Source organism: Dromiciops gliroides, chromosome 3 (assembly GCF_019393635.1).
Source record: "Dromiciops gliroides isolate mDroGli1 chromosome 3, mDroGli1.pri, whole genome shotgun sequence".
Taxonomy (NCBI): Eukaryota; Metazoa; Chordata; class Mammalia; order Microbiotheria; family Microbiotheriidae; genus Dromiciops; species Dromiciops gliroides.
Genome location: NC_057863.1, coordinates 477,462,950 through 477,535,038, shown reverse-complemented (window position 1 = coordinate 477,535,038; position 72,089 = coordinate 477,462,950). Strand labels below are relative to the sequence as shown.

The following is a 72,089-nucleotide window of genomic DNA, read 5'->3' as shown; positions in this document are numbered from 1 at the left end:
TGTTTTGTCTCTAATCCTAAGGATGACAGTTTTTCTTGCCTACCTAATGACTTACTTATTCTTTACTCAAAAACCCCACTAACCTAGAAACACTGCAGTCTGTACACTGTGTGCATGTGTGGATGGAGCATGTGTGAGGCTGCAGGGAATGATGGGGATGGGGAAAATAGTTCTCTTGTTTTGGTGGCTTGAGTGTACATGGGTTTCCCCTTCTACTTGTTTGCTTTTGTTGTGGTCGAGTCATTTCTCAGTCATGTCTGACTCTTCATGACCCTATTTGGAGTTTCCTTGGTAAAGATACTAGAAAGCAGTTTGCCATTTCCTTCTCCAGCTCATTTTACAGATGAGGAAACTGAGGCAAACAGGATTAGGTGACTTGCCCAGGATCACACAGCTAGTAAGTGCCTGAGGCCAGATGTGAATTTAGGAAGAGGAATCTTTCTGATTCCAGACCCAACATTCTATCTGCTGTGCCACCTAGCTGCCTTACATGTTTGCTTGAACAGAGAGATCTGTTTAAAATCTTGAGCTCTTATCATATGAGGGTTATATCTGTACAAGATGCTTTGTATGGCACCCAGGTCAGGGCCACTGGCATGGGGGAAGTTAGTCTGAGTTCTCTGAAACAACGGATTTATAACTCTGAAATCTCTTTATCTCATGGTATCTATCTCTGCTCACATCAGTCCCTCTCCACTTCCTTATCTACCAGAATACTTGTGTCTGCATTGTGAAGATGTTTGCCAGTGATTATGGTACATTCTACAATGTTTTGTGTGTTGGGGTTTTGCCTCTACAACTAGACAACTTTTGGATCAGGAACACTGCAGCACGAGATTATAGATTTAGAGGTAGAAGTTTTCCCATCCATTTCACAGAGCCCAACCAATGCTGGACACATAGCACCCAATAAATATTACTTAAAGTGGATTGAGTGTACTCAATGAGCGACTAGATATTGGGTCTAGACCATGCATAGGCAGCACATAAGGAGATGGAGGCTCCAAAGATCGGAGGCCCTGAACAGGTTAAGAAATTGGCTCTATATGTAGTATCAATGGAAAGAATGGTGGACTAGTAGGTGAAAGGCTTGAACTCTAGTTTTGGCTTCACTATCCATTGGCCAAATAAACTTGGCTAAGTCTGAGTCACAGTTTGCCCATCTGTGAAATGGGGATGATACTGACAGTCCTATCTATCCGTGAGGTTTAATTGAGATTATATACGTGAAAGGCTTTGAAAACTGCAAAATGCAATACAGATATAAGATATTATTATTTTCTTTCTATAAAACTGATAGGCTAGTTAATTTTCATTCAATTCCATTCAAATCTAATTTGTCTCTTCCTCTTTCTTCCCCTTCTCTAGGGAACTCTGGGGAAAAATGCTTAGCTTTGGCTTACAACTAGAGGGTGCCCACAAAGGGATCAGAAGTGTGTTTAATGTATAATATAGATCAGGAACACAATAGTTATTTATTTCCTTCACTCAAAAGGAATCATTAAAACATGAAACCATACACTGACAAAGATTTTCAAATGGGAAACAATAACATAACTTCTATTGTATTCCTCCAGGAGGTTGATACTTAAAACATCAGAACTTGAAACATGTCACCATCACCTCCATTGTGCACTGCTTTGAACAACTTCCTTAAGACCCATATTTTCTGGCAAGCCATTTATATATATATATATATATATATATATATATATATATATATATATATATATATAGTTGCAGAATATTCCTCTTGAAGATACTTAAACTCATGAGTTTGTTTCAAAGGCTAGAATTATCCATCTCAGGATCTCTATTCAGTTGTCCATGCTTAGGAATGAAGGAGGAAAAGAGGGAAGAAGGAAGGAAACAAACAGACATTTATTAAGCACTTATTATATACCAGTACTGTTCTAAGTGCTGAGGATACAAATACAAGCAAAAAGAAAGACACTTCCTGCTCTCAGGGAGCTCATATTCTATTGGAAGAAGACAACACACAAAAGAAAGATGAAAAAGAAAAGGGGGGAGCAAGGAATGAGGGAAAATACCTGACATAGGGGCAGGGTATTGAAGTCCGGAAAGTCAGGAATAGCGTAGGGAGGGAAAGAAGAAAAAAACTTCTTAAGGAGCAAAAGCAAAAGAAGAAACCAGGAGCTTGAGGCATCCACTCGGGCTCACCTAGACAAGTACATGCTCTGCCACGGGTGAGCAACTACCATAGGTGGCAAGGGCAAAGGAATCATTTCTTCCTCCTCTTTCATCATGTGTATGAGAGAGGCTCACAGAATCCTCATATGCATATGAGAAGGAGGGAGGGAGGGAGAGAGAGAAGGGGGGAGAGAAAGGGGGAGAGAGAGGGAGAGGGGGAGAAAGAGATGGGGGAGGAAGAGAGAGAAATAGATAGAGACACAGACAAAAAGAGAAAAATAAACAGAGAGAAAAGAGAAAAAAGGGGAGAAAGGGAAGAGGAGGAAGGGGAGGAAATGGGGGAGAAAGAATGAGAGAGAAGAGAGGAGAGAGAGAGAAGGGAAGAGAGGGAAGAAAGAGAAAGGGGAGAGGAAGAAGATGAAGGGGGTAGAAAGAGAGAGAGAGAGAGAGAGAGAGAGAGAGAGAGAGAGAGAGAGAGAGAGAGACAAAGACAGAGACAGAGACAGAGACAGAGAGAGAAACCAGAGGATGGAATCACTCCATTTAAGGTCTACAGAGTTGGTCATTCTTCCTGTCTCAGTGCCCAGTGCTCTTGCTATGTGTATGGGGCGGGGCACATAGGAACTAAGGGACAAATAAAGGATTGCTCTGTCATTTCAAAGTGCAAGTCCTTAGGTGTTGAGCATATATGTAGGTGCTATAGCTGGCCAAGGGGACTCAGTGCATGTCCTTGAGATGGTCCCCCAGAAGCCTACCCCCAGACATGCTCCAAAGGAGCATCCACTAGTCAGAACAGATCAGGAAGTGGGGTTCATGATTACCGTCACAAAACTATGGTAAGGGAAGATACTTGGAAGGAACTCTGTGGAGCATTTGCTTTCTAACTTAGGATTCTCACCTTATTTTAGGTCAAGGGCAGTCTCTCTGAACTCTAACAAAACAGACTGTGAGACCCTCAGGATCAATATGGGTTCAAAATAGCTTAGATTAATTGGATCAGTTTTAATACTAACTGATATTTATAGCATTTTAAAGTTTAGAAGTGCTTTATAATTCATTATCTCAGTTAAATCTCACAGCAATTCTGCCAGTTAGACTTGACAGTTATTGTTTTACAGATGAGAAAACTAAAGCTTAGGGAAACCAAGTCATTTGGATAAGGTCATATAAATAATAATGTCACAGGTAGGATTTGAATCCAAGTCCTCCTGAGTCTAGCACTACACTGCCCCATCGACAACATTTTATTCATTTTGTGAATATAGCCCATGTTTCAATGTTGGGTCTAGTGTGAATTGAGGGGACAAAGTTATTTCTAGGGGTACCCATTTTTGGGGGAATGGAGGACAAATCAGCTGTGCAGCTTGGTCCAGGTCTGTTTTTATTCAATTATTTACACAATTGGATTAGAAAGAGCATCAAGAACAGCCAGAAAAGGTGAAAAGGAGAGACGATACCACAAAAGGATTACATTCAGTCTCCAGTTTGTGTGGGGAAGCAGCTAGGGAACACGGTTGCCAGGCAGCCAGGACCATTCCTGCCCATGATGTACAGACTGTACATCCACAGAAGCCTCAGGTCTTTTCTTCCTGTCTGCTTCTTTTCATGAGTCACATAACGGATTGTGTAGGCCTGGTCTTTGGCTAAAAACAAATTGTCCCTCATAAATTAAACTAGCAATGGCTCCCTCATCAAGGGCTGTGTGAATTCTCCCCATTTTGTGAAATCTTAGCCCAACTCACAACATATGTAGAGGGAGCAGAGGGCTTTGGCTCCCTTACCCAGCTTAGTTGATGTAATCATGGAAAGTAATTGTCAGATAACAAAAGTATTGGGATATTGATATTCCAATAAGTACAAAGAGTGTCTATATACTATCATCCCTTTACAAAGCATAAAAAAATTCTCTGTTTGAATCAGAGGGGAACTTGGCATTGACTATGTTAAGATTAGATATGGTCCAGGTGGCCCTTAAGAAGAAAGCCTGGCAGCTTTGAGACAGTTTGAAAGTTCAAGTTATTCAAGACAAGCATTGGCTTTGTGGAGGTGACCCCTGCTCCTCTGACAGAGGGCACAGGAGGAGAGGGGATTTTCTCTTGCCCTCTGCCTCCCCTTCATTTGGACATGGCATCTAACTGTGGGCTTCTTGCCTAGTAGGATTCACTGCATCCAACAATTCAGACAGTTGAGTAGTTTGAGAGGAGCCAAGAAAAACACTCTATGAGTAGACACAAACACAGAAAGACAGCATTCAAGGCAGAAAGAAGGTTCAAGGAGTAAGGTCTTTGGCAGCAGAGAAGAGAGATGTCTATGGATTTGGAAGAGACCCAGTCTTGACAGTTGAAAATAACTGTGGATAAGAGAAGACTCAGGGAGTTCAGCTGATCAACCTATCCAGCAGAGATGGTGCAGTCAGGGAAGAGCAATATAAGCACTCTACAAGAAGAGAAAGGACATTGGGGTCCTGCAGTACTGGAGATATGAATTGCCTTGGGTGTATATATTCCCTATAGGTGAGCTTTATTGCTAGTATACTCTAACTTGGTAGTCATTCTTCCCACAGGTGCTGTGTATATTTGTGGGAGAGTATTCCCCAGGTTTTTAGAGGAATATTTAGAGTCCACTGCTCTTTCTATTCCATTTTAGTAAATGCCTTTGCTTTGAGTGAATTGTGTCTACTGGCTGATTGTTAAAGGGAAATGCACTGGTTGGGACTCATGAGCTAGAGTGTGAACCCTTTGAACTTAGGAGCAGTCATTTCTTGGAGATCCAACCTACAAAACTGTGTGAGTACTGAGTTGGGGAGGTACCCTAAGTGGGTCCTATATCTAAGTATATACTTAAGTATTAAGGGGACATGGAATAAAGAGACTGGGAGTGGATTATAACCGCAGCAGGAGGAAGAGGAGGGGGGGAGGGGGAAGGAGGAGATCAGGAGGAGGAAGAACAACAGCAACAGCAGCAGCAACAACAACTCATTTCCACAGCACATTTTGGTTTTCTATGTGCTGGTGGCTAAGGAACTTGCCTTTCCTAGACCTTAGAGTTCATCAAGTCCAGGTTCTTCATTTTACATATGAGAAAATCAAGGTCCAAGGAAGCCAAGTGACCTGTACAAGGTCATACAGGTATTAAGTAATGAAACATATTGAACTTGGGTTTCCTGACTCCAAATTCCATGCTAGATGACTCAATGGATAAAACACTAGACCTAGAGTCAGGAAGACCTGAGTTCAAAGCTGACCTCAGATACTTGTTAGCTGTGTGACTCTGGGCAAGTCACCTAGCCTCTGCCTGCCTCAGTGTACTTATCTGTAAAATGGGGATAAAAATAGGGTTGTTGTGAAGCAAAAAAACAAAACAAAAAACCCGGTGCTTTGCAAAACTTAAAGTGTTGTAAAAATGCAAGTTATGATGATTGTTTCCATGTTGCTTATTTTGTGGGTTAGAATCATTTCCTATTGATATGTATTAGTTTATGGAATTAAGTTTAGATTGTTTTTCTTTATTAAATAATGTTTTTTGGGGGCTGAAAGAAAATGGTCCAGGGGTTTGGCCTGATATGAGATAGTTAGATGTGAAGGACTGTGAGGTCACTATTTTGCAAATGCAATAGACTGCGGGCAACTGCTCTGGGCCTTCAGAATTGTGGTGCTAGTTCAGGTCCAGGATAGTAATATCCATTCACTGCAATACGAGGGGCTTGCTGCTGGGATGGGCGACCATTTTGCTGTTTCATGTGAGTACAGGGTGAAAGCTGGGCTCTTTCTATGTCCCCCCCTCACCCCCACCACCATTTTCGTTGCCTCTTGTCTTTTTGTTCCGTCCCAGTGGCTCTCTATTGAGATAAATAGCATTTCCAGTGACTTCATCTCTGATAAGTGTTCCTCTGCAGCTGCAGATGGGCTCTGAATGTGCTGCACTCTAATTTAATGGTGATCTCAGCTGACTATTAAAACCAGCCTCTTTAAGGACCCCCACCCCCTCCCTACACCCCTTCTGGTCAGGAGAATAGTTCTTCGTTTTAGGCGCCCAGACAGGTCAGCTCAGGAGAGCCAGAGGTCAGGGCCCATGATCCCTTATACAAGGATGATTCTGCAGGGCTGCTTATGATTTTCCATTGTTTAAAGACCAGCTTATAACACCAATCCAGTGCTTGGGGTCTCCAAGCTCTCTGCTTCTCCTGGGGCCTTGTACCTTTGTGCTAGCAAATGGTCCCGACCATTTGTGGGCTGAATTGTTTTGGTATGTGTGGATTGGGGACATGATTCCAATAAACGTGGTATAGAAGGTTGGCTGAAGCAAAGCAAGAGAAAGTATGGTTAAGCTCTTGTTTATGTGATAGCTATGTCAGAATGACCCCAACCCCTCCTTCTGCTGTCTCTGGGCTCTGGACCTTCAGATAGGTACAGTATCTATATCCAGTAGTAAATGTCCTCGGTGGCCATGGTCTGCCTGGTAGTAATACACTTTCTTTTTTGTTTGTTTGGTTTTTTTTTTTGGGTCAGGGCAATGAGGGTTAAGTGACTTGCCCAGGGTCACACAGGTAGTAAGTGTCAAGTGTCTGAGGCTGGATCTGAACTCAGGTCCTCCTGAATCCAGGACTGGTGCTTTATCCACTGTGCCACCTAGCTGCCCCAGTAATACACTTTCAACATGACCCCACTTTCATGGGCTAAGGAAGAAGACTTTGTTAAAATTCCCATCCAGCATTATATGGCTCTCCCTGGTCCAGCTGTCCTGTTCCTTCAAATCATGCCTTCCCATAGGGCAACTAATGTTGCCATTGTTCATGGAGGCTCTCAGTTTGTAGAATGTTCCACCTGGAGTTAGGAAGACCTGAATTCAAATCCAGACCATAGGAAAGTCTAGGGTCTTTCTGCTTTAGTTTCACCTCAGTCTGTTTTAGTTTCCTCATTTAAAATAGGAATAATAACAGCACCTACCTCTCAGGGTTATTGTGAGGATCAAAGGAGTTAATATTTGTAAAGCATTTCGCAAACCTTTAAGCGCTTCATAAATGCTAGCTAGTCTACTTAATGATAATCTCAAGTTATTGGGAAAATGCATTTTGTCAAGATTTTAAGATTCTTTTTAGTGATTATTAGCCTGTCTCAAATTCATTTTCTTAGATTTTTTTTTTGTTAAAGCTGCAATCAATTTACAGTGATGCAGCTTTTGTATTTTTTGAATTTGGCATTTCTTTTAGAATTTATGATCTTTTACAATTTATGATAGGGCAGTATTAATGGCTCACTGATATATTTCCATTTTAAAGACTAACATTAAAATGCTAAAATCACTTGTAAATAAGAGAATAAACCTGTTTTTGATTTTTAAGGCATTTAAATACTCTGTATATGTTAGCCTTGCCCAATCCCAGGATGCACAGCAACTCGTTTTGAAACAGATTAAAGCTGGGATGGCTGTGGGTGAAGGTGATTGGGACTGATTTCACAAAGAATTTTGGGAAAAAAAGACAATGGAAGAAGCTGCAAACTCATGTATTAGATCAAGTCTTCCCATCTTGAGGCCATGTGTGGATTTTGTCGAGTCAAACACTCGACATGGAATTTATGCTTTTCTATCCTCCTCTTCAAAGACCCTGAAAGAAGTGAATCAGTGGAAGCCAGCTGAAGAGCCATGCATCTGGGGAATGGGACAGGGGGAGTTTGACTGTGATCAAAGAGGAGGGAGACTAGTCAGGCTGGGTGAGATGACCCTAGCTCTTTCTACATGCAATCACCTCCTACAGCCCTGAGCTGTCCCAAACAGCCCGATTCTTCTGGAGTGGATATTTCATTTCTTCCCTATAAACCAACCCTTCTGTGGCAATATCACCAACAGTGGTTTCTCTTTCCCTCAGGGGTTTCTGGTCATTCCTTTTTTACATCAGATAACTTAGTGCTAGATAAAAGAAAATTTAGTGTTTTCTTAATCCTTGTTTGCCTTGTTATAGACCCATCTAGTGCCAGTGTGAGGCTGGAAAATGGGTAGGTGCCTGTGTGGTGGTACTGTTACTAGGTAGTTGCCACCTGAGAACATAGGACCCTTTGACCAGTCCAAGGTAATAAGGAGAAATACATGTGTGTACACATACATATACATATACATACATATGTATGTATTTGTATGTGTGTATAGGATATTTTACTGATCCCCAAAGCCAAGGACAAAATGGGAAAAGAGGAGATGAATTAGGTTGTATGGAATATCTTGGGTTCCTCTACCCTTGGCACTGGACTTTGTGTTGGGACTTCAACTATTTCCATTGTGATTTGTAAAGAACACTTTATGGTAGTTCAATGTGCAATATACATCACAATTTTTCTGGTATGATTGCACCAGGTCTTTTTTTTTGGTGACTTATCCCTGAAAAGGGAGTGCTTAGTGTCCAAGAGAATAGAGACAGGTGCTTAGAAATCAACAGCAGCAAGGAAAAACACGATGTGTGGAGCTCAGTATATCATTGTCTCAAATGTCACATCTGGCAAGTAGTCAGGTGTCCTTAGAAGTTAGCCAAAAAAGGGTTGCTGCCTAAAAGAATGAAAAACTCTGTAAATCTTGTTCCAAGCAAATATGGTAGACACATAGAATTTTGCCATGGCTTGTGCAGAGTGTGTGGGATTTGCATTTTTTCCTGTACTGTGTTATTACCTTCATGCTCACAAAGTGCATGTTGCTCTTTGTTTTAGGGGAGAAACACGTTTTTACACTCTAGGTTATTGGGGAGATTGAAGTGTTCCTTGAAAGAATAGAGTAAATGCTTCAAGGAGGAAATGAGGATGAAGAAAGATGTGAAGCGCAAGAGATGAATTTTCTTTTTCTTTTTTTTAAAGCTGTTTGGAAGGTGGAAGGTGGAAGAGTGTAACCCAGAAGGAAAAGAACATTTAGGGCTTTATAACAAGTATGGGGATCTTTACGGAGATCCTAGAGTTGGATCATCTCTGGAAGCAACCATCAAAGATTTGATGATGTGGATCTCCAGGTGGCATCAGAGGAGAGGTCATGCAGTAATGGTCAGAGGAAAAAGATTATAGAAGTAATGGCCATGACTTTGTCCTGTGGGATAACAAGGTAGCTATTTATCTACCAGCTAGAACAACAGGGAGGTACTCTGAGCTGGGACCTCATGGACATGAGGAAATACCTTATAGGAGTTGTCTGACTTAGTGACCACTATGCTTATCTGTTGTTTTGTGTGGGGATAATGCCACCAGGAAAAAAAAAACCTGGAAAAAGTGTCATAAAATAGTATGAGATTTAGGCAAAAACCTGAAAACTTTGGGGCTATATGGGGCTACATGGATAAGAAAATAAGTGTCTGAGAATATGAATTTTGTACCATGGCTTAAAATAAGAAAATCATAGCGTTTTGGCAAAGGATGGAGGATCCGTACCCAAGATCACACAGCTAGAAAATTTCCATGGCTTGATTTGATCTACAAGTTTTTCTGACTCTATGCACAGTACTCTATCCATTGCCCCACCTACTTTCACTAGAGTTAAGAAGATCTGAGGTAATATGGAGTCTCAGACATTTATTAGCTATGTGACCTTGAGCAAGTCACTTAACCTCTCTTTGCCTCAGTTTCTTCCATTGAAAAATAAACCCAGGGGACAGCTAGGTGGCACAGTGGATAAAACACTGGCCCTGGATTAAGGAGGATCTGAGTTCAAATCTGAATTAAATACTTGACACTTACTAGCTTTGAGGACTTCTAACTTTAAAAGAAAAAACACATGGAAAGAAAATGGAAGCAAAGGAAATTAACTGAGAATGAATGTAAAAGAATAACACAATTCTCTAACAATTGTTATCAGTAGCCCTGAAAGAACTGAGGCACATGATGAATGCTAAGGAAATAAAAGGAGTATTTTTAGCTGAGTTAAGGGCAAGAGAAGGATCAGAGAAAGGATAAGATTGCTGGTCAGCGTGGATGAGACACTGATAATGGATGATGCTGAGAGGGTTGAACTACTCAACTCTTATCTTGTTTCAATTTTTTTTTCTGTTAAAGAAAATGATGTCTGTATTGGGAAGAGCAAAACAGTAATCTTAGTGGTGGGGAAAATCAGTTGAAGTGAGAATTTGGTCAGGTAGAATTTGGTTGTCATCTAAATGAGTTCAAGTCACCTGGCCCAGGTAAATAAACTCCATTCTAGAGTCCTGAAAGAATTGGCAGACAGGATGCTAAGCTGCTGTTACTGAGCTTTGAAAAATCCTTGAAAATGAAAGTCTTGTCACAGGCCTAGGGAAGAGCAAATTTTCAAAAAAATAGAAAAGGGTAGAGACTCCAAACTATACAGTTACTTGTATTCCTCAGAAAATTCCAGAGCACATTATTAATTTATTATTTGTGACTGCTTAGAAGGGGAAAATGACTTTCCTTCCCGGTCAGCATGGTTTCAAGAAGTCAGACCTTAATAATGTCATTTTCATTTTTTGGGGGGATTTGTATAGGTTAATTAGGAGAATATTGTATATGTGATATACTTAGATTGCAGCAGAGCATTTGATAAAACCTGTCATGCTCCAATTATGTACAAGAGATAAATTTGCAACTGGTCGAATGACTTGACCTAATGGGGAGTCATTAATGCATTGTTAATATCAGCATGGAAAGAGGTTTCTATTGGAGTACTCAAAGGATCTGTCCATGACCCAGTGTTGTTCAAAACCTTTATTAGGGACTAGGCACAGAACATGTCCTTTTCTTTTTTTAAAAACATTTTTATTTAAAGTTCTGAGTTCCAAATTTTATCCCTCCTTCCCTCCCTCCCCTCTACCTTCCAGAGGTGGTAAGCAATCAGATGTGTTATACATGTGCAATTATGTAAAATATCATTTTGTATAGGAAAACTTGAATAACAGAAAAAAGTGAAAAAAGTGAAAAATAACATGCTTCATTCTATGTTCAATCAATATCAGTTCTTTCTTTGGAGGTGGATAGTATGCTTCATCATTAGTCCTTAGGGATTGTCTTGGAGTTGCAGTATGCAAGACATAGTGAGGGGACTGTAGAACACATCATATGAAAATCAGTTGGAGGAACTAGGCATTTTTAGCCTGCAGAATGATTATGATAACTGTATTTGAAGGGTTTTATGTAGAAGGATGATTAGATTTTTTCTGTTTGACCTCAGAGGTCAGGATGGGGAGCAATGACAGAGAAGTAGAAGTTGTGAGGCAACTTTATGCTTGCTAAAAGGAAAAAAATACATTAAATAAATTTTTATTTATGTAATTTGTTTTTATATAATCAAAATTTCTCTCATCATCTCTCCCTTTCTCCCTCCCAGAGAGTTATCTCATATAATTAGCTTTTTAAAAAAGAAAATAAAAGGAAGAAGAAAAAAGTCTTTGAAACCAAGCAATATATTGAAAAAAACCCTGAAAATATATGTAGTGCTCCATGTTCCTAGACCTTCCACCTCTGCAAAAAAGTGGGATGGGGTGTGTTCTTATATATCTTCTTTGGAGCTGTCCTTGTTTTTTTCTTCATTTCACAATATTCTCTTTTAATTGTTTTGCGGTGGTTCTTTCAATTTACATTGTCATAGACATTGAGTGGCTGGGTGGTGGAGTAGCTAGAGCACCTGTCCTGGACTCAGAAAGGACTCTTTCCTGAGTTCAAATCTGACCTCAGACACTTACTAGCTGTGTGATCTTGGGAAGCCACTTAACCCCCTTTGCCTCAGTTCCTCATCTGTAAAATGAGATGGGGAAGGAAATGACAAATACCTCCATTATCTTTGCTAAGAAACTTCCAAATAGGGTCACAAAGAGTTGATTTGGATAATTCCAAATTGTTTTCTGAAAAGGTTGTACTGATTCATAGCTCTAGCAACAACATATTAGTGTGTCTGTTGTCCCACAATGCCTCTAATAATGACTGAAGAAAAATTCTTAAGTAGAATGAGTTACTTTAAGAGGTAATGGGTTCCATCTCTCAGCAAAGGTGGAATAACCACTTGTGGTTGATGTAGTATAAGGGGTTCCCCTTCAGGGACAGGCTGGACTAGATAGTCACTGAGAACCTTTCTTATTCTTAGAATCTATGATCCTGTGACCCTTTGAAGGCAGCTAGGTGGTTATAATTGGAGGGATGCTGGTTCTGGAGTCAGGAAGACCCAAGTTCAAATATGACCTCAGATACTTTCTAGCTATGTGATCCTAGGGAAGTCACAACCTCCATCTACCTCAGTTTCCTCATATGTAAAATGGGAATCATAATAGTATCTACCTGCCAGGGTTGTTGTGAGCATTAAATGAGATACTACAGTGCCTAGCACAACAAAGTAGATGCTTAATAAATCCCTTTAGGGGAGGGGTTCTTAACCTGAGGTGTATAAATTTGTTTTTTAAAAATATGTTTTGATAACATTATTTCAACATCATTGGTTTCTTTTGCAATTCTATATATTTTATATTATGCGTTTAAAATATTCTTCCAAGAAGAGGTCCATAGGCTTTACCAGACAGCCAAAGGGGGCCATGATACACAAAACAAGATGAGAACTTCTACTTTAAGGTCTTCACTTGCCTCTATTTCGCATAATGACTTATTACAATGTTTTCATTTAAAAAGTTTTTTTAATGAAGAGCCTGATGATGGGCTCCTATTAGTCCTTGTGCAAGATTTCACCCATATGTTTACTTTCAATTTTATTAATCTCTCCTTTGATTTTCAGGATTTCCAATCTGGGTTTTAATTTGTTCTTTTTCTAGTTTTTTTGAGCTGCATGATCAATTCATTGATCTACTCTTTCTCTGTTTTATTGAGGTAAGCAATTAGAGATATAAATTTCCCCCCAGGTACCACTTTGGCTGCATCCCATTAATATTGATATGTTGTCTTATTGTCATTTTCTTCAATGAAATTATCAATTGTTTCTATTATTTGTTCTTTGACCCACTTATTTTTTTAGGATTAGATTATTTAGTTTCTAATTAATTTTTTAGGAGATCCATTTTTTTTTTTTTGGTGAGGCAATTGGGATTAAGTGACTTGCCCAGGGTCACACAGCTACTAAGTGTTAAGTGTCTGAGGTCGGATTTGAACTCAGGTCCTCCTGAATCCAGGGCCGGAGCTCTATCCACTGCGCCATCTAGCTGCCCCTTCTAATTAATTTTTAATCTATCTTTCTATCACCCATATGTTAAAAAACAGGAAATGGGGAGATGGGAAAGAATAAAAATGGGAGTGGGGGGGTAAGCTAGACTTTTGTCAAGGAAAAATTTAGGTATACTTTCTTTTTAATTATTCAAGAAGTAGAATATTATGTTATGACTTTTGTAGTTTTATTTATTTTGTTCTCAGGAGGAGCTATGAGAGAAAACTTTCTTCTTCAAAACAATCACCTTTTTTTTAAGCAAAAGGGGAACCAACAAGGTTAGGAAAGAACTGCCCTTTAGCTTTGTGCTGAGGGGTACATCTCATCCATTCCTGGTGTGTGTGGGAGAACATAACTAAAGAATCAATAGATCTTTACTTTGTGGTTTAATTATTGGAAATATAGTCCATTTTTAGAACATTAGGGGCACCTGCTTTAGTTTCCTCTTCTGATATCCACCTTAGTCATTACCCATTTCACAAAAAACTGTTAGACATTGGAGTCAGGGGTTGGTGGGTGGTCTTGGAATGGGAAGAAATTTATGGACTCCATGATTATAGTGAGGTTTCTGGAAACTCATCAAAGAAAAGAATGAACATTTAAAGCTTATGAATGTCAGTGGTCATAAAATGAAAAAAGCAGAAATATTGAGCAAGAAGAATCTTCTTTTCAGTTTGGGACTTGGTGACTGTCTACGGGAAGTGAGGTGTTAGACCTAGATTTAGGAAAACTCAAATTCAAACGCTACCTCAGACTCTGGCTGTGAAACTCTAGACGAACCACTTAATTTCTTTCAGCAGTAGTTCCTCCATCTGTAAAATGGAGATTTTATTAGTACATCCTTTACTGCATCAGTGTGAGATGATATATGCATGTTGCTTTGCAAACATCCAAAGCACTTCATAAATGCTAGCTACTATTATTTGGACGAATAACGGAAGAGTAATGATGATTTATCCATTTAGCTATCAACAAACATTCATTTAGCATCGGCTATGTGCCAGAAACTGTGCTGGGCATACAAAGACAGAAGTGAGACACTCCTTACCCTTAAGGAGCTCATATTCTAGCGGGGGAATGTGATACAATCCACAGATCAGTAAATATTGGGTGGTGCAGTGGATAGAATGCTGGGTCTGGAGTCAGGAAGACTCCTCTTCCTGAGTTCAAATCTGGCCTCAGACACTTACTAGCTGTGTCACCCTGAGCAAGTCACTTAATCTTCTTTGCCTCAGTTTCCTCATCTGTAAAATGAGCTGGAGGAGGAAATGGCAAGCCCCTCTAGTATCTTTGCCAAGGAAACCCCAAAGAGGATCATGAAAAGAGTGTAAAAGGCTAAAATTCTAGCTATACTGTCTAAAATATCTAATGAGTGGTCACCAATAAATTATAAGCTTTAGCAAGAGTTAGACTTTTAAGCATTTATTAAGGAGAATAAGAATTTGGTAAAGAGAGAGAGAAAGGCCTAGATTCCTCTATCTATTGAAGGGAGAGAGCATTCCTAGCTCCACTCTCTGCCAGAGTCCACAGGAAAGAGAGTGAGTCAGAGCGCCAGGCTCCTCCTTCTTCCTCCCACAAGCAAACGTCACTTCCTGATGCCAAAGAAAAGACGCATGGTCTTGCCCTCAGAGACCTTCACCTCATGGCGGAGCTTTTCTACAGTAAGTCTCCAGCAGGTGGTATCATTCCAATCGTTACAAGAGTCAGACATGTTAACTCTGAAAACAAATAACCAAAAAGTCACAGAGGTTGTGCAACTGTTGTTAACTCTAAAAATACCAAGGGGGGAAGCTAGATGGCGCAGTGGTTAAAGCACCGGCCTTGGATTCAGGAGGACCTGAGTTCAAATCCGGCCTCAGACACTTAACACTTACTAGCTGTGTGACCCTGGGCAAGTCACTTAACCCCCATTGCCCCGCAAAAAAAAAAAAAAAATACCAAGGAACTCAAACAGATTATCACAACCACAGTTAACTTTAACTTTATAAAATAAAATAAAAACAAAGAGCTAAAACTTTCTTTATTCCATTGGAGGAGAGAAACTACATGCACATGCTGGGGCTTCCTCTAGTAGGAGACCTGATTTAGTGTGGGCAATTCTCAATACATATACCAGTGGATGCATGGTGAGTTGTAGCCCTGACAACGAAGGGTACAGCAACAATGAGACAAGTTTGACACAAAGCAGGGTTTTATGACCGGAACATGGGTACTAGAGGTGCTTGTCCAAGCTCAGGGACCACCTGGGGATAGTGTGAAACAATTCTGGAATTTTGCTGCAGCTGAGTTCATCCAGAGGATGAGTGCAAAGGATTGTTGTTATGCCAAGTTCAGAGCACAGACTGTTTGCTGGGCCTCAGCTCTGGAAAACAGGGTGTATCCTAATAGTCTTGCATGGGGGGTGCTGACAGACATGACTGAGAAATGACTGATCAACAGCAACAAATATAGAATATGTGCAAAATAATCACACTGATTTTGGGAAGACTCTAAAAACTGTGAGAATTAGGAAAGTTCTCTTGAGGGATATGGACCTTGAGCTGAACCTGGAATACAAGTAAGAGTTCCAAGAGGCAGAGGTGAAGACAATAGGTAGATTAATTATCTTTAGTGCTTTACAGGAACTTTGTAGACTTCCTCATTAGACTGTAAGTTCCATGAGAATAAGGACTGTCTTTTGCCTTTTTTGGTATCCCCATCACTTAGCACAGTGCCTGGTATATAGTAGGCGATTAACAAATATATTATGACATTATCTCACCTAAGTCTCACAAGAACTTCTATTATTTTATTTTATTTTATTTTGCGGGGCAATGAGGGTTAAGTGACTTGCCCAGGGTCACACAACTAGTAAGTGTCAAGTGTCTGAGGCCGGATTTGAATTCAGGTACTCCTGAATCTAAGGTCAGTGATTTATCTACTGCACCACCTAGCTGTCCCCAAGAACTTCTCTTATTATACCCTCTCCTTGTCTCTGGTACTTTTCAGCCTGTAAGGGGTTAAGATTAGGAGTTACCCCCCCTCCCCTTTTGGCATATGGGGAAATGGAAGTGACTTACCTAAGGTCATAAAAGTGACAGAGGCAAGATTCAAATCTTGATTCTCAAGTTTACGTGTTACTACCATATTATGCTGAGGAAGGAGGGTAATCTGTAGGGAAGGGTCTTGAATGAATGCCCTCTCACTGTGGTAGAAAGAGCATTGGGTATGGAATCGGATCATTTGGTTTCAATTCTCAGTAGAGCTACCCTTAGTCAAGGTCAGCTCTCTGGACTTGTTTCCTCTTCTATAAAACGAGAGGGTTGTTGGAATGGAAACTCCTTGAGAGTAGGGATTGTTTAATTTTTTTATTTTAATATTTGCATCACCAGCACCGAGCATGGTACCTGGCATATAGTAGGCACTTAATAAGTGCTTGTCAATTGAGTAACTAGATAATTTAAAGGTCTGCTTTAGCCATAAGTGCTATGAGGCATTAAAAAAAAAAAAAACCAAACAACTTAGCTCAGGAGAGGAAAGATGATATGTACTTGATTGGGGTAAAAAGTGAAACCAAATCAAAACTCACCTAGGAAACAGTATTGTGTATACAGGAGAAAGTCAGGAAGTGCTGATGGCTGACACTGTGAGGAAAAAGGGACAGACTGGGAGCAGAAACAATCTCTATAAGAGAAAAGTTTTTACCACTGGTCTCAGCTAAGCTGTCATTTGCTTGTGCAACTCAGGTTTCTGTAAGCACTTTGGGTCTTTCTCTTGACTTTTTCCATGGTTGGCCCCATGCCTGGAATGTTCTTGCCTTCTCCCCTTCACCTTTTTTTTTTTTTTTTTACTTTCTTGAAGATTTACCACTAATCCCGCCTTTTGTAAAGGGCCTTTCTGAGATTCTCCCCCCTCCCCCAAACACTGGCTCATACCCTCCCCTCCCTACCAGTGTTAATGTCTTATGTTAATGTTTGGTATTATCTCCCATTTGCCCTGTATATATTTTAGATGTATTTAGTTATTTGTATGTCATGTCCTTCGTTAGGGGCAGCTAGGTGGTGCAGTGGATAGAGGATAGTTGGGAAGATCTGAGTTCAAATCTCACCTTACTAGCTGTGTGACCCTGGGCAAGTCACTTAACCCCAATTACCTTAAACATCCAGGGCCATCTCTAGTTATCCTGATGTATATCTTGCCACTGATCCAGTTGGCTCTGAAGGAGAGAGTGAGGTTGGTGACCTTGCACAGCCCTCCCTCACTTAAATCCAATTCACTTCAAGTCATGACATCACCTCTTGATGTCATGTTTCTTTTCCAGAACAAAGGACAAACAACAACAACATGTCCTCCATTAGAATGTGAACTCCTTGAGGGCAGGGACCATGCTTTTGCCTTTCTTTGTATCTCCAGGGTCTGGCATTTAATGGATAAGGAACTGAGGGGAACAGGGTTATTGCCCAGGGTCACTCAGATCTTAAGTGCCTGAGGCCAGATTTGAATTCAGGAAGATGAGTCTTCCTGCACTTTACAACCCAGCTGCCCTATATTTACTGATCTGTGAATGTTGACACATTCCCCCTGATAGAATATGAGCTCCTTGAGTATAGGAAGTGTCTCACTTTTGTCTTTGTATGCCCAGCACAGTGCACATAGTAGATGCTAAATTAATGTTTGTTGATTGATGGATGAATAACTGATTCACCTTCCCAGAAGTTTCAACCTATACTATGAGAAATCTACTAATTTTTATAATATTCTTTTATGTGCATATCTTGCCAGTCCTACTAATTTGATATCTCTTGGAGGGCAGGAATCATATCTTATTTTTTCTCCAATTTTTTGCTCATAATTCCATGTCTTTTACAATGTATTACATATAGTAGGCACTTAATAAATGCATGTCTGTTGAATGAATGAAAAGTGATATAGTTCATCCCTTGCCTATAAACAGGACTACCTTTTTTTTGTGGGACAATGAGGGTTAAGTGACTTGCCCAGGGTCACACAGAGGACTACTCTTAAACTGTTTTTTGACAGATAGAAGTCTTTGCTGTTCAGTAGTTTTTCAGTTGTGTCTGACTCTTTAACCCCCCCCCCCCATTTTGGGGATTTCTTGGCAAAGATACTGGAGTGGTTTGCCATTTCCTTCTCTAGCTCATTTTACAGATGAGAAACTGAAGGAAACAGGGTTAAGTGACTTGCCTAGGATCACATAGCTAGTAAGTGTTCGAAATAAGATTTGAACTCAGGAAGATGAGTCTACCTGACTCAAGCCCTGGCACTCTATCCTCTGCACCATCTAGCTACCCATAGACATAAGTCTACATCATACAAATATTAATAATAGACTATGAGCGCCTTGATGTCAGGGACTGTTTTGTTTTTGTTTTACTTTTGTTTGTTTTTGTCATCTCTTTGTGTCCCCAGAATACATAGCTCAGTGCCTAGCACATAGAAAGTTTTTTAATATATGATTTTCAACTTCACTTAATAATAATGATATCGATATTCATTTGTCAGAAAAGGTTTAAGAACAGTTCTACTTGGAAGCAAATGATGGACTAGATCATTCTTGCCTTCATTCATTCAACAAACAATCATTTATCTCTGTTGTAAGAGTTTCCCTAATTGCTCTCAGAAGTCAGGGAAATCTCAGTGGGCCTGGATTTAACAATCTTCCCTGTCAAGACAGACCTCCTTAGAGATGATCTCAATCCCTTCTCCTGTGAGTGAAGTCTATTTCCATTTCTAAAACAATTCTTCAGTTTGCATTTACTTCCTGTTCTTCCTTCCTTTGAGGAGGCACAGAGCCTCTCTCTCATCCTCCCCCAAGGACTCTAGGAAGAGATGGAAAGCACTTAAGATATAAGACTTGCTGATCATGTAAAGATAAAAATAAAGTTTCATTCACTCCTCCCCTTCCTCTGCCAAGAACAGACGGGATACAGGAATCCAAGCCCTCGGTGTCTGCCCAGGGCTCTGCAAGGCAAGACTTCAGATACAGGACTGTTCTGATGACTGAGAAACTACCTTCGTTTGACAGACAGTGGAGCAGAGTTCATTAGGTCTGTCCCTCCACTTCCTCAGTCTTGCTCTGATTGGTGGTTTCTCACTAAACCTGATGAGAACATTTTCGTGGCTCATATTAAAATAACAAAAAAGAACACATGTGTGATCATGCTAGGGGCTCTCGGAAATTCTAACGATGAAGTAAGGACAGGTCACTTCCCCTTCTTGTGCACTGCAGGGCTGGGGTGGTGCTGAGAAGCCTGTATAGTCCTCTTTCTTGAGACTAACAGTGAACATGGATCATGAAACACTGGGGAATATTGTCTTGCTGGCAATTGTCACCCTCATCAGTGCCGTCCAGAATGGTAAGGGAAGTCCCTTGATTCAGGATGATAAATGTTCTTTTTATAAGACATAGACAGAATATAGAAGTCAGCAGTTATTCAGTTTTAAGGCTTATGAAGTAGAATGTGTGTGTGTTAATGTATCTGTATATTTCCTTATGAGCATTCAGATGTTGGGGTTCAGGCTTTTTTCCTGTTATTGATCCCCCTCATTTCCCCCCCTCTTATTTTAATAATGATGGTTAATCATGTTTGTTGAGCTGTGTGCATAGCTCGGGGTTTGTTTCAGAATACTTAGCAAAGGAGTAATACTCTCAATTCTTAATGATCCAAAATCCAACAGGGTAGACTGGTGATGAGGAAAGGAAGAGAAGATTAACATGAAACAAAGAACCAGCTCCCTTTGCCACTGAAATTTCACTAGTTTTCACCTTAGTGCTCCTAAGACCAGTTGGATTCCAGAGAGCATGACTCTTCCCTCTCCAAATTTATTTGGGGACTAGCTTTCTTGTCTACTTTCTACTTGAGGAACCTCCAATAGCTAATCTCTTCATAATAATACCTTCTTATAGCTGTATAGTTGGACAGTTTCAGGTTCATTAATCTACAGATTCATTTGGCGCTTTCCATATTTTTGTCTCTATGGATAGATATCTGAACTATCTTTCTGGTCCTCATGCAGGTGGAGGATTTTACAGTTTCCTTGATAATGTTATTAGTATTGAAAATGCCCTAGAATTGAAAATGTTAATGATAGCTCATGTTTATACTGAACTTCAAGGTCTGTAAGGTACTTTAGATACAGTATCTCATTTGAAAAAGTCTAGCATTTGGAGGTTTACTTTTGCATCCATTAAATCTCGAGTTAGTATACTTTTGGTGAAACACAATAAATATCTCCTGTGAGTTCAGTGACTTCTTGTGGCATGGTGTAATTCATAGAATACTGAACTTAGAGTCTAGAGGAATTGGGTTCAAATCCTGCCTCAGACACTTACTAGCTTTTGACCCTGGACAATCCTGAATTGAAATCTGGCCTCAGACACTTACTAACTCTATGACCCTGGGCAAGTCACTTAACCCTGTTTGCCTCAGTTTCCTCACCTGTAAAATGAGCTGGAGAAAGAAATGGCAAACTACTTCAGTATCTTTGCTAAGAAAACTTCAAATGAGGTCATGAAGAGTCAGACATGACTAAACAACAACACTGGGCTTTAGTAGGCAGGGTAATCCATCATACCTCTGAGCTAAGAATACAGGAGCACAGCATAGCCCACTCAGATCATTCTGGAAAAGGGGCAAGATTCAGTCATAGGATCATAGATTTGGAGCTGGAAGGGAGTTTAAGACATCATCTGACTCAACACCCTCATTTTACAGATGAGGACACAGGGATTAAACAATGTGACCAAAAGTAGCTAAGTGGGAGAGCTGGGATTCAAATTTAGGTACCATGACTCCCAGCTCAGGGCTGAATCAATCTTGAAAATGTTCTCAGCTCAGAGCTGCCTGGTGAGAACATTTATCTCTTCCCATCCTTTTAGATGAGATGTCTGGTGGATTCTAGACTGTGCTGATCAACAGGGCTGGTTCCCTGACCTCACTCACTATATTGGATAGTAAGTCCTGATCCAACCAAGGAATCAGTGGAAATGACCAATAATTTATAGAACAGATTGAAGATAAATTTCTGTTCCACTAGGGACTACTTACTCCAGGGACTTGTGATTTCAGAGGTATAAATATTCCCCCTTCCTCTTCTCTTTCCATCTAACAGTGCCCAACCTTTCTACACCTGTTCAGTAGGTGTGTTTTCATGAGTTGCTGCAGCTCAAATAATTCATTACCTGGTGGTTAACCCAGTGGAAAATAACAAAAAAACCCAACACTTTTGTAAGCTTAGTGACCTTGAGCTAAATGCTTTGGCTGGGTGACAAAAGAGGAAGAACATGGGGAAAAGGAAACTATATGACAGAATGTAAGTCTTTCCAAGACAGTTTCATCAAATGACAGAGGTCACCCAGGTGATAAATCACCCTTCTAAAAAGCCATATGTTTTTTAAATTAGACTTTCCCCCCTCTTTTTTTTGCAGGGCAATTGAGGCTTAAGTGACTTGCCCAGGGTCACACAGGTAGTAAGTGTCAAGTGTTTGAGGCTGTCTTTGAACTCAGGTCCTCCTGAATCCAGGGCTGGTGCTTTATCCATTGTGCTACCTGGCTGCCCCCTTTTGATATAGAAATACATGTGTTTCACAGAAATGTGCATATGTCTGAGAGCATGGGGGAGACAGTAATTGTACTGCCAAAGAACAATATCAGGAATAATAGCTAATAAAAATAGCTAGCATTATATAGCAAAGCACTTTATAATGATCTCATTTTATCCTTACAACAATCCTGTGAAGTAAGTGCCATTATACAGATGAGGAAACTGAGGCAGACAGAAATTAAGAGATTTGCCCAGGTACAGTACATAAGTATCTGACATGGGATTTGAACTCAGGTCTTCCTGACTCCAAGTCCAGCACTAACCCATTACACCACCTACAGGTAATGAATTTTAAGTGTATATACTATTTGGATATTTGTCAATTTGTCTTCTCTGCCTCTAAGTTCAATGGTGAGTTATAAATTCAAACAAATATTTTGCCCCTAAATGCCCCTAATATTTTGTACCAAAACACATAATATGTACAAAGTACCATGCTCCATAAAAATAGTGACTTGTATCTATCTTCCTTTGCTGTCTTATAACAACAATCCTGCTTCCTTCAGTCCTGCTTGTCCCCTCTCCAGCCTCATGCTATACCCTCCTTTGAGGTCTCTGCTCTTGAGGCAGTGAATGGGAAATGTGACATGATATTCCTATTCCATCTGGACAGCAGAGAGAAGGATTTGTCATTGCTTACACAGAGTCACAGAGGAACATCTTTTTCATCCCTGTCTGGTCTGAGGACCATCCAATCTCCTCTGCAGAAAGTGGGCTAGTCTCCCTCTAGGTACTTAGAAATATGATGAATCCCAGAGGAATGAATCTCTTAGGGCTGTTAAACAACTATTTAGGGGTGCAGTGCAAAGAGGGCTGGACTTGGAGTCAGAGAATCTAAGATCGAATCCTAGGCTCTACCATTCTCTACCCGTGTGACTGCCAGGAACCAGTCACTTAACCTCTGTGAGCCTTAATCTTGTCATCTGTAAAATGAAATAGTCAGATGGACATATATGGCCTTTATGATTTCATGATATCAATACTATATTATTCTATAATATTTTTTCTAGATAATTAATTATTTTAGTTTTTAAAAAATGTATTAAATATTTTTATTTATAGTTTTGGGTTCCAATTTTTATCCTTCCTTCCCTCTCTCCCCTCCCCCTTCTCTGAGGCTGCAAGCAAGTCAGATATGGGTTTTACATGTATGATTATGTAAAACATTACCATTATTGTCATTTTGTACAAGAAAACTTGATTGAAAGAAAAAAAATTAAAGAAAATGAAAAATAGCATGCTTGAGTATGTTCCATCAATATCAGTTCTTTCTTTGGAGGTGGATAGTATGTTTCATCAATAGTGCTTTGGGATTGTCTTGGATCATTGTATTTTTGAGAATAGTCAAGTCATTCATAGTTCTTAATCAAACAATATTGCTGTCTCTTTGCACAATGTTCTCTTGGTTCTGCTCACTTCACTATACATCATTTCATACATGTCTTTCCAGGCCTTTCTGAAATCATCCTGCTTGTCATTTCTTATAGCACAATAATATTCTATCATCATCATATACCACAGTTTGTTTAGCCATTCCCCAATTGATGTGCATTCCTTTTATTTCCAGTTCTTAGCCACCACAAAAAGAGCTGCTGATTCTATAATATTTAAAGACATTTCTTTGCAACCATGAGCAATCCAATGTTCCACTCATAGGCTCATTGAAAATAGTAAGACAAATATGCAAAAATGATGAATTTTTTTCCACATCCATTTTCTATTGGCATATTATTATTTTTAAATTTGCATTTTGTTTCCAGGGTCTCTATTCTTACGGTGGCCCTAGACAATGAGAAATTGTACTGTTCAACACATGGCCATCCTCAAGGCTTACAATGGGGTTTGATTTAGTGACATCAGTTCTCTACCCAAATGAGAGCCCTGGAGGAAGAAAAACATCAGGCCTGCCTGACTTCACTTCCCCCTTTTGTGCTTTCAAAGTTCCTTTGGTCATCAAGATTTTTGAACTTGTAGCAAACATCTAGCTATTAATGCTATAAAAATCAGGTTTTTTGGGGCGAAGAAAAAAGCAACAAAAACCTCAAACCAGAACAAGTTGAAAACCCTCAATTCCAAGAATCAAACCTGTAAGCCTGTGAAACCTGGTTTCTTTTCCAAGAAAGAGAAATACATTGCTTAGAGACAGGGATCCAGGAAGCTTTGAATTGATCCAGCAGAGTTGCCAGCTGCTTTTGACAGGAAGAGAGAGCCAGGAAACACAGACCCAGAGAAAACACTTTTCTTAGGAAACCAAGCTAATTGAAAAGAGGAGACAAGGACGATGGGAAAGAAAAAGAGGAGGAAATTAAGTTGTGTTGATGAAAACCTGGCTTTGTGAAGGTGGAACAGATGTGTCTGAGTGCCAGGGGATCTACCCACAGAGGTACTGCTTGGTGTGTAGAAATACTTGGGCATCAGGTGTATATCATCCCCTTATCAACTGCAGCAGAAGGGCTGATTCTATAGCCTCCCTTCTCTTGATTCCTTCATCTAATGTCAGACTTCTTTTTTGGATGTGTTGGTTAGATTTACTATATTTTTCCTTGTTTGAAAAACTTTGTCATAATGTATTGACTTTCTCAGAGATGGAAGTAGAGGTAGGGGGATATATTGGGACATGTAGTTGATATAAACCCAAAAATATATCAATAAAATTTTATTGAAAATTAAAAAAAAAACAAAAACAACTCAGTCCCCAGAACCAGAGAACTAGGAATTTTTGCACCTGGGGTAAGAGGGTATAAAGGTATTCTCAGTTGGATGTTTCTTCCCTTTCAGAAATCTGAACACTTCTGAAGTACTTTCCCCATTATCTTTAATTGGGGAAGAGGGAGTGGACTTTGAGGGGTTGGGAGGAGCTTGCCCCTTTGGATCATCATGCCAATTTAATATGTCCAATTAGCATTTATTGATGCTACTTAGTAATGGGAAAATAGAAGACAACAGGAAAAATAGTTCCTACTTTCAATGAACTTAAGCTCTAGGTTTAGGGGACCTGAGTGTGTATGTAGGGGAGATAATGAGGTTGTTTTTTTATTTTTGTTTTTGTTTTTGAAATTCCAGATGCTCTCAGTAGAATTCAGTCTCCTTGAGAGATATTTTTTTTTTGTCTAGCACAGAGCGGGCATTTAATATCTAATTATTGAATTGAATTTTGAGACTTTCACATAGAGTTATATAATGGATATTTGATTATTGGTGATTATTGATTGGAGCTTATGAGAAAAATTAGGATCTGACAATTATTTGTAAATGGATAATACTTAAACCAATGGGGGCTGATAGAATCACCAAGAGAAAGAGAAGAGGGCCAATAATAGAACCTTGGAAGCCACTCATGTAGAAGAGGTGGGATAGGGATGTTACAGAAAAGGACACCATAAGAGTGGTCCAATAGGGAGAAGGAGACTTGGCAGACAGCAGTTATTATAAAAGCCGAGAGAAGAGAAAATATCCTGGAGGAAGGATAGTCAACATAGTCAAACCCTGCAGAAAGGCAAGAAGGATGAAGACTGAGGAAAGGCTATCAAATATATCAGAGAGATCAGTGATAACTTTGCAGAGGTCAGTTTCTGTTGAGCCATAAGGTTGGAAGTCAGATTACAAGAACTGGGAAGTGAGTGGGAGGAGAAGTATAAACAAGGAGTGCAGATGGCTTTTTCTAGGGATTTGTGAAATGGAGAAGACATATAACTTTCTATTCCAACTAATTATTTTTTGAAGCTGGGTGCTATTTAAGGAATGCCTGGCAGTTTCAGGTTAGCAGGTATGTGATAAATGGAAGCCTGATTCCTTCCCTACCCACCTATCTCTCTTCTCAGCTTTTACCATCATTCCTAATCACATGCAGGTGAGACCCAAGCACCCAAGTCTTCCAGGGTGGTAAAAGACTGGGACCTTCCTTGGAGGCATCAAAATAGTTGAATTGTGAGTCTACCTATTGACTCAGGACAAGCAGATTTGTGCCTGAGTGGTTACACCTCTTGTGGGTTGTTGTTGTTGTTGTTGTTTGTCCTTCATTCTTGAAGAGGACCATGGCAGGTGTCATGACTTGTACTGAATTAGATCTAAGTCAGGAAGGGCTGTGCAATGTCACCAGCCTCACTTTCTCTTCCAGAGCCATCTGGGTCCAGTTACAAGACATTTATCAGGATGACTGGAGATTGTCCTGGATGTGGGTACATGTGTATGTGTGATGGGAAGGGGGGAGGTGGTATAGAAGGGAGTGCATGATCATGGGTCATGTATGGTTCTTCCCATATTCCCATGCTGCACAGATGGAAGTAGAAAGGATATATGAGTAGGAAAGGTTGGGAGATATGTGGATCTGAGTTCCTCAGACACTGGTAGGAGCTTGGTGAACCATCATATTCTACAAGGGGCCTATAGTGTTGATGGTTCTACCCTTTCCCTTCATTCTTCCCTTAATTGACTCCTACCAGTAGCCACCCTCCCTTCCAAATGCCTTTGAGGCCCCTTTTAATTTGACCACAAGTAAAGCTTTCACTTCTGCAGTTACAGCTCTGGCCGGAGTTGAATAAATATTCCAGATATCATCTGATCAATATGGAAGGACCAATGCTCTTTTTTTGGGGGGGGGAACGGGGCAATGAGGGTTAAGTGCCCAGGGTAACACAGCTAGTAAGTGTCAAGTGTTTTGAGTCCAGATTTGAACTCAGGTCCTCCTGATTCAAGGACTGGTGCTTTATCTGCTGCGCCACTGAACTGCCCCACCAATGCTTTTTGTAATCTGTATAATCTGTATAATCTCTCTCTATTAAAGCAACCTGAGCTTCTGTTAGTCTTTAAAGCATCTCTCCCACCCTAGTGGCTCATGTTAACTTTGTGGTCACCAAAAATCTGGAAACAGTTTTCACATGAATTATTGTAAAGTAACATCGCCTCTGTCCTTTACTTGTGCAAAAACCAAACCAACAAACAAAATACTTTATGCAAGAATTTACATTTATCCCCACATTTAATCTTGTTGGTTCCAATTCATCCTGTTGAAAAAATTTTGAATCTTCTCGTTCAACAAGTATTGAAACTATATGCAAAATACTAGTTTTTAATTTGAAAGTTTTATTAATTTCTTTGTGTTTTTTACATTTCAATAATTTTCCTATATATTCTTCCTCTACTGCCTAGGACCCTCCCTTATAATGACAATGAAAAAAGTTAAACTAAACACACCAAATACAGCAACTATCTGCGCACATATGCCACATGTGTCATCTATTGTCATCTGACCTGGATTTATTGTTAGACATTATGTTTATTGTGTTTATATGTTTAGTTACCTTTTTGAGTTTTCTTTATATTTTTCTCTGGATTTTGGTTATTTCACTCTTCATAAGTTCATACAAATCTTCCCATGTTTTTGGAATTCCTCATATTTGTTATTTCTTATAATGCAAGAATATTCTTATAGTTATGTATCATGGTTTATTCAACCATTCCCTATTTTATGGACTTGGCTTCTGGTTTATGACTGCCACACAAAGTGCTACTCTGGATAGTATGGTTTGGTCTTTGACTTCCTTGGGAACACTTTCCCATCAGTGGAATTTTGCTCGCTCAAAGGCTATGGACAATTTAGTAAATTTTATCCAATAATTTCAAATTGTTTTCCAGAACAATTACATCAGTTCATAACTTACCACCAGTGTGTTAGTACATTTGACTTCTTGTAGCCCCTCCAGCAATGACTTTTCATTGTAAGAGGGTTGTTCCATATCCCTTCCTCAATAATTACAGAGGGCCTGGATTTTCTTAATCAAAGGTATAAAGCAGGTATGAAAAGGTCTGGACATTTCTATTGAATCGATCGATTAATAAAAAAAGGCACTAAACTAAATGAATCAAATGAGGCAGGTGTGGAATGTTTCCAGCCATTAGAGAGATGGAAAGATGTTACATAGGAAGAGTATTAGAATGGGTGTGAAAGGCTCCGACATGCTCTGTGGTGCTCAAGCTGGTTCAGAAATCAGAATTTAATATAATTGTCTGGTAGACCAGAGGAAAGGACTCAGAATTTGCCTTCTTCTGGAGGCCTTTCCTCAAGTCCCCCAAAGCTCTACCCCCAGAGCCATAGTTCTGAGATGACCTTCTATTTGCACTGTTTGTCTTGAATGTGCAGTTATTTGCATGTTGTTTGTCCCACTAGAATGTGAATTCCTTGAAGGCAGGGACTGCTTTTGCCCTTCTTTATATCCCCAGGGGTTAATGCAATCCCTGGCTGATTGCTTGAGTGCAGTTCCAGCAAAGATCCTGAGAGGGAATCATGGAAGGGAAGGAGGGGGCAAAAGAAGAGTCTCTCTTTGTCCCTCTCCCTGCAACCTCTTGACTAGAGGATGCCCTCCTGAACTTTGAAGGATTGAAAGATTATGACTTCTCATAATTACCTATTACTTTTGAAAAAAAAAGAAATATATAGGTACATATATGTATTTAATTGAATAATATGGTTTAATTGCTATATAACATATAAATAATCTAAACAAATTTTATATAACATAATTGAGTTTACCTCCTTTCATTAGAACCCCCAGGTTAACTTGTTACTCATTTGGTTCACTATTGTATAGATAGGTATATAACATGTCCTGCATATGTCCTGCATGCAAGAGGACATGAGGAAACAGAAAAGTGTTTTTTTTTTACAGCCAGTTCCCTAGCAGTCTGCCCCTCCTAGGCTCTATGTAGGAGTTATCTGCCAATCATTGACAAACCCCTATCCACCATAGTCCCTTGGGTACATATAAGCTGTTGTCATTCACTCTCAAGGTCATAGTTAAACAAATACATTAATTAGATTAGTAAAAACTTGATAATATCATTGATAGTAGCAGAAACTGTAGCAAATCTCAGTTCTCCCTCCTCTCTCCATCCAGGATGAAGCCTTACTTCCTATTTACTCCCTTTCTGTCTTGAACGACAGAGCAAGCAATCAGCAACTTTGCCTGCTAATAAGTGGTTGTTACACAGTTTGTCAGTACTGGCCTGGGTGCTAGGCTTTTCTATCCAATACTGACGGTTGCAGAAATGTTGGCCACTGTACATGCTGGCTCCCTGAGCTATGCTGACTCTGTTCTCATCAGCAGAATAATAGCCTCGTGGAGTCTAGGGAATTATGGACCATCCCTATGGATGTAGCTCTGCTAGTCTATCTTGCTTCATTACCACCAAGTCTACATCTTCTTACTCCTCTTTCCTCTAACTTTGTTGTTCTCAATGTTTTGATGTTCTCCATCACTTCTGTCCTGGCCAATCCATCTGGGCTATGAAGGCAAGCACAAAACTCTGTATTGGAATTTTATTGGGAAACATTAATCTCTGACTGGGAGTTCCATCCCAATAGAAACATCTCCTCTAGATATTTGTAGGCATAGATCTTAGAGGCTTATTAGCTTAGTGCCTCATGGATGTAGAGCTGGAAGCAACCTTAGGTATCATCTAGTCTAAACACCTCACTTTACGGATGAAAGAACCTCAGAATAATTTCTGTTCTTCCTCCCTATTCTTTTCTCCTATGAATGGATGGGCATTTCCACTGTTATTTGTACTATATATTATTAGTTGTTCTCCCTTAGGTAACAGATATTTAGTCTTTGATAATTGCTCAGTACTAGCCAAATTCACATGGACATAGACATCAGAGGCCATCAAAGGCAATGGGGAATCTAGATTATCCTAGTCAAAGAAAATACATTGTTGTTATTGTTGTTTGTCCTTCTTTCTCGAAGAGGACCATGACATTAGGAGGTGATGTCATGACTTGCAGTGAATTGGATTTAAGCGAGGGAGGGCTGTGCAAGGTCACCAAGCTAACTGTCTCCTCCAGAACCATCTGGGTCCAGTGGTAAGATATACGTCAGGATGACTGGAGATGGTCTTGGATGTTTAAGGCAAGTAAGGTTAAGTAACTTGCCTAGGGTCCCACAGCTAGTATCTGAGGTGAGATTTGATATAAGTCAGAATTTGAACAGAGGTGGCAAGACGAAGCGAGTAGCAACAGGTTTTAAGGATTGTCAGTCTTGGGAGATGCCTTTCTTTGCTCCAACTATTATGTAGTTACCCACTCCTGCTATTGGAGTCCACTGACCAACCATGTTTCAAGTATAGCATTGACAACAAACAGGTATAGGGCTCTTCTCCAAAGTAATCCGTCCAGGCAAGATAGCTTTTCCCTTTTATAGCCTGGTATTAAAAAAAACCCAAATCTCTGAGTAATCTCTTGGGATTCCTATCAGCAAATTGTCATATCGCATATTTACTATCACACATGATAATAAATAATATTTATGTAACTTTTAAAAAGCACTATATAAATAGTTTTACAAAGCACTATATCTATGTTAGCTCATTTGATCCTTGCAGTAACCTGGTGAGGTCACTGACATTATCATCCCCATTTTACAGATAAGAACAGTGAAAGTGAAAAAGTTTAGGTTACTTGCCCAAGATTAGACAACTAATGAATGTCTAAGGTGGCATTTGAACTCAGATCTTCCTGACCCCAAGTTTACCACTCTATCCACTGTGCCACCTTGTTGCCTCACAGATCATTTTAGAATAAGTGTGTGTATATACACATATATATAATACATACATAGACATACACAAATACATACATACATACAAAGATAGAAAAAGAAAGAAAGAGGGGAGAGAAAAAATAGAGAGGGGAGAGAAAAAGAGGAGAGAGGAAAGAAAAAAGAGATAGAGGAGAGAAAGAAAAAGAAAAAGAGGACGGAGAGAAAGAGAGAAAGGAGAGAGGAGAGATCGAGAGAACCTCTTGGTGTGACTACCGTGGTTGAAATTGGCAGCTATAGTAAGCAGAGATTTAGATAATGCATTAGTGAAAATTCCAAACCTTCAATTTGTTCTCACAAGAAATATTTGCTATGCTCTCTCTACAATGGGGATTGAGTCTTGGAAGAGAATGTTTTCCAACTGTTTGTTAAGGGATGAGTTACTAACCCCTGAAACATTTTTGCTGAGAATGGTCTCTTATTTGTTTACTAATTATTTTATTCTCAATTAAATGCATATTGCTGCTTATCTGGTCTGCTCACCTTGTACAAACTTAGAGGGTCCTGGATGAGTTGAGGTGGTCAGTCAATAAACATTTATTAAGTTCCTACTATGTGCCAAGAACTGTGCTAAACTCTGGATGGGGTTTTAAGTTGAGTGAGGCACACTTTTGTACTGTACATTTAGCCCAGAAATCTGCATGAATCCAGTTAAATGACATGTAGGTTCATTAGTTCTATCTTCTACAATAAGCAGAAAAAGTGTTACTATTTCAGATGATAACCCTTCAGTGAGTCGTGTCTCCACAAAATAGTCTTCCCAGGGCCTCTGTCTGTAATTCTTTTGACCAGCCCTCACATGGTACAGTCTTTAGTCCTTTCACTAACATATTCATCCTTCTTTAGGGGCACCACAGCTTGTCAATGTTCTTCCTAAAACGTGGTGCCCAGAATGTCATTTGATCAAGATGGAATACAGAGGAATGAGCATGTTTTCCCTTGTGGACTCTGAATTCCTGTGAATGTAATTTTAGTCCACATCACCTTGCTCATAAAATTCTTTGTTGTCACATCATACTGTTGACTCTTTAACTTTGTAATTTTCCCAAATTTCTAGGTCTTCTTCATATGAACTATTGTCTAACTGTATCATAGGATCATAGTGATGGAAAAAAAAACCCTTAAAAGTCACCTAGTCCTGACCCCTTCTTTTACAGATGAGGAAACTGAGGTTCAGAGCCTTAAGTAACTTGCCCAAGGTCACACAGGTAGCAAGTAACAGAATTTGAATGTGAAATGAACTATTCTGACCCTAAACACAGCAGTCTTTCTGCTATGTTATGCTCCCTCAGATGCCTTCCTTATAACATACCTGTACAGTAGAGTTTTGGAATCCAAGCATAAGACTTTTCACTTATCTTTATTAATTTCATCTAATCAGATTTATTCCATTTCTCCAGCTTGTTGAACCCTTTTGGATTACAATTCTGTCATCTATGTTAGGTCTCCCTCTCAGTTTTACTTCATCTGGAAATCCCATAAACAGAACACCTGTGCTTCCATGCAAGGCACTGATCAAACATTGACCAGAAACAGGCCAAGGACAGAGCCCTTCACTAGAAGCCTCCCTGTTGGTTCAGTAGTTCCACCAATTTCAAATCTACCTCACTTTTTTCTTATCTGACCTAACTCTCCCTATCTTTTCCACAAGGGCATTATTATCCATAAGCACTGACTTGTTAAACATCTAGACTGTGTCTATGACCTGTCTCTGAGCTACCTACCAGTAAAGTAACCCTGAAAACAAAGAGGAAATGAAATTAGACTAGCATGACTTGTTCTTGGTGTATCTGTGGTAACTTGTTCGGACAGCCACTTCCCTTTTTTTTTTTTTTTTTTTTTTTTTAGCGAGGCAATTGGGGTTAAGTGACTTGCCCAGGGTCACACAGCTAGTAATTGTTAAATGTCTGAGGCCCGATTTGAACTCAGGGCCTCCTGAATCCAGGGCTGGTGCTCTATCCTCTGCGCCACCTAGCTGTCCCGGCCACTTCCCTTTCAAAGGGCTCTCAAGCCATTTCTTTTTTCTTTTTTTTTTTTTAGCGAGGCAATTGGGGTTAAGTGACTTGCCCAGGGTCACACAGCTAGTAAGTGTTAAGTGTCTGAGGCTGGATTTGAACTCAGGTACTCCTGACTCCAGAGCCAGTGCTCTATCCACTGCGCCACCCAGCTGCCTCTCAAGCCATTTCTTTTAGAATTTGTTCTAGAATTTTGCAAGAATTGATATCCATTTTCAGATGTCCATAGTTTGAAGGAAATTATTTTCTTTTGGAAATCAGCTCTGAATGAGGGAGTTGGACGAGATGGCTTCTCAGGTCCCTAGGCTCTCTGTTCCTGTGATTTGTCAGTCTCAGCCCTTTGGCATCTCTCTTATTCTATGGGCTTTTGTTTGAGGATCACTGATGAGACTGTCACATCTCCAGGGTCTTTTAGTATCCTTAGGGGTTGTTTAACCTGGACTTGATACTTAAAGTCATTGAAGGCAGCTAGGTGTTCTCATCCCATCTTTTCATGTACACATTTCAATCTCTCCTTAGCCAGATTTTTCCTTTATCTTTCCCAGATTGACATTTGTTTTTCTTAGCAGAGAAAACAGAAAAAGGAGTTGAATGGTGAATATGGAAATATGTTTTGCATGGGGTGTATGGGGTGTCCCGGGAGGCCTAGTACCTCTGGGTGCTCATCCACCTTTGGTGTTTACCTGCTGCTCAACTCTTACCTGTGTCTCCAAGAAGCTGTAGCACACTGTGACTACACCCTGATAAAACCTCTCAACCAATGTGCTGAACCAGATTTCGGGTAACCAATAGTCCTCAAATCCATCAATGAGTTAGGGTTTGTGTACCCCCAAGGATGTGTAGACTTTCCCCAGTGGAGGACAGATGAGAACAGTTTGTTCCAACTACTTTGAAGGCAGCTAAAGCAGGCACTGTGGAATGCTTAGAGCTTGGTCAGACCTCGAAGACCCAAGATCATCCACTGCATCCCAGGACATGGCCAATCGTCTTGACTTTTGTCTTGCCACTGGACTTTGATGACTCTGAAAGAGAGAGTGAGGCTGGTGACTTGGTGCAACTTCACCTCATTTCAATCCAAATTACACAAGTCAAGACATCACCCCCTGTGATGTCATTGGTCTCTTTTGAAAATGAAGGACAAACAACAACAATAATGCTTTGTATGACTGGATATGTGTAATGGGTATCATATTGCTTGCCTTCTCAGTGGGTGGAAGAGAGAGAATTTAAAGTAAGAAAAGTAAAAGTTAATTTAAAGTAAGAATTAAAAAAAAAACAAACAAAGCCAACATAGGAGTTCAGCAGTTCCTTTTGGTCTCTCATCCATGATCATTGCCACATAAGATCATTCTTGTCCAACCTCCTCATTTTAAAGATGTTTAAACTGAGGCACAGGGAGGATGGGTGACCTACCCTTAATCCTAGAGGAACATTTGAAACTCTGGATGGGGTTTTAAGTTGAGCGAGGCACACTTTTGTACTGTACATTTAGCCCAGAAATCTGCATGAATCCAGTTAAATGACATGTAGGTTCATTAGTTCTATCTTCTACAATAAGCAGAAAAAGTGTTACTATTTCAGATGATAACCCTTCAGTGAGTCGTGTCTCCACAAAATAGTCTTCCCAGGGCTTCTGTCTGTAATTCCTTTGACCAGCCCTCACATGGTACAGTCTTTAGTCCTTTCACTAAAATATTCATCCTTCTTTAGAGACACCACAGCTTGTCAATGTTCTTCCTAAAACGTGGTGCCCAGAATATCATCTGATCAAGATGGAATACCCTTAATCCTAGAGGTACATTTGAAGGGCAGGATTTAAGCCAGGGTACTCTGACCCTAGAGCCAGTGAGTGAGCTTTCTCCTATATGCCGCTTCCTCCAAACAAACTAGTTCTGTCTCATCCTTGAGCATCTTCTCTCTTTTAGCTTATCTTAAAAAGGCTTTTTCTTTTGGTTCTTCTTAGCTTTCATTGCAAACATCAGTTCAACAAGAGTCTTTTCTTCTTGACATTATTCTTATAGGTCTGTGGCTGTCTTTTGTATTCATTTTTAGCCACCTGTTCTTGCTTCCATCTTTTGTGCATGTGTTTTAAAAAAATCTTAAGCAATGAATTCCTTGTTCAAGGACATTAGCGTCTTTATACTCCATTCATCTTCTTCATTGGGACCATTTGGTTCTGGAGAGTTCCTGTCTCTCTTTATAGCCAGCTTCCCTTATAAAATTTTAGACCACAGGATCCTGCCTGACCTTATGATAAACCCTTTGAAATCTACACTTCGACACTGTAGCACGCTATTGAGAATATTCCAAGTGTTAGCCTCCTTACCTGTTATGAAATCTAAAGTAGCATGGCTACTTTTATCTGATGAGCTTCCTGTGTCGGAGGTGGAATTTTCAGATTGGAGGAAAAAAAAAAGAAATATTGTAACAGTGACTAAATGAAACCCAATAAAAGTTTTTTAATGAACTTCTAAGAAGGATTAGAAGACCAGTTGGAAGATCAAGGGAAGGATGGTAGAGGACAAGCATTTATTAACCACCTACCATGTGTCAGGAACTGTGCTAAGTGCTTTAATATGATCTCATTTGATCCTCACAACATCTATGTGAATTAGTAACTGGAGTTCCACAATGGCAGACAGAGATTATACAATTTGTTGAGGGTCATACAGCTAGTATCTGAAGTGGGATTTGAACTGAGGTCTTCTTGACTATTGGCCCAGTGCTCTATTGACTATGCCACCTAGCTGGCATGTGCAAAAATTCTAATACCCAAGAATCTTTTTATTTATTTATTTATTTATTTGTTTGTTTGTTTTGCGGGGCAATGAGGGTTAAGGAACTTGCCCAGGGTCACACAACTAGTAAGTGTCAAGTGTCTGAGGTCAGATTTGAACTCAGGTCCTCCTGAATCCAGGGCCAGTGCTTTATCCACTGTGCCACCTACCTGCCCCCATACACAAGAATCTTTAGAGAAAATTACCATTAAGAAATAGACATTACTTGAAAATTGCAGAAATTGAGTTAGATACTTATGATTAACCAACATAACTGAATAGATAATTTCTCAGGATAAATAATAGACACTTAGAAGGAACACAACCAATCCCAAGATATGCAAAAATTTACTCGTGAAAACTACTAAAAATCATTTGGCCTAAACACCTTTACCTAGTCATGAATTCTATTTGGTTATGGTTTGGAATATTGTAGCCTGTTGTAAGAGTCACACATTTCTTTGCACATTTCAGTCATGTTTCAGTTGTGTCTGACTTCATGACTCCATTTGAGGTTTCTTGGCAAAGATTCTGGAGTGGTTTGTCATTTCCTTCCCCAGCTCATTTTACAGATGAGGAAACTGAGGCAAACAGCTTTAAATGACTTACTCAGAGTCACATAGCTAGTAATTGTCTGAGGCCAGATTTGAAGTCAGGAAGATTAGTCTTTCTGACTCCAGGCCCATTGCTCTATCCACTGTACCACCTATCTGCCCTTAAAAAATTGATCATTTACCATGTTTGTTAAAAGAAACATCATCACACAGGAAATAAAGGGCTGGTCAGAGAGATCTGCACTAAAATCACACCTCGAAGAGTTACTTGTTTTGGTTTCATTGGTGAATCACTAACCTAGAACCTCAGTTCCCTCATCTGTATAATGGGAATAATGACATCAGTGTTATCTACCTCCAAGGTTATGATGACAAAAGTGCTTTGTACCTGTTAAATCACCATAGTAATATGATTTGTTATTTTTTGTTCTATCTTTTTCAGTTAAAAGACTTACCTGAGAATTAATGAAATAAACATTATTAAGCACTATGTTCCAGGTACTGTGCTGAGCTCTAGAGATATAAAGAAAGCAAAGCAAAGCAAAGCAAAAGCTAACTAAAACCTGGGCCCCTGCCTCAAGAAGCTCACATTCTAATGGGGGAGACTTTGAAAATAATTATATACATACAAGATAAACACAGAGGAGATGGAAGAAAATCTCAGAATGAAGGCACTTGAAGCAGGTAGAATTTGAGGTGATTCTTGAAGGAGGCTAGGAGGAAGACATAAGAAGAAGAGTATTATAGAGTATTACCCATTGAAAAGGCATGGAATTGGGAGATGGACAGTCTTATGCAAGGAACAGCATGAAAGTAGATATTGCTAGATTGCAGAGAATGTGGAAGACAGTATAAGTCTGTCTACCTATCCATCCATCTATCTATCTATCTATCTATCTATCTATCTATCTATCTATCTATCTATCTATCTATCTATCCATCCATCCAACCATCCATCTATCTATCTATCCATCTATCTATCTTTCTTATCCTGGGAGGTAGTAGGGAACCACTGGAATTTATGGAGTGGGTTGGTGGCAGGATGACATGATTAGACCTACACTTTAGGAAAATAATTTTGGCAGCTGTGTAGAGAATGGACAGGAGTAGAGAGATACCCAAAAGTGGGGAAGTCAACCCAAAGCCTACTGAAGCAGTCTAGGCAAGAGATGATGAGGGTCTATATCTTGGTGGTGGTCATATGAATAGAGAGAAACAGACATATACAAGGGTGGGTTTGAGGGGAAAGATAATGAGCTCAGATTTGGACAAGTTGTTTGAGATGTCTATGGGGTATTCAGATAAAAAAGTCCATAAGTCAGTTGGCTAAGACTGGAGGTCAGGAGAAAAGTTTGAGTTGGGTATATAGACCTGAGAATTATCTATATAGAAATGATATTTGGATTGATGGGAGCTGATGAGATCATCAAGTAGAGCCTTGGGGGATACCAACAGTCAGTGGGCATAATCTGGATGTAGAACCAATAAAAAGAGGTTAAAAAATGGTCAAAAAGGTAGGAGGAGAGCCAGGAGAGAGCAGGGTCAAAAAAGATCTAGAGATGAGAACATCTCTAGAAGAAGGTGATCAATAGTTTCAAATGTGGCAGAGGGGTCATGAAGGAAGAAGGTTGAGAAGAGGTCATTAACTTTGGCAATATCTGGTGACTTTGGAGAGAATCATTTCAGTCAAAAGATAAGGATGAAAGCTAGACTGAAGAAGGCTTATAATCCAGTGAAAACAAATGGAAATACCAATTTTAGATGATTTTCTCAAGGTGGTTAGCCAAGAAGGGGAATGATAGATGGAAGACAATAGCTAGCAGGGATTGTAGGATCAAGTCAAGGTTTTTTCGGATGCAAAAGACATGGGTGTGTTTGTAGGCAGCAGGACAGGAACCAGTAAATTGGGAAAGATTGAAAATTAGAAAAAGGGTAGAGATAATAGAGAAGATAAAATGGAATCTAAGGTGGATATAGATGGGTTTAACTCTTTGTGTGAGACCAGGAGTAAAGGAGATAGTGGCACAAGTCATGTGAGTGATGATATAAGATGAGGAGTGAAAAAAAAGGAGCTCTAAGAGAAGATGGAAGCAAAATAGGTGTTGAGTATTTCTGCCCTCACTCTATTCTCTGTTATTGTCACACCATCCTTCTCAAACATTTGATTTATCTTCCTCATTCTTCTCTTTCCTCAGAACATAATTTAAAACCTACACTATCTTTTGAAATTTTTTTGTGAGACAATTCACTCTAGATGTTAGCCTTCTTTAAGGTATTCTCAGAGTTTCATTCTATATGGTTTTGCATTTGTCTTGGACTGTGTGATCATCTTATGTCCGAGCTAATCAGAAAGCTTCTTGTTGATCCACATTGGTCTCTTTAGACATATCCCTGTCTGAAGACTCAGAGGCTCTAAGATGTTCGAATTGGAAAGTACTTTTGGGATGCTCTAATCCCATCCCTTCATTTTCCATATGGAAACCAAAATAACAACAGTTAAAATTCATGTAGTGCTTTGAGGTTGACAGAGCTCTTCCCTCACAACAACACTGTAGCTCACAGTGCAAGTATTATTATCCTTATTTTACAAATTAGGAAACAGGCCCAGAAGGGGGAAGAATCTTTTCTCATTTCACATATTTAACAAGAGGCAGAGCCGGGATTCAAACCAAGGTCTTCTGTTTTCAGCTTTAGTGTTCTTTCCATCATACACACCATACTTCAGCATCTGGTGGAGTATTTCTTGGTGGTATTTTAGAGAGGGTTCAGCTTAAGGTATGAATTGGACTAAATGACAAACACTTTACAAGCTTTTGATAGTATTCTTTTCTTTATAATTTTGAATTTTTCACGATTGTGTAGTCAGAATTTCAATTTTTAGATGCTTCCATCAGAGTTGTAACTAGGATAGTGTGACAGGTCTTTGGACTCAGGTGCTGGCATTTGAGACATGTGGACAGCACTTGCAGTCCCTCAGTTGCATAGAGATAGTGAACTTTTGTGCCAAGTTAGAAAGAATTATTAGTTAAAATAGGAAGCTTCCAGATGATGAGCATTTCTTTTCTTCCTCTTGGCAGCTACAGTCCACTCCTTCCCCAAGTGAGTCCTGGTCCTATCCTAACCTTCACTTTGGCAAGTGGCTTATCCAGGAGCAGCTCCTTAGTGTCCATGCCACCATACCCCTCACCCCTGCTCAAGTGAATTAAGGTGAATTTTTTGCTGCTCATGCCAGATGCAAAGATTCTTAGTTTGGTTTCCATTATTCTCGCTCACATCACTGAGCCTTAATTTTGGATCTGGATGGGAAATGCTAAAAACTGAAATTCTGAGTTCTGCAGACTTTTTGGTCCTGGGCTATACTTTAATCTACTTTGAGTTTGGCTGGTGTGTTTCCACCTAACATGCATTGCCTTTTCTAGAATCTTGGATTCCTCTCTCCTAGATCTTCTGCAGATGGGGATACAGGTCCTATCCTCAAAGGCAGGAAAATGCTCTTTTTCAGATAGAGGAGTAATAGGTCATGGCCCACCATCCCTAGAGCTTTGCCCAGAGCCTAACATTGTGTCTGTCCCAAACCTGTGTCCCTCCTGACCCTCCACTACTTTGGGGGTGCATAAAGCAGCCACCTTTCCCCATATAGTCTTACTCAAATGAAGATGGTAAGGAGGAAGGTACAGCATATAAGGGGGGTAAGCTTAGCCCTGTCATGAAACCCATCTTGAGGACTCTTTGAAACCCTGGTGGATTATGGAAGGAGAATGTCAGATTTCAGAAACTACCCACTATTAAACCCTAAACTCGGATCTTGTCCTCCCATAGGATTCTTCGCACATAAAGTAGAGCATGAAAGCCGGAGCCAAAATGTCAGGAGCTTCCAGCGAACTGGGACCTTTTCCTTTGAGCGTGTCTACACTGCCAAGTGAGTGCTCAGACTTCACACTACTGTTTAATAGAAGGGGGAAGCTAGCAGGACAGGCATGTTATGCACCATAACTGTTTATATGTATATATCAAGTACATATGTTTAGGAGATTGGCTAATTTTCATGATACCAGAACCATTAGGTGGAGTGCCCATGGGGTGGTTCTTTCGGAGGGTGGGGCTTTGGAGTCTTAACTCCATCCCACATGAAGTTATGAAAGGGTGGGGTTAGGGGAGAGGTGGAGCTAGTCACCAGTGTACTCCCTGTACCGGAAAATTGTGGGCTAGCCCACTAGTCAGGGCAGTCACCCAACTTCCTGTGAGGTTAGTCCAGTGCTGCTGTCATGGAAACTGGCCCTTACTCATCACCAAAGCCACCAAAAAGCTGGTACGAAGCTTTGTACCAACCTCCTCCTTACACACCCACTCTTTCCCGCCCATGGGGGAAGCTGAGAGGGGATGTCAACTTCATTGGTGTCTCTTATGTTTGTAAAAAATAGTGGACGAATCCTGAGATGCTTCTTATGACTTTCTCCTCCCCTTTTTCTATTTTATGTAAAAGGTACTGTTAGAAAACACTTGATCTGAGGAGTGTAGGAGATAGGTGAGGCTGGGGATGTAAATTCAAATGGGTGTTATTCAAATTAAACATTTTTCTTTTGTTTTGAATTTAAATAAAGGTTTCAAGGCAGCTGCCCATTTGCCTGTTTCTGCAAGGTCTAATCCATTAGCAAAGCATTCTCCTTGCCCCACTATATTCCAACCTCATCTCACCTCCCGTCCCTCCCCCCCCCCCCCCCCCCCCACACCCCCATCCTCCTCACTCCTCACAACATAGAGACTATACAGATTTTAATTGAATACTCTAACTAGTTAGCCTTCAATTATTCTAGACAGCCATGACTTGGATGTCCCCAAGATAATGCAAAAGGGTAAAACCAAGGCCATCTTGGAAAACTACAATGTGATGTGGGGGATGGATTTAATTGATCAAATTGGTTGTGAGGTGTCCCAAAGCATTATAAGACTCAGTGACTCAGTTTCCTAAGTTTTATTAAAATACTGTGAGGTCACAGTGAGGCGTCTACCAAGGAGATAAGTGTCTCAATTTGGGAGGCAGGAATGGATATGTTTATTTATTTATTTATTTAAAAAAATTTTTTTTTTAAGTGAGGCAGTTGGGGTTAAGTGACTTGCCCAGGGTCACACAGCTAGTAAGTGTTAAGTGTCTGAGGCCGGATTTGAACTCAGGTACTCCTGACTCCAGGGCGGTGCTCTATCCACTGCGCCACCTAGCTGCCCCTAGAAATGGATATATTTATAGTGAGAAAAAGTAGGTTATCTCATTATCTTAACCTCCTTCTTAAGGAGTTACATGGGAGGTATTATCCTAATTTGGACTTCCTGGGGTCCTAAGACAACCTCCAAGTTGGTATATTTTTCCTTGGAGATGTGTTTTTGGGGGTTACATGTCATAAGATGAACCTAAGGACACATTTGGTCCTTTCTGTGTGTGTTCCTAAAGATGTGCTTAAACTTGTCAGAACCAGAGTATCTCTATTTTTGATGTCTCTTTACTTAAGATCTGGTTTCTAGGTGTCCTGTCATCTAGGAATATTAATGGCTATTAATGGTTAATGATCCCTAGCTACTGTCTCTGTTGATGGTGTTGGTTGATAGGGACTTGAACCCTCTTGGTTACAGTACTGTTGATATAAGAGCACAAACCTTAGTTTCTCTATTAACCCTTTTAGGTACTGTTGATAGGAACCGAAGTCTTAGGTAATCTGCTAGCCCCTTTTAGCTACATTTGATAGGTTATTTATTAGCCCCTTTTAGAGCTCGAGTCTTAGTTAGAACTCAGATCTTAGGTTGTCTGTTAACCTTTTTTATCCTCCTCCATCAAATGGGAGTCTCAGGAATAATATATGTCAACAAAGAAGAGAGATTTCAAATCAAAGGGAGAGAAGAAAGGTTCCATGGCTGCCCTCACAGTCCAGCAGGAACTTCTCTGCACAGACATAACAAATAGGTACAGTTTGCTTCTTAGTGAATTAAACTTCCTTTGAGGGCTTTAGGCACATGAGGTAGGCCCAGTGACTGCCCATTGCATTCATCAACATACTTTGTTTCTTCAGCCCCTCATTTGGTCAGGGGTTTCATTTATTTAACTCTAGAGTGGGTTTGCTTGGGAAGAGTAGGGCCAGTGCAATTCATCATCAGCTTTGTACCTTCTGTCTTTTCTTCTTCATTAGTAGAAGGCTTTAGTTTTCTTGCTCAGTTTCTGAATTGAAGCAAGGCACTCAAGTTCAGACCCAGGTCAATTTCTGAAGTAAATTAAGTTTTTTTTAAAGTATCTATCCATACATCCATTGTTCCTTCCTTCTTTCTTGCCTTCTTTCCTTCCTCCCTCCCATCTTCTTTCCTTCCTTCTTTCTTTTTTCCTTCCTTCCTTCCATCTTTCTTTCTTTCTTTCTTTCTTTCTTTCTTTCTTTCTTTCTTTCTTTCTTTCTTTCTTTCTTTCTTTCTTTCTTTCTTTCTTTCTTTCTTTCTTTCTTTCTTTCTTTCTTTCTTTCTTTCTTCCCTTCCTTCCTTCCTTCCTTCCTTCCTTCCTTCCTTCCTTCCTTCCTTCCTTCCTTCCTTCCTTCCTTCCTTCCTTCCTTCCTTCCTTTCTTCCTTTTCAGAGGAATGTTGATTTGTGTAGGTGGGTATGTGGGGAGTATAACTGATTTCCCCCCCCCCCCCGGGTGGTAGTGATTGCTATGGATGACTAGGAAACTGGGTATATGTACTGCGATGGTGCTCTAGATTTTTGGAGAGAGGGTTTCAAAGAGTTTAGAGGAAGAGTAGGCAGGATCTCATGGCATAAAGGTCCATAAAGTCTGACCAAAGAATGATGAGAAGATCTCAAGAATGAAGTTCTAAAGAACAACAATTCCAATCAGGAAGAGAAAAGGGGGCTGTTTCAAAAGACTGATGTAGACAACCAGGGCTACTTATCAAATCACATAGATTTTAAAAGATGTCTAGGTAATGGAGAGTGATTATTGAAGAGTGAACTGAGGCTGGTGATGAATGCAAAAGACAACAACAAGGGATCTTAAAAAAATCTATCTTGGGGCAAGAAGAAACTGAACAAAGACTGGTTCTGCTGCTTGGAATGAATGGGATAATGATCAGAGATAAGAGAAAGTAGGCAGAACTGCTCTTACTTTGCCTCTGCCAAAATCTTTGATTGGGAAGGACAGATAAAAAAATGTTTAGCCCATAACAAAGGAAGAGAAAGTAAGAGAATGTTCAGCTGCCCTTAGTGATTTAAAGTCATGTGGCCAAGTCACATATGCAAACAAAACTGCCAATACTAAGATACTCAAAACAATCTGGATTTTTGTCCTGTCAGCTACTGTGGCTGACATTAGTAAAAAAATGAAATTAGTCTGGAGAGGAACCAAAGTGAGATCAATCGAAGACGTTTGGGCAGTAGAATATGACCAATGTTAGTTGATAGTATAATTAGATGTATTCAGAATGATCAGAATAAGATTCAAAAAGTAGTCATCAGTAGCTGGTACCAACTTGGAGGATGGTATCTGGTGGAATGCCCAGGGACCTCGCCTTAACTTCAGGTAACCCAGCATTTTTATTAACGACACTAACCAAGTCACACTAGTTGAATTTGCAGATAACAATTGTTAACCTGTTAGATCACAGAATCAGGACCTAAAAATCTTTCAAAGAGCTAAAGAGAAAGGCTAGAGCAGCGGACCATATCTAATAAGATGAAAGTTAATCAAGACAAATATAAAATCCCACAAATGGGTCCGAAACATCATTGATACAAGTACAGGATTGGAGGAAATATGGCTGGAAAACAGTTCAAATGAAAAAGAACTAGGCCTGCATGCTCAATGAGTCAGCTGTCGGACATGGCTGCCAAGAAAGTGAGTGCCACCCTGGTCTGCCACATTATGGCAAAGTTTACAGAATGATGGAGGTGAGAGTCCTGCTCTCCTCTTCCCTACTCACATCTAGAATATTTAGTTAAGATCACACATTTAAAAAAAAAAAGATCACACATTTTAGGAATGTTATAGAAAACCTGGAATCTGCTCAGAGGAGAGCAAGAAGGATGTTGGGGCAACTTAAGACCATCTCACTTGAAAGAACTATGGATGATTAGCCTGAACAAAGGTTTTTTTTTTGGGGGGGGGAGGGTGGTGAGGGGAAAGGGGAATGGGTGACCATGATACCTTCCTTCAAGTATTTTAAAGGCTATTTTGTGGAAGAAGGATCGACTTATTCTTCTTCACCCTAGATGGCAGAACTAGTAACAATGGGAGACAGCTAGGTGGTGCAAGTGGATAGATCACTGGGCCTAGAGTCAGGAAGATCTGAATTCAAATCTGACCTCAGACTTTTATTAGCTTTGTAACTCTGGGCAAATCACCTAATCTGTTTGATTCAGTTTCCTCATCTGTAAAATGGTGGTAATGACCTTCAAGAGTTGTGAGATAATATTTGCAAAGTGCTTAGCACAGAGCCTGGCACATACCAAGTGTTAAATAAATAAATGCTATTTATTAGTATTATTATGATTACAATGAGTGGAATCAGCAGTGAAGCTAATTTTGGCACCATGTAAAGAAAACAATTATTCTTAAAAATTAGAGTTTTCCAAAATAGAATGGTTTGCCGTGAGTGCTAGTAGATTTCCCTCTTTAAGCAGAGGCCAGATAACTTAGCAGAGGCATTGTAGATAGTAGAGGATATTACTGTTCAGGAATGCTTTAGAATAAATGATCTTTGAGGTCTCTTTCTACGTTGAGATTCTGTGAATCTTTGGTATAGGGAGGAGGGGAAGGAAATAGGGAGAGTGAAGCCATTTACTAGATCTCTCTCAAGAGAATCAGACCTTTTTGGACAAACTGTTCTCTGTTCTTCATCTGCTGTTCTTCAAGTAGTTGTAAATAACAATACAGAGGTAGGCGAATATTGACATCAATGATGCCTTTAAAATCTAGGTGAATACAAAGGATGTGAGTGTCCTCTTCTTCTTCTTCCTCCTTCTCCTCTCCTATGGCCAGATTTATGCCATTCCTTCAATGATGTCAAGACCTCAGCAATGTAGATTCTGCCTCCAGTGTATTAAATTGTAATTTATTCATCCCTTCTCATCCAAGACCATTCTTATCTATTTTCTCCTACAAATCCTTTGCAGAGGATGTTGTATCCAAGGTAGTGTAGGCCTTTTGCTAGGTATTTTAATTTTCTGTGGGTACCATGTAGCTTTTGAAGCTCTTCATTCCTTATCCCTTGCTCTTCTTCTTTTTTTTTTCTTTTGGTGAGGCAATTGGGGTTAAGTGACTCGCCCAGGGTCACAACAGCTAGTAAATGTCAAGCGTCTGAGGCCAGATTTGAACTCAGGTGCTCCTGAATCCAGGGCCGGTGCTCTATCCACTGTGCCACCTAGCTGCCCCTCTTGCTCTTCTTATTCTGTGATTTACTTTCCTTCCCCTCCTCCCCTGCCTTTTTTAGACTATTTGTTTCCTGGATTATGTCTTAGGTACCTCTTTTTGCTTCTTTCAAGTCCTAGTTAAAATCCCACATTCTAAAGGAAGCCTTTCCCAGTCCTTCTTAATGCCTCCCCTCTGTTGATCATTGTTTGTATGCTGTTGTTAGCTCATTGTCTTCCCCATTAGAATGTGAGCTCTTTGGGAAAAAGGAACTATCTTTTTTTGCCTTTCTTTGTAGTGCTTGGCACATAGGAGGTGCTTCTCATTGACTTGACTTGCATGTAAATAATTGTTGGTGTTATAATGTAACCTATGCATGGTCATGACATGTCTTTCCATTGCCCCAAATTTTAATTCTTTAAAAATGATGGTATTTCATGCCTCTCAGCCATATAACATCACAAGAAAAACATTGGTGTTTTCCCAAAATGGGCTTTCGTGACAGGTAATTGCTTGAGACCATTGAAAATACTTTATAGTTTCTCAAATGCAAGGCAGTCACTTCTCTTCTTCCTATTAAATTCTGGGTCCAACTTATTGTCCATCTATGGTGCCTTTCCATTATATCTATATGTACTGTTGAGCTGACTCAATGGGGCTCCCATCCAATGGCATATCATAGGTTATAGGACAATGAGCATACTTCTTCAGTTTATTTTTTCCCATGGCTTGTTGGGCTGATTTAAGGGGTCATGGTTCTCATTGGTGAGAACTCTTGAAAATAAGAAGCCCTTACATAAAATGTTTAAAGAGGCCAGAGCCAAATAGATGTCAAATATAGCTAGTAACTGCTATTATTTAATGGCATTTATTATCTATTATTCTGAATGAGCCAAAGCCCATAATGTAAACCTTTATTTATGCACTTCTACATTGGGTTGATTTCATAGGTTAGAAAGTGTACCAAATCACTGAGACACTGGAGAATAACAGGAGGAAATAGCCAAAGGAATCAGGGTATTTCTCTATGAAAGAAACATTGGTGACGTATGTATAACATCAAAAGAACACAATGAAAGTAACTAATACAAAATATGTTTGACAATTCACATTTAGTCATTAAGAAATAACAGCTGGATCTTACAGAAATAATGGCACAAAACTTTCCTTGGAGGAGGATGCCAGATAATAATGGATTTGTGAGTGACAAAGAGAACCCCATTTATTGTGAATTAGTCTAGGGAAGAGCAGAGAGAAACCCTGATGTGACAGTGAAACAGATTGATTCAGTGACCAGGAACCACTTGAATTCAACATAGCAACAATAGTATCAAAATGAGTGATGTGACCAGTGGAAAGAGTCCAGGATTTGGAATGAGAAGTCTTGAGTATAAATCTTGGCTCTGCCATGTGCAATCTATGTGACCTTGGGCAAATCACTTAGCTCCATTGGGCCACAGTTTCCTCATGTGTAAAAAGGAGAAAGTTGGACTAGATAATCAGTTCCTACTATAAATTTATGATCCCATGACAATGGACTGATGGTTAGGGCTTCTGTGGAGGAGTTGGGAGATGTGAGATTCCTGTTCATTTCCTCCTATTTTTGATGTGAGAAAGGGAAAGCAATTAAGACTCAGTCTGGGAACCAGAAGGCATGATTTTAATTCAATACATCTAATACTTGTTATATAAGACAATTCAATAAGCAAGTCAAGTCAATAAGCATTTATTAAGCACCTACTATGTGCCAGACATAGTGCTAAATATAGGGTTCAGATGAGGAGTATATTCTAAGTGGGTCCAGATTCTTGGGTTCAGTTTGGAACCCTAGAGGCAAGACACAAAGAAGAATAAGACTGAGATTTAAGGAGGACTGACTTGATTCTTTGTCTATATCCACACTGTGCCCAACCTTTTGGTTATTTTAATCCAAAAATTTATCAAGTTGTGGGGTGAGGGTGGTAGGAAATAGCTTGTTTAATGGTTTTCTTTTGCTTAGATGAAACAAACTACTGAAAATTTCATATTATACCCATTTGTTTTGGTGGTGTGGAGTTGCACAGTTCACACATAAGTTGGGTTTTTTTTTTCTTTTTCAGCAAATACCACCAGGAAGAAACACCAACTTGCACTTTCAAGAATATAACATAGCAAAATATAAAAACAACAGGATATTTCAAGTCAAAAAGAAAAAAAAAGTTATGAATACAATTTAGAGCCTTCCTATCTTTCCAATCTTCTTCTACTTTACTTCTCTCCTGGTACTCAATATTCCAGCCACATTCTGCCTCCTTGCTATTCTGCACACATGATACTTCATCTATGGTCTCTGTGTCTTTGCACAGGCTGTTTCCCATGCCTGAAACTCCTCTCCTCACCTCCACCTCTAGGGATCTCTGATTTCCTTCAAGATTCAATTTAAGAGCCACCTTTTTCAGTAAGTTTTTCCTGTACACCCTCCCCACTCATCCCTGCTGCCAGGGTTCAGCCTCTTCAGATTATCTTGGATTCATTTGATGTCTATTCTGCATATACCCATAGATGTTGTTTACCCTTTTAGGGCATAAGTTTCTTGAGGGCAGGGACTTTCAGTTTTGTGTTCCCAGCACTTATCACTGTGCCTGGCACATAATATTTACTTAATAAATATCTGTTTGATCGATTGATTAGGATAAAGCAGGGACATTTTATTTCTTGGAATAATTTAAAAAATATTAGAATCAGAGAACAGATGACAAGGGGGCAGTCTTGTAATGACTGGATGGTCCAACAAATCCTTCTCATATTCATTTTATCTATTTCCATAATTTAGTAGGCAGGCCTTTAATTTTGCTTCTTGCAGGAGTTGACATATTTAATAATGATGATGAAGATAGCTGTTATATAGCATTTTAAAGTTCACAAAATGCTTTTGTTATCTTGTTCAGTCCTCACAACAACCTTGTGAGGTAGGTGTAATTATTCTCCTGATTTTATATTTATAATTATATACATATATTTCCATTTACATATATTGTATACACACATAATAATCCCATTTGTAAGGAAATTGAGACTGAGAGAGATTAAGTGTCCTGTCTAGGGATAGGACATTAGAGTTCATCTAATTCAACTGCCTCATTATAAAGAAGAGGAAAATGAGATCCAGACATGTGTGCATTCAATAAGCAAGTTAAAGTCAATAAACATTTGTTAAGCACCTACTATGTGCCAGACACTGGCATCAGAGTTAATGGGAAAGATGAGACTAGACTTCTCTTCCAGAGCTACACCATACTTCCATGTTCAATAAATATTAAATAAGTATTTGTTTCTTTGTTGGAGGTGTGATTTTTAACAAGTGTCTCTTTTGATAGAGATTTTTTAAAGGAGCATTCTGTCAACCGCTCCATGATTTGTACAGTAACCCTTGTAGACTCTAAGCTTCTTGAGTACAGAGACCAGGCCATTTAAAAAAATAAACCAGGCAGCTAGGTGGTGCACTGGATAAAGCACTGGCTCTGGATTCAGGAGGACCTGAGTTCAAATGTGGCCTCAGACACTTGACACTTATTAGCTATGTGACCCTGGGCAAGTCACTTAACCCTCATTGCAATGAGGGTTAATTTTATTTATATATATGTGTGTATACATACACACACACACACACACACACACGCACACCATTGCATCCTTAGGGTCTTGCATATAGGCACTTAACAATTTTTTTTTTAATTTAGTTTAATTGAAACTCAAGATACCCTGAGACCTGCTTGATCTTTGGCTTCTTTGTTTTTCTTTCAAGTTTGTCCTGTTAAGTCACCAAAGGACAATCACTATGGGTTATAACAAATGCCCATAGCTAGTGCAGAAAGTAGGGTATTTTTCATCTGGTCTAAACAGCAGCTAAAGAAAAATCTCTGTCAAGGGCCTAACAAACTTACTCAACATTTGACTAAATAGTTTTTGTTTTTGCTTTTGTTTTTAGCCATATTAAGACAGGAGAAACAGTATAGTTTTAAGTCAATGTGCACCTGGTTTCAGGAAAAACTGGGTTCAAGTGTTGCCTCAGACACATATTGGTTTTGTGATCCTGGGCAAATTACTTTATGTTTTAGTGCCTGAGGCAACCTTCAAAGACTGTAAACTTTTACAGATAAGTAAAATGAGAACCAGAGAGGTTAACGTAAATTGTCCAAAATCATACAGATAACCAGTGACAGAACTAGAATAAGGACCCAGATCTTTTTTTTTTTTGACTCAGACCTCTTTTCCATCTTGCCTTCCTCCACCCAAAGTCCGTTATATTTTTTAATAGCTCTAATTGTTAAGAAGTTTTCCCATATGCCAAGTAAAAAAAAAGTTTTTTTTTTTTTAAAGCTTCAGCACATGGCTTCTGGATCTGCCTTTGGGGACAAAGCAAAATCAATTTGATCTCTCCTCAACATGAGAGATACTTTAAATAAATACAGCTTCTGTCCTGCCAAAGTCTTCTCTTCTCAGGTGAAATGTCTCCAGTCCCTTCTGCTGCTTCTCATACATAGTTTCAAGGCTTCTTACTATCCTAGGTACTCTTTTCTGAATACTTTCTAACTCAGCAAACTCCATCCCAAAATGTGGTATGCAGAACTGAATGAAAAACTCCAGATGTCATTTGAGCAGGGAAAGAAATAGAGGACTAGAATGATAATTCTAGATACTATATCTCTCTTTTATTTATTTTTATTTTATTATTATACTATTTTATTCTATTCTTTTTTTGGTGAGGCAAGTGGGGTTAAGTGACTTGCCCAGGGTCACACAGCTAGTAAGTGTTAAGTGTCTGAGGTCAAATTTGAACTCAGGTCCTCCTGACTCCAGGGCCAGTGCTCTATCCACTATGCCACCTAGCTGCCCCTACTGTATCTCTCTCTCTCTCTTTTTTTTTTTTTTGCTGGGCAATGGGGGTTAAGTGACTTGCCCAGGGTCACACAGCTAGTAAGTCAAGTGTCTAAGGCCGGATTTGAACTCAGGTACTCCTGAATCCAAGGCCGGTGTTTTATCCACTGTGCCACCTAGCCGCCCCTACTGTATCTCTCTTAATGGAGAGAACTAATATGTTAGTTCTTTTGGCTGCAAAGTCTTAGTGCTAACATAGCAAACTTGCAGTCCACTACCATACCCCAATCATTTTCACCTGATTATTTATCTAGCTTCACCTCTACCATCTTGTATTTGTGTTGGTTTTTTTTTGGTGAGCCAATTGGGGTTAAGCGACTTGCCCAGGGTCACACAGTTAGTGTCAAGTGTCTGAGGTTAGATTTGAACTCAGGTCCTCCTGAATCCAGGGCTGGGGCTCTATCCACTGTGCCACCTAGCTGCCCCCTACCATCTTGTATTTGTAAAATAGCGGGGCCCAGATTTGAACTCTGTACCTCTTACCCTAAATCCGGTGCTCTTTCCATAATGCAAAACTGATTTTTTCTATGCTTGACATTTTCTTCCATCTCAGACCCACAGCATATAGGCCTTGACTAGTTTACAAGGTTGGATTCAGGGTTAGTCTTGCCCCTCCACCCCCCTCTTGTTTGCATCATTCATTTTTCAAGCCTAATGAGTTTCCTGGCACAGCCACCACTCGGAAGGGGGCCAGAGGAGTCCATCAGGAAACCCTGCATCAGATAGGCTTCATCGAAGGAGCAGAATAAATGAGTTTCATACATGTGTTCATTTTATACCCCTGCCTGTTTCCAATTTGGTGGCTGGCTGCCACCTCTTATAGGACAGATGTAGGGGGAATTATGAGCGCAAACCTGTTTTTCATTGTTTGTGCTATGAGATGGTAATTGTTCATTTGGAGGTTAAAAATGAAGTTTTGATCACTTTCAAGTGATTGTTTTTCTTCTCCTTTTCTAGCCAAAACTGCATCGATGCCTATCCCACATTTCTTGTCATGCTTTGGAGTGCAGGGCTACTTTGCAGCCAAGGTAATGTTTACCTTTTGGATTTACTTCTCTTTTTTTATTTGTGTCTACTTCTCCACATGTTCAGAGCTGAGGTTCCCCTCCACCGTACCCTTTGCCAGCCCTCCAGTTCTGATGTTCGAAGCCCTCCAGGGGCTGAGAACACTGGGAGGTCATGCGTCCAGGCATTTTCTACTGGAGAAGGGAGAGGGGTGTGATAATGCATCACTGACGCTCGCTCCCCGATGGCTGGTTTAGAGCTGCAGTCTGACAAGGATGGTTTAAGGCTAAATGTGACTCAGAATCCATAAGCAGAGTTAGCTCAGATACAAGGGCATTATAAATGAGAGCACCTAAGGGATATGTTCTGGGGCTGCTGTCACTCAGTTCTTCTGGTAATAAGTTTCCAGCTGTTTCCCTTCTCTGTGCATATGTGTGCCAATGACAGGGAGGCTGTCTTACAACACCCCACCCTTTCTCCAGGTTATCAGCAGCTCCCAGTTTTGATTCCAGTAAGCTGGAGGAACAGAGCAGCTCTATAATGAGTTGATTTAAAATTAAATGGAAACCAGAGCCATTTTGAGGGGATTCCTTTCCAAGATTACAACACCTGATAGACTTGTTAATGATCAAAACCATGACTGGCTGAGGTTTTGGTACAAGCTTGAGTTGGGTTATCTAGCCAAGTGATGGCTGCATATACCTGCCCCCTAGTGGTACTCAGAAAAAAAACCCTAAAAGACTTTTCAGTTACTGTTTCATTCATTCTCACCCGCCTCTCATGAGCCTCTCCTAGGTTGCTTTTCCATTCCCCACACTAAGTTTCACACCCTTACCAACATCACAGCACAAATGATGACAAGGCTGAAAACTAGGAGTCCTGGCTCCCCTTCTTTTTAGGGGTTATGCCTGACTAGTAGCTTAAACTAATTAAAGAATGTCCTTGAGAGAGAGAGAGAGCAAGACCCCTCAACAGGCTTGATGGAATCCCTGAAGAGAGCTTCTTGTGAGAGGGCATGGTCAACATTTGTATAAGATTGGGAGGCATGGATGGCTTGGGATCTGCATGGTTGGAGAGAGTATACATGTTGATGAGATCACAGGTCTGTGGAAATACTGGAGACACAAAAGAGGGAATTGTCAAAGTAGGTGGACCTGGAACACTCATATACTACCCAGATGGGGCTCCTGATGTTGGGATTCTCTGTGAAAATTTGAAGGGCTGTCATATGGAAGAAGGGGTTAGATTTTGTTATATTTGGCCCTGGAGGGCAGAACTAGAATGTTCCAGAGAGTCATATTTCAGGTCAATATAAAAAAAAAACCCTTTCCTAACAATTAGAACTGTCCAAAAGTGGAACAAGTTGCCCCAGAACATGGTGATCTCACTGTCACTAGGGGTCAAGTGGAGGCTGAATGAACTCATTTAGGACATTGTCCAGCGGAGTCACACTTTGGGTTGGGATGGACTCCATGACTTTTGGAATTATCTTCCAAACTGACAAGACTAAGAATGTATGATTACTGGAGAAACAGTGTTCTATTCAAAACCTTACCCTGTAGCAATACCTTACATCTCTTAGGCTATATATGACAGTACTTTCTAGTTTTTTTTTTTTTAAACTTAAAGTACTATATGCATGTGGGCTAATATTTTTGTGGGATTTTAGACCTGAATAAAACAAGCCTTAGTAATCAAGCTGTATTCCACTTTTGGATCAATCTCTAACAGGGTTTTCAACACTGGGCAAGACTACTTGTAACATCTCCTTCCCTAAAGGTCTCTAAACTTCACCTGGGATGATTTGTCTATTTGGGTATTGCTTAAGAAGTGGGGTGATAAATCACTAGAGCCTCTAAGATTCTTGTTTCCAGTCCCATAGCTTTCATCTGCAAGACACACTCCAACAGAGATGTGCTTTCTAAGGTTCTTGTCCATTGCACTGTGCAATACTGATTTTGTATGAACAGGGGACCTTTCTTCCTAGGATTGAGTCAAAGTATTTAACAAAAGAGCATTTCCTAATACAGTGTTTTTTCTTTCTTTTTCTGTTTAGTTCCTGCTGCCTTTGCTGGACTGATGTACCTGTTTGTGAGGCAAAAATATTTTGTAGGTTATTTAGGAGAAAGGACGCAGAGGTGAGTCACTGAGATTGGTTAGGAGTTACTGGCACGTTAATGTTGTTGGGCTGGTGATAATTCTCAACTAGGATCACCATACTGTTCAGGACCTGAAAACACAGGAATAGAGTAATTGAATAGTATTACTGTTGCTAAAAATCTTCAAACCTTTATTAATCACTTGTTGTTCAGTCATTTTGGTCATGTTAGACTCTGTGACCCAATTTTTTTTTTTTTTTAGTGAGGCAATTGGGGTTAAGTGACTTGCCCAGGGTCACACAGCTAGTAATTGTTAAGTGTCTGAGACTGGATTTGAACTCAGGTACTCCTGACTCCAGGGCCGGCACTCTATCCACTGTGCCACCTAGCTGCCCCTGGGGTTTTCTAAGCAAAGATGCAAGAGCGGTTTGTCATTTCCTTCTCTAGCTCATTTTGCAGATGAGGAAACTGAGGCAAACAGGGTTAAGTGACTTGCCCAGGGTCACACAGCTAGTAAGGGTCTGAAACTGGATTAGAGCTCAGATCTTCCTGACTCCAGGCCCAGTGGTCTATCTACTGCACCATCTAGCTGTCCCATTGTCAATCACCTACTAGGTACTAATAGGGCAGTAGAGGCAGCTAGGTAGCATAGTAGATAGAGAACTGGACCTATGGTTAGGAACACCTGAGTTCAAATCTGACTTCAGATACTTACTAGCTGTATGACCCTGGGTAAATCACTTAACCTCGGTCTGCCTGTTTCTTCAGTTGTAAAATGGGGATAATAATAGCATCAACTTTTCAGGGTTGCTGTGAGGATCAAATGAGAGAATATTTGTAAAGCACTTAGTACAGTGTCTGGCACATAGTGGATGCTTAAGAAATCTTTCCTTCCTTCCTTCCTTCCTTCCTTCCTTCCTTCCTTCCTTCCTTCCTTCCTTCCTTCCTTCCTTCCTTCCTTCCTTCCTTCCTTCCTTCCTTCCTTCCTTCTTCCCTTCCATCTTCCTTCCTTTCTTCTTTCCTTCCTCCCTCCCTCCCTCCCACCTTCCTTCCTTCCTTCTTTTCTTCCTTCCTTCCTTCCTTCCTTCCTTCCTTCCTTCCTTCCTTCCTTCCTTCCTTCCTTCCTTCCTTCCTTCCTTCCTTCCTTCCTTCCTTCCTTCCTTCCTTCCTTCCTTCCTTCCTTCCTTCCTTCCTTCCTTCCTTCCTTCCTTCCTTCCTTCTGATGCCATGGATGTTTCAATCCTATTAAAGTTGACTTGATTGAAACCATAACTACCTGAGACCCTGGCCCTTAGGGGGTGGGTTCTCTGAACTCTGACCTGGGCATGTTCTGCTCATGGACCGCCCTCAAGTCCAGTGAACCAATGGATTTGGATAATGCTAGCCAATTAGCTTGAAGCAGTGTGTAAAGACCACCTCTTCTCTGGACCCAGAGGAAGTGTCCACGCATGCTCATGGAGGAGGACTTGGAGAAAGAAGCAGGCCAGGCTGAGCTCTTATCGCTCCTCTAGGGTAGATAGGTTTCTTAACTTTCTGAGCCAAGTGTTTTCTCTTTATTAATATTTGGTGGCCTTTAATAAATACTTAATGCCCCAAACTGGTGCTAAAGCTTCTAATTTATAAGTAACAAATATATTAGAAACCCCAGCTAATATTCTCTAAACTTGGGACAGAAATAAGGCAACCACATATAGTTTTACTCGCCACACTTCCTTCCTTTCATCTTCCTTCCTTCCTTCCTTCCTTCCTTCCTTCCTTCCTTCCTTCCTTCCTTCCTTCCTTCCTTCCTTCCTTCCTTCCTTCCTTCCTTCCTTCCTTCCTTCCTTCCTTCCCTCCCTCCCTCCCTCCCTCCCTCCCTCCCTCCCTCCCTCCCTCCCTCCCTCCCTCCCTCCTTCCTTCCTTCCTTCCTTCCTTCCTTCCTTCCTTCCTTCCTTCCTTCCTTCCTTCCTTCCTTCCTTCCTTCCTTCCTTCCTTCCTTCCCTCCTTCCTACATTCAAATGCAGGCAGTGGAAAGACTACTGGATTTGAAGTCCAAGGATTTGGGTTTGAATCCCTCTCCATTGTGTTGAGGAAGGTACAAAGTTTAGATACTAAATATGTTTCTGCCCTTGTGGGGCTTACAGTCTAGAAGGAGGCTCAGTCTCAAACTTAGATAATTATATTTCAGAATGTTATTTAAATGCATTGGAGAGCTGCAAAATAGGGTTCAATGAGAGGTCCAGTTAGACTTGATTTAGGTTATTTCTAACATCCCTTTCAATTCCAAATCCATGATTGTATTTGTTCTTCTTGGCCCCACAGGACAGAACTAGGAGCAACAGGTATCAGTTGCAAAGGATCATATTTAGACTCGATTTATGGAAAAAGTTAGCAATGTTAGAGCTGTTCCACAGAACAGCCTGCTTTAGAATCTGGAGGTCTCCAGGTGGGGGCTGGTTGGCTACTTGCTGAGATACTCCAGAGGGGATTTCTTTTCAGATATGGGATTGGAGTAAAGACCTGCAAGGTCTTTTCCTGTTCTGATTGTGTGTTATTTGGGGATCAGGTAGAAAGTTTTAGAGCATTCTTAGGGATCTGATTATTTCCACTTTTCCACATACCTTTTGCTTCTTAAGAATCATTCACTGAATCCTTCCTTTATGGGAGGGAGAGTGGCAGAGTGAATCTGGAGTCACAAGTCCTGGATTTGAATCCTGGCTGAGCTACTTCCTCCCTGTCCCCACCGCAGTTTTGGCCAAGCAACTTAACTGAGCCCAGGTTTCCTCAATTATAAAATGGGGGTAAAAATGTATGGCCTTTAGGGGGTTGTTGTGAGGATCAAATGAGGGAATGTATGCCGCATGCTTTGCATCTCCTAACATAAATGTCAGTTGTTAATACCATTGTGCCTGGTGCTTCCAGGGATTTCTCTCGAGCTCTGAGACAAAGCACGCTGCTTGTGCTCAATTCGTTTTAGTAATAGGTCTTTGGGGAACAAGCTGATCGGAAGCCATGGTAATAATCAGTAGCAAGGAAGGATAATTATAAAAACCTAAAATAATATGGGAGCCTCTAGTCATAAAGAACTTCTACTATCTTATTGAATGATTACAATCACCTTGTGAAGTGGGGAGCACAAATATTATTACCCCCTTTTTACAAATGCGGAAACTGAGGCTTAGATAGGTCCAGGGTATTGACCAAGGTCACACAACTGGTGAATGGCAGAAGCCTTTAAAGCAAAGACTCCTTTCTCTCTAAATCCAGAGCTCTTTTTCAAACATATCACACTGTTCACTGTACTATTTTGCACAGTTACTTTCTTTATACACCAAAGCAGATGTGGAATCTAAAAGCTGTCATTAATCTCATTACAACTGGGCTGGTCTACCCAGAACCTAGTAGTAGTAGTAGCAGTCGTTCAGTTGTAATTGACTCTTTGTGACCCCCTTCAGGATCTTCTTGGCAAAGATACTGGAGTGGTTTGCCCTTTCCTTCTTTAGCTCATTTTGAAGATGAGGAAACTGAGGCAAACAGGTTCAAGTGACTTGTCCAGGGTCACACAGCTAGTGAGTGTCTGAGGCCAGATTGGAACTCAGGAAGATGAGTCTTCCTCGACTCCAGGCCAGGCACTTTGTTCATTGCACCATTTAGCTGACCCTTATAGAGCAAAGTGATTATTATACCTACAAGGGGGGAACCCTCTCCCTCTCCCCAAAACTGCCAAGGAACAAGTTACAGGAATGCAGAGATGGCCTCCATCTTCTCTTGTTCAGACTAGCTCTCCCCACTATTGACTCCTTTCCCCTCTCATTCCTCTCATCTGTATTCTCTGGTAGCATTACTTCACTATGTTTGATATAATTATATGTTCAGATGGTAGCCTTTGACTACTGCTGTTTAGAGCATGTAGGACCTCTTCCAGGGAAGTGAGGCAGTGAGTGGAAGTGGAAGGATTCTAGGCCTGGGTCTGCCTTTCCCTAGCTGTGTGACCTTGGCCAAGTCACACACATAGTCTTTCTAGGTAGCATTTTTCTCCTATGTAAGCAGAGCATAAAAATGCTTATGTGTTCCGTCTCCCAAGGTTGTTAGGGAGGAAAGTTCTTGGTAAACGAAGTATTCTATAAATGTGAATTATTATTACTATGGTTGAATTTCACCATTTCTTGCCTCCGGCCTCTGGATTTTCAGCTTTTGGACCATGGTGTGACTTTCTGAGCATCATGAGATAAATTTACCTTCTTTTGTAAGTGTGTGTGTGTGTGTGTGTGTGTGTGTGTATGTGTGTGAATGAAGAAGCTGCTGATTCCCCTCCTTGGGGAGACATCCATAGGAAATCTGCTTTCATTAGTCTGGCTGCTTACCTTGCAGAACTAGTCACCATGCTCATGTGACCTTTTCCTAATTAGAATTTAACAGAATGTTAGAGCTGGAAGAGACTTCAGAGACAATCTAGTGTAACTGGAAACTGAGGTCTGGAGAGATTCAGTGACTTGATTCATGGGAGACCTGAGATTAGAACCCAGGTTTCTTGACCTCCAGTCCGGGGTCTTTTCCATTATGCTACCCACCCTCCTTGTAGAACTAATGCTGCTGAAGAGTGAGAATCAAACTAGCCTGAATCTATTTCGCGATGTGTTTTGGAATTTTATGTTGCATGGGGAGCTAGAAGGAAGGCAATTGGTTCTTCTGTCACAGACCTGGTAACTCAGTTAAAGACTCTGAAGCCTGAAAAAGATCTCAAGAACTCAGCTCTCTTGGGTCAGAGAGGGGACAAGGTATTTATGTTCCCTGGACAAGGTTTAAAAATTGTGTCGGGGGCAGCTAGGTGGCGCAGTGGATAGAGTGCTGGCCCTGGAGTTAGGAGTACCTGAGTTCAAATCTGGCCTCAGACACTTAGCACTTACTAGCTGTGTGACCTTGGGCAAGTCACTTAACCTCCATTGCCTCACTAAAAACAAAAACAAAAACAAAAAAAACAAAAATTGTGTCTCCAAGTATACTGTCAGCTAGGTGGTTCAGCAGATAGAGTGCTGGACCTGGAGTCAGGAAGACCTGAGTTCAAATACAGCCTCAGACATTAGCAATGTTATTCTAGGAAAGTCACTTAACCTCTGTGTGCCTCAATTTCCTCAACTGTAAAATGGGGATAATAATAGTGCCAACTTTAGAGAGCTGTTGTGAACATCCCAAGGGATAATATTTCAAAAGTGCTTAGCATAGTGCCTGGAACGTCGTAGGTTCTCAGACCCTCAGACCTCAGGTGCACCAATGCCCTGAGACTTTCATCTCTTGCTGGGCACAACGTGTTCTCTGAGGAAAGGCTGCTTAGGCCAGACTGGGCATCTTCCTTCTACTCCAAACCAGCTACTTCTATCTGTACCAGCACAAGGCATCTTCTATCTCCTGCTACCAACCCAATTTCCCAAATAGGATGTAGAGGACCTTCAGTGTAAAGAAGAACAATTCTCCCTTCAACTTCAGGTCTCCCATCTCCTGCTTCACTTGTCCTTTGAAGGTAGAGGAGAGGTGTCTCTATTTGGTGATGGACATTCTCACACTTAGCCACATACTTCACATTTCGGTGACAATGAACTCCTGTAAATCATCATCAAAACCCCACTTCTCACCCCCTACCACCCAATTCCTCATTCCCACCCCCTCAAGTTTCCCATCCCAAAGTTTCATCCTAACTCCACCCAACCCTTGCCCTCTGGATGTCTATTTCATAGGCAACACACTTCCTTTCATCTTCAATCTATTCCTCTCCCATCCCTTCTCTCCACTAGAATCCTGGCTCCTCCCAAATGACACAACCTCCCTGGCCATCTTTTCCATTACTATTTGCACCTTCATTTATTCCCTTCAGCTCACTGGTCAAGGAAGGGGGAGTTGGCAAGTACTCCTTGGCAACCCATTGCCACTTCCAGGTTCTCTCTTCACTCCTCACTCAGTCCTCCTTTGAGCTCCATGTTATTCATTTCTACCAACCAGTCAAAATCCTGGAAGCTGTTGTCTACAGAACTCCAGGGCACTGGCCTTCCTTTATCAATAAGTTTGGTATGAGGTTCCTGATTTTTTTCTCCGCCTGAATTCCTGCCTTCATACTAGGGAACTTTAATGTACATATTGATTCTCCCTCAAAAATCCTAACCACTCACTTCTTCAACCTGCTCACCTCCCACGAGCTACTCCTCCACCCTGCCTGAGCCATGCAGAAAGATAGTCATACCCTTGATCTTTCCATCACCCACAAATGTACCAAGAATCCTGAAATTCCCTTGTTCAACCATAATCTGTTGGCTTTTCACCTCTTCCTCTCCCTTGCCTTTCATAACCCTACTCTGCACTGTGACCTCTAATCTCTTGACCCATCAATTCTCTCCCAAACCATCTCCCCTGCATTAGCCTTTTCTCTTCTCACCATCTTGACTCCTTGGTGAACCAATTCAATGTTACACTGTTCTCCTTTCTTGAATCCTTATTGCCCCCTTTATCATATTGTTGATTATGTCCAGTAAAGCCTTAGCCTTGGATCACCTGAACCATTCATTGTCTTTATGCCTAAACATGTGCTGCTCAATGAAGGTGGAGAAAGTCACACAATCATTCTGACTGGGTCCATTACAAATTTGTGTTACAAAACCTCAGCCTGGTCCTCTCTGCTGCTGGGCAATCCTACTATACCTCCCTTGTTGACTTTCTGTCCCACCTTCCTACTCTCTTCCAAACCCTTTCCTTCTTTCTCAAACCTCCCATGGCTCCCCTCCCTCCACTCTCTCAGCTGAGAACCTTGACTCATATTTTACAGGAAAAATCAAAGCCATGAACCATGAGCTCCCTCTTCTCCTCTTTTCCTCATCTCCTATCACTCGGGCACCTTTTGACACTATTTCCTCCTTCACCCCTGTTTCATGTGATGAAGTAGCCTTGCTGTCTTTACCAAGGCTAACTCCTCTACTTGTTCAAGTGATCCCATTCCACCCCATCTCCTCCAGCAGATTGCCCTCTCTGTCATCCCCACTCTTTCACTTATTTTCAACCTCTCCCTCTAGCATCTGTCTACCTCAGTTTCCTCAATTATAAAATAGGGATAATAATACCTTCTACTTGGTAGTTGTTGTGAGGATCAAATGAGATAATATTTGTAAAGCACTTAGCATAGTGCCTGGCACATTGTAGGTGGTTAATAAATCCTTCCTTCCTTCCTTCCTTCCTTCCTTCCTTCCTTCCCAGCATCACAGATTTAGGACTAAAATGGATCTTGGAAGACATCTAATCCAACCCCTTCATTTTATGGATAAGTGAACTGAGGGTCAGAGGGATTAAGTCATTACAATAAAATAAATGAAAAAAATGTCACAAAATTAAGAAGAAAATTGCATCATAAAAATGGCCAATCTTGATTGTGGAGAAGAGGTGAAGAAATGCCCCACCCTCTTTCTGTTGGAGAGGTGGTGGTGGTAGTGTCTATGGGTCTGGAAAGATATTCTGTCAGGTGCTAGCACTGTATCCCCTGGTTTTGCTTAACTTTTTTGTTGTTCTTTATCAGAAATAATAATGTATTTATTTATTTATTTGTTTATCAGAAATAATAAATTAGTAATGAAATAATGAACATTTAATTATTTAAAAAACATTCAATTACTTACTAATCAAATAATCAAATATTAGAAATAATAGCTTATTTATTAGAAATAATAACTTACATTTATAGAGAGCTTTAAGAATTGCCAAGCACTTTGCACATACTGTTTTCATGCAACCCTGAGAAGTAGGTGGTATTATTTCCTTCACCCCTTATTTTACAGATGAGGAAACTGAGGCAGACAGATGATAATTGACTTGCCCAAGGTTGCACAATTAGTAAATAAATGTCCAAGGCTGGATTTGAAGTCAGGGCTTCCTGACTCGTGGTGGGGTGCTTTGTGCACTATGGCGCACCCTAGCTGCTCTCAGAAGGCTTCCTTGGTAAAGAATGAGGAAGGCAGGCAGCTAGGTGACACAGTGGATAAAGCACTGGCCTGGATTCAGGAGGACCTGAGTTCAAATCCGGCCTCAGGCATTTAACACTTACTAGCTGTGTGACTCTGGACAAGTCACTTAACCCTCATTGCCCCACAAAAACAAAACAAAAAAAACCAAGAATGAGGAAGGGATATATTTAGAAATTACTGTGATGTTAAAAGAAAGGTATCAATAAGACTTATTTTAAAAAAGAATAGAAATTCACAAATAAATTAGAGGGCAATGGAAAGATGAAAACAAAATATCATTTGCCCAAGGACCGATGTGGCAGCATTAAACCCTTTCAGGGGGACTCTGCAAATGGATTTAACCCTGCCAAACTCTGTGGGGACAGCTATATATAGACATGGTTAAAGAAAGGCATGGAAGGGGTTTGGAAAAAGGGAATAAATGGGGCTAGAGCAGTCTCAATAACCCAATTATGGGATCCTACGTTAGTGGGAAATTTCTTCCTGACCCAGGCTGATGCTCTGCTTGGACAGTCTGAGATTTATAGTCCTGCTAAGAGGTATATGGATGTACTAAAATGTCTCTCTCACTGCGCACTTTAGAGTGGAAGGGTCTATTCTGCCACTGATGTGTGCCCAGCCCTCATTAATGGGAACATGAGTTATTCCTGTGCAGCCAGAGGAGAATAGATTAGCCCTTTAGATGCCGGAGCACCTTTTAGTCTTAACGAGCTTTATTGGCTCATTTAAGCCATCAGTTATAACACAGAGGTACTTAAAGTATTGCATGATACATATAGATGCCAGGGCTGTCCTTACTGGCTTTCCTTGAGAAAGACGACAGCCCTAGAAAGGACCTTAATAAGGTGATTGTGTTTCTAATCTCTAGTAAGGGTACCTGATTATGAAAAGATGTCTGGCATTGTGAACCCGTGCCCCCTTTGTTCCATGCCTGTGAGAAGGCAGCATTAAGAAAGAAACAGGTCAGTAGGGGGTGGGGGAGCACAAAAAAAAAATGTGTTCAATAGTGTCCAAAACATAATATGTTTACAGGAAAGTTCGTTTGGGGAATGAGGAACCCAGCACAGACAAACAGAGGTCTGGGCTTCTTGAGCCTGCTTTTAAAATGTGATCATTAAGTAATGATACCCGCGACACAAGCATCTTGCATAGGAATCAATTCAAAGATTCTTTAGGGGAAAAAACTATAATTTAAACCCCAGGCACACCCAAGTCACAATGTGCATTGTTGAATTGGTTATATTGGTTCTACAACAACATTTGCTCTCTCCCTCTCTCTTTTCCAGCACTCCTGGCTACATCTTTGGGAAACGCATCATACTGTTCCTTTTCCTCATGTCTGTTGCCGGCATCTTCAACTATTACCTCATCCTCTTTTTTGGAAGTGACTTTGAAAACTACATAAAGGCAATAACTACAACCATCTCCCCCCTGCTTCTCATTCCCTAATTCTACCCTGAGCACGGAGTTGGTAGTCTCAGCTAATTGATACATAGAAACCATGATAATTCAACCCATTATGGATCTCTTCCCCTCTTTCTATGGCTGTAAATCAGATCACTTCCTGGGCTTCACAGTTTGAGGTCCCCTCCTTTTTCATGGAAGGAAAAGGATTTAGAATCAACTCCGCACCTTGAGAATGGCTGTGGTACCAGTCTGAATCTTCAGATATGTTCTGCACAGTCTTTGACTTATCCTGCTCTCTGATTTCTGCTCTAAGGAATATTGTCTGCCTTATGGCATCACCAGCACATTTTCTTTAATAAAATGAGACACATGCATATTTGGTGGTTGAGTTTTATCTTTGAGTGTGTATACAACAGTAGAGAGTCCATAGGACTGGGAAATGGAAAAGAAGGCTCTCCCTTTCTTCATTTATCCCAACCGGGTACCAGAGGGCTTAGAAGGATCAGGTTCCAAGGGGAAATCTGCCCCTTCACCAACTGAGCCCAGGAGCCTCTGAGAAAGCAAGTATTTCAGGGATCCTTCCCTCCCAACCTTCCCACCAATGAGACACTGCCCCCCTCCCCCATTCCCATACTCACAGCTTCTGGGGCAACTCTGACACTTAGGTCCACTCTGCTCCTCTTGGTGGTCATAGTCTACCCTTCCTTTAGTCCCTCCTCCCTTTCCTCCAGGCTGCGCGTAGCCACTGGAATTACTTGGATGAGCACAGAGTCCTCAAGACAATCCTTCAAGATTATATTGGGAACCATCAATACAATCCTTCCAATAAGGTAGAGAGTCACTGGATCTTACCACTTGTTCTGTGTTTCTGTTCTCCGAGCACCTGGGCATTGCCGTCTGACTTGTCATTGAACCCCAAGGACCACCAGACCTTTCCATTCACTGTGCAGTTGAACTTTTGTCTCCGCCATTTAGAATGTGAGCTGCCTAAGGAAAGGGACTGTTCACTTTTTTATTTGCATAGGCAACACTTAATTAACATTGTACTTGGCATATAATAAATGTACTGGTAATACAGGATCAAAGCTCATCCATCCATTCTGGGGAGTCCTGACCTCAATTCATAGTAAAATTGCCAAGCTGGGTTCCTAGAGGGCTGGCTGGCTACATATCCCACTCAGGATTCTAGGTGCGCCCCTGAGGGGTTGGGAGTTTTTATCCTAATGCTATTGGATCTGACCCCCATTCCAGTGTGTTCTTCCCACCATCTATCACCAATTACAGTTAAGGTTTGCAAAGCACTTTATAAATATCTCCTTTTAGCCTCATGACAACCCTGTCAGGAAAGTGCTCTTATTATCCTCATTTAACAGGTGAGGAAAATGAGGAAACAGAAGTTAAAGTGATCTGCCCAGGGTCACACAGCTAGTAAATATCAGAGGCTGGATTTGACCTCAGAGCTTTCTGATTCCAGGTCCGACACTTTATCCAATGCATAACCTTAGTGCTATTAATAATGAGCTAACTAACCAACCAGAGACTTGGGATGACTATGGCCAATAATCATATACTTAAATTTAGAAGTATGAGGTAAGGCCTGTTTGACCTTGAACCCATCAGTCCCAACAAGGTCATTTTTTGGGAGCAGAAGGATCAACACAGATGGAAATGAAGCATCTAAATTGATGTAACATCATTAAAACTCATCATCTGGGGCAGCTAGGTGGCACAGTGGATAGAGCACCGGCTCTGGAGTCGGGAGTACCTGACTTCAAATCCGGTCTCAGACATTTAACACTGACTAGCTGTGTGACCCTGGGCAAGTCACTTAACCCCAACTGCCTCACTAAAAAAAACAAAAATAAAAACCAAAAAGCTCATCATCTATATCTCTCTCTATATATGTATCTATATGTGTATGTACCCTATAGATATACAACACAATATACATATTTGCATATAGGTATATAATTAAAATATATATTTTTTAAATTCTATATATTTTAAAAGAGAACTATGGAATCTTGGAGTTGAAAATAAGGAGCCCCAGAGGCTGAACCTATATGAGAATATCCTCTCCAGACCATCCCTGACAACTGTTCATCTGGTTTCTACCCGAAGAGCTTCAGTGAACATCCAACAGCTCCCATTCTACTCTTGCACAGTGTTTGTTGTTAGGCTATTTTCTTTCTGTTATGCTAAAATCTGCCTCTCTGCCACTTCATTGGGGGACTGCATTCAATGCTACCCATTGTTCTTACTTTTGCCATTTATAGATGGGAAGAACTTGTCTAATCCATCTTCCATGTGATGGTACTTTAAATTTTCGAAGGCAGCTATCATGTATATTCTTCTTTAAGCCTCAGCTTCTTTCAAATGATCATTATTTAGCATGGCCTCCATGCTTACCTTTGTCTAGATGGACTCCATTTTATCAGTGTTTTCCTGGGATGTGCTACTCAGACACAGCATTTCAACTATTTCCTAGCTAGCATATGATGCAGCAGGACATGGTTTGGGCATCATGTATCTATTAATGCAATCTAAAATCATGGTAGTTTTGGGGGTATGTCATGTCATATTACTGAACTACTGAACTTAGGGTTGGCTAAAACCCCCAGTTATTTTTCACACAAACTTGTCTAGTCATACTTCCTCTATTGCATCTTTGCGCAGATATTTTTTTGAACTCATATTAGATTTTACATTGATCTCTGTATATATCTTATTAGACTGGGCACATAATTCTAACCTGTCAAGATCTTTTTGATTCTGACTTTGTCATCCAACATACTAATTAACCCTCTGGGCTTGGGTCATTTCTTGATTCAGTAAGACAATTACAAGTGTGGCCCTCAACTAATATTGATAGGTTTCTTGGCTTTTGTCCCAAAATATCTGGCCTGAGTGTCTTGTACTTTAAAAGAGACCTGGCTTGGGGGCAGCTAGTTGGCACAGTGGATAGAGTACCGGCCCTGGAGTCAGGAGGACCTGAGTTCAAATCCGACCTCAGACACTTAATAATTACTAGCTGTGTGACCCTGGGCAAGTCACTTACCACCAATTAACTCACACACACAAAAGAAAGAGAGACCTGGCTTAAGATAATTGGTCAGCTTGATACTTGACTGACCACAATCATAGTCCCATCTTGACTCCACAACCATATAATGGTGATGCTTGGTTATATACTGTTGCTACCATTATTTTTATTTTCTTTATATGCCTGGACTAAAAAATTATCATTATTATTAGTAACTATCCAAAAATGTTATATCTTTCTAAATTTTATTAAATATGCTCAGGTTTCCTTAATAGTATGTACTGAATATAATTAGTCTTTTCCCTTAAAAACTTTTTTTTTTTAAACAATGTGGTCATCTATGTAGTTATCCACATCAGTTTTTGTCGGCTGCTCCTCTCCCCCGCCATAGGGAGCCTTTCCTTTCATGTAATGACTGCATTCACAATCTTCTTTACCCAGAGTCTCTCAATTATCTTATGAAATGAAATGGGTGTATTTCTTTATCTTTTCTTCTACGTAAAGATCAGGCATTATCATTACATAAACATTTTGCTCTCCCCTCTCAGTCCTGTTTCAGACTTTCTCTGGATTTCAAAATCATGTCCCCACAGGTACCATTTTTTTATTTGTGGGGCAATGAGGGTTAAGTGACTTGCCCAGGGTCACACAGTTAGTAAGTGTCAAGTGTCTGAGGTCACATTTGAAATCGGGTCCTCCTAAATCCAGAGCCAGTGCTTTATCCACTGTGCCACCTAGCTGCCCCTGACACAGGTACCTTTAATCCCACCCCTCACCTCCCTCACCTTTTCAGTTTCCTTTTGTATGTGATCTTTTCTCTTTAGAATACTGTCTTTCATTTCGGTTGTGTAATCCCAGTCCCAAAACCCATTGAGAGAGGGAGGGAGAAAGAGAGATCTTTAGTCTTCTTCAAATCTTTTGTGATATGTCTTTGGGTTTCTAAGTCTCTGGATCTCAGGCTCTTCCAGCTTCCAGAAAGAAGATGAAAGATACCAACTTCATTTCAGGTTGCTAAAGAAAAAGACTCTTGGAAGGCATGAGAGGAGCTGGAACTCTCCATCATGTCCCCAGAATTTTTTCCTTCAGTGGGTTTGGCATCTTAAATTTTCTTTATGGAAACTGGAAATGCTCAGAGTCTGAAGAGATTCAATTACTTGAAGACAACTCAAAAAAGATTTAAGAAGACTTGAAGAATGAAGGGCTCTGCTCTACTCTCTCTTTCTGTCTCACCAACCTAGACCCTCACTCAGGCTCAAAATATTAAGATCCATCATTAAGAAGAAAGTCCCATAACAGTGGGCTTTGGGACTAGGATTACACTTGTATTTGTATTCCCAGAACTTAATGAGCATGGAACAAAGTGAGTAGTGAATAAATGTTTATTTCCTCTTTTCTTCATTTTAGTATTCTTTTCCTTTTTTTTTTTTTTTTTTTTGGTATTTTTTAGATATGTTGTTTTCCTGGTTCTGCTTACTTCACTGCATCAGTTCATACAAGTTTTTCAATGTTTTTATGAATTCATCATGTTCACCATTTCTTATAATAGAATTCCATCACTTTCATGTGATAAAATTTGTTCACCCATCTCCCAACTGATGGGCATTCTGTTTGTTTCCAGTTTTTTGCTGCCACAAAAATATGCTGCCATGAATATTTTGGTATATATAACACTTTTCTTTCTGCCTTTGACTTTCTTGAAACATGCCCATCTGTGGGCTCTCTCAGTCAAAACAGTTTAATGACTTTTCTCACATAATTTTAAGTTGTTTCCTAGAATGATTAGACCAACACCAGTTCATGCTTCCCCCCCAGCTGCACTAAGGAAAGACATGGACAAAAGTGGAAGGGGAGGTTGATGACTGGCCAAAGTCTAGGGCACACACAGCATGTTTTGGTGGATGAGCGGGTCAAGGAGAGAGTGTGGGCTAGCTCACAAAGCCATATCTGATCAGGAGCTGTTGAGAAGGGATAATTATGAGGATGGATACCTGAAAATTGGTGGGTAGGTATTGATTAAGAGAGCTAAATACCTTAGGTAAAGTTTGATAGGGCTATCTTTGGGGTGGATGGCAGAATGAGGGGCAGGAACACAGGGTTTTAGAAGCACTTTACCCATAAAGGAAAAAAGTGGCTTAAATACAGGTCTTTTAAGATGTGGAACAATTTCTGGCCAGGACAGAGGATACCTCTTTTAGTCTCAGAGAGACTGATGGCCTCAGGGGTGAGTTTTTGTAGAGTACTAAACTGTGAACTCCTTGAGGGCAGGGACTGTCTTTTGCCTCTTACGATATCCCCAGCACTTAGTATTGTACCTGGCACATAGTAAATGCCTAAGAAGTGTTTATTGGTTGATTGATTGGTTTTATATATGGAACTTCATGAAGAGAAAAGCTAAAACTGATGATGAGAGTAGCAACCCTTCCCCAGCTCAAATTCCAAACCTACATTGGTTCATCTAAAATATGACTACTTTAGTGCATGTGTGGTTGTGTGGTGTGTAGGGTAGTTAGGTGGCATAGTGGATAGAACACTGGGCTTGGCATCAGGAAGACTCATTGTCCAGAGTTCAAATCCAGCCTCAGATACTTCTTAGCTGTGTGACCCTGGGCAAGTCACTTAACCCTGTTTGTCTCAGTTTCCTCATCTGCAAAATGAGCTGGAGAAGGAAAGGGAAAGCTACTCTAGTATCTCTAGCAAGAAAGCCCCAAATAGGGCTGTAGTCTGACTCAACAACAACAACAACAATGACATGGCTGTGTTGGTTTGTGATGAGGATGTGAAGATAGTTCCATAGCTTGGTAGAAGACATACCGTTTCTCCCAGCCATAATCTCCTGGAGATAGGTTAGGGGTTTTCCTTTGTCTTTGGCCTCAGAGCTTTCACTTTTCACTCTATTTTTTTCAGCATTTTGATTATTAAACCTCAGCTGGAGGCCCAAACCTCCTTGAAATTCCTTGGCTCCTGAGCCAGTTTGAATTCTTGGGTTCAAATCTTGGCTTTGCTCCTTTCCAAGTACATGCCTTGGGCAAGTCACTTAATCACTCCTGGATTTTGGTTTCTTCACCTGTAAAATGAGGGCATTGGATGACATGGTATTTAAGGGCCCTTTCAACTTACCACCCTAACCATTCCCTTGCTATGGTCACAATGCCGTGGTACCCAGTTCTAGCCTCTGCTTTCTCTATCTCAATTTAGTCCAGAGTATCTTTCCTCAGGGTTTATTCAAAAGGAAGAAAAAATAAAGCAAATACAAATTCAGATGGAAGAATACAACAGGGTCAGATAATTAGATTTCTTAATCTACCCAGTCTCAGACTGAGCAGCACCTCAACTTGCTAGCCTAATCCTTAACTCAAGTTAGCCAGGCCTAGCATAGCTCATTATCCTTTCTAGGCAGGCAATCCCACACCGTGCCTCAGACCACATACCTCAGAATCACAGATCAAGAACTGAAAGGGCCCTTGGAGACCACCTAGTCCAACCCCCTCTTTTTATAGAGGAAAAAACCTGAAGCTTGGAAAGTGTAAGTGGTTTTTACTCACTGTCAGAATCACAGAATGTGAGAGAGAAGAGACCTCACTGGCTGCCTAATTCAAGCCATGCACCAAAGAAATACCCTCTGTCACATACCAGATAGGGAACTGACGTGGGATTTCAAGTCAGGTCTTCTTGCCTCAAAGGTCAGTACTCTATCAATTATACCACACTATCAGAACTGCTCTTTCCTACCTTCCTCTCTATCCTCCATTTGGGGATTCACCATACTCAACCTAAATTTTACAATAAGGTACTGTAAACACCCCATCAAAGAAAGAAAAATAAATTTCAGACCTTCTCTGATGCAAAGGAATGGCCAAAAAAACTTTACCTGGGTTTTCCAGATTGTGGGGATGCCATGTCCCTAACCCCCCATGATGTGAAAGGGATAAACGTAATTCAACCTGGCACACAAGTCACTCCCCAAATCTGCAAAAGACACCCTGCCTCCTTTGGGCACTGCATGAACATGGGGAGGCAGTAATTGCTGTATAGTCTTGAGACCATCACAGCTGTGAGCTTCCCCCAGGGTCCTGGCATTATCCTTGAGACAATATAACTCTATTCATGTTATTCTGCCTTGGTCTTCCTTGTATGATTGTGTCTCCCCGTGTGTGTGTGTGTGTGTGTGTGTGTGTGTGTGTGTGTGAGAGAGAGAGAGAGAGAGAGAGAGAGAGAGAGAGAGAGAGAGAGAGAGAGAGAGAAAGAGAAAGAGAGAGTGTATGTTGTGGTGGCAGAGGTGCATATAGTCCTGGACAGCCAGCTCTCTTGCAATGTGACAATAACTGAGGAGCCCTGGTCTGAGCACTCATTCTGGGGTATAATTTCCTGTTTCCAATGTTGAGAAGTATGCTTCAGAACAGGAATACAGACAAGCAAACTGGTCTTGCCTAAGCAAGCCAAGTAATTAATTGTTTGAAGATTACCATGTGATCATTTCAGGGTTTCCTTCAGTATTTCTGATCACGGCTGTGTAGTGTTATTAAAATATCATTTTCCCTGTCACCCTAGAGACTAAGGTTATCTGCATATGTGTACAGAGAAACAGCTTGTGGAGCTGTTTTATAAATGGAGTCACCAGAAAGCCAAGCACTCCACTGCGTATTAGCTTAGGGCTTTATTCTTATCAAAATGTTTAGATAAGGTGTTTCTGTTCAATTCTGCAGAGCCGTTCTCCAAATTAAAAATCCAGCTAGACCCAGGTTCCCAAGAGAAGTTTATTCTCCTTTTTCCTTGCCCTCATCGCCTAAACACTTAGATGCTGTGATGGCAAGCATGACAAAGTGAATGCCCTTGGATGCTGTTGTCCCTCTTGCCTTGACAGAAAAACTCAAGGTGAGATATTCAGGCCATGGGCCTGAGGTCTCCTTGTCCTGCCTCCTCCCCCTCCCTCGCTTACCCCCAACTCCCTCTGGCTCTCACAGGAAGGATTAGGGAGATTCCAGGTTCTAAGAACAGCCAGAGGCTAATGTAATAACAACATACTAATATCTAACATTTATACAATGTGCCAGTCACTGTGCTAAGTGTTTTACAAATATTTGCTCCCTTCAACAACCATGGGAGGTAGGTGCTATTGTTATGCCATCTTTACAGTTGAGGAAACTGGGGCAGATTGTTGTTGTTTGTCCTTTGTGTTTTGGGGGGGGGCGGCGGGGGGGAGGGCAATGAGGGTGAAGTGACTTGCCCAGGGTCACACAGCTAGTAAGTGTCAAGTGTCTGAGGCCAGATTTCTTCTTTTTTTTTTGTGGGGCAATGGGGGTTAAGTGACTTGCCCAGGGTCACACAGCTAGTAAGTGTCAAGTGTCTGAGGCTGGATTTGAACTCAGGTCCTCCTGAATCCAGGGCCGGTGCTTTATCCACACTGCGCCACCTAGCTGTCCCCTTGTCCTTTTCCTTGAAGAAGACCAAAATGACATCACAGTGTTATGGTCAATATGCAGTGTGTCCAACTGTATAAGCTCAGAAGTTTCTACCACAGGTCAGGAACAAATAGTCCTTATGAGCATTTGGGAGGGAGATGTCTCTACATTTGTGCATCTCTCATTTCTTTTGAACTGTGATCCTTCTTTGCTCATAGAACACAGTGCCTTCTTTGATGCGGGCATGCCAGGCTGGGTGGTCCTGCACCAGTGTATCCCATGTCTTATGATTGATATCAAGGTTTCAGAGAGACCTTGAGAATGTCCTTGTATTGTTTCTTCTGACTTCCATATGAGTGCTCACCTTGTGTGAGTTTTCCATAAAACAGTCTTTTAGGCAAATGTACATTTGGTATTTGAACAATATGGGCAGTTACGCTCTCTGCAGTAGAGTTTGAATGCTTGGCAGTTCAGCTCAAGAGAGGCCCTCAGTGTCCGGTATCTTGTCTTGACAGGTGATCTTCAGAATCTTCCTAAGGTAATTCAGATGGAAACAATTCCGTTTCCTGGCAAGGTGCTGGTAGACTTTCCAGGTTCCACAGGGAAACAACAATGAAACCAACACAACAGCTCTATAGACCTCTGGTCTGGCCAGTGAGCTAACACTTTTCTCCAACAGATACAGTTTAAGTGACTTGCCCAAGTTAACACAGCTTGGAAGTGTCAGAGGAGAAGTTTGAACTCTGGTCTTCCTGACTGTAGGCTCAGAGCTCTAATCTACTCCATCCCTAGCTGTAGCCATCGATTACAAACAGAAGCAACATACTACTGTGGAAATAGTTCTGGATTTGGGTCAGATACAGAGATGTGCTGGGGAACTGGCTCACTAGAGCCGATCATTAAAATTTCAGTGTGACTATTTATACCTTGGAAATTGGCGAATGCTACAAATCAGGGCTTGATTTACGGCTTTGTTAGCTGTCTAGATTTAAGAAAATGATAGCGAAAATGTTAATAACGCTGATTAAACTTTAAAATATGTCCAACGTATCACTT

The 72,089-nt window shown here is 40.6% G+C and overlaps 1 protein-coding gene across 1 annotated transcript; it reads left to right on the top strand.

Moving 5' to 3' along the window:
- Positions 1-19,431: 19,431 nt before the first annotated feature.
- On the top strand, positions 19,432-62,965 carry LOC122749969 (arachidonate 5-lipoxygenase activating protein). The gene is made up of 5 exons (XM_043996588.1): positions 19,432-19,625; positions 39,633-39,732; positions 51,062-51,132; positions 53,166-53,247; positions 62,471-62,965. The coding sequence occupies exons 1-5, from the start codon at positions 19,556-19,558 to the stop codon at positions 62,631-62,633; spliced, it is 486 nt and encodes a 161-aa protein (XP_043852523.1). The 5' UTR covers positions 19,432-19,555; the 3' UTR covers positions 62,634-62,965.
- Positions 62,966-72,089: the final 9,124 nt, after the last annotated feature.

Excerpts from the sequence above, each read along its gene's own strand:
- LOC122749969 (XM_043996588.1), top strand. The coding sequence starts at position 19,556 with ATGGATCATGAAACACTGGGGAATATTGTCTTGCTGGCAATTGTCACC. Across the intron at positions 19,626-39,632 it reads CATCAGTGCCGTCCAGAATG|GATTCTTCGCACATAAAGTA; the intron begins GTAAGGGAAGTC and ends GTCCTCCCATAG. Across the intron at positions 51,133-53,165 it reads AGGGCTACTTTGCAGCCAAG|TTCCTGCTGCCTTTGCTGGA; the intron begins GTAATGTTTACC and ends TTTTCTGTTTAG.